We start from the raw sequence: 72,089 nt of genomic DNA on the forward strand, positions 1-72,089 counted from the left end.
GCAAGACATATATTGGCATTCATTTCAGTATAAATTGGATGTCAACATGAGAGGGTATAGTCACATCAGAACGGGTGCATTACTAGTGAGCATTCGCCTCACAGACTTGTTTAGTATAATCCTGTAAAACAGTTCAATAAGTGTTGAAAGTCAAAAGTCTTCCAAGTCATTCGAGCTTTCCTCAGATGCAGAATTTGTCTCATGTTCATCATCTTCCTCATGTTCAGTTTCACTTTTCAAAAGTTTTTCAAATGGTGACAGAAGACATTTACATGAACAATTGCACTTCCCTTCACATATGTCACAAGAAGTATCTTTTTCCATTTCCCCATGAATTACGTTAAGTTCCGAGTCTTTCAGAAATGATATCGTTATGGAAAGTCTTCTGCAAGTGTTGTCACGAAGGACATTTTTTACGTCATAATCTATGTTGCGCACATTTTAGGAAATGTGTATTAATACTGCACATGATGACATACTGTCCCTACCTATTCGACCTATTTCTTGGATCAAGTCTACCATCGTCTGTGGAGGTCCATAGTGCACAAGAGAATGAAATCCTTGAACATTCAAATCGAAAATTATCCTGTCGTTGGTCTTTTGCGCCGATTTCGAGTGAAACATCCACATAATGGGTAATGATATACTGGAATATTATTGAAGCATCTTTAATTAAATTACAATACACTAGACACTTGGGGAATTGCTCTCTAAGTGATACGAGACAATCAATTAGCCATTAAGCTATCTCAACAGAATTGAACACTTTTTCACATTAAGTTTTATGCTTGACTTATTTTGCGAAAGGGTGATTTTGGCAAGGTATACAAATGCAAAACATTCATGGTCTTCATTCTAATTTTTAATTGATCGTTCATGGCAACTCAGTCGGTAGAGCGCTCACTCCGTGACCGGGAGGTCGTGAATTCGAATCTCGACCGCGACTGACCTTAGTCGATAAAATTGGGTTGCAACTGTTCCTTCGCCATGCGCTCGGCACTTTGAAGTGAAAGTTGCGGGTCCTTTGTTTGAGACCTTAAAAACTGAGGCTCCGTGCCACGGTAGCCGTTGGCACGATAAAGATCCCTCACTGCTCAGAGGCCCCGAGAGCTGAGTAAAGCTCAAAATTGGAAGCCTTTCACCGGTATATGGTGACGTCTCTGTATGAGTCGCGGAGTAAGGAGTTGATCCTTACGTCACTGGTTCGAATCCCACTGTGGGACATGAAGACCGGTCCTTCGGATGAGACCGTATAAACAAAGGTCCCGTGTCGCAGTATGTGCTGGCACGAAAAAGATCCCTCACTGCTTAATGGCCGTAAGTGCCGAGTATAGGACAAAATTTGCAGCTCTCCACCGGCAAGTGGTGGCGTCTCCATATGAGTGAAAAATTCTCGAGAGGAACGTTAAACAACATACAAACAAACACAGTTTTGCATTTCACTCGGGAGGATTCCTCTCGTGCCTACATCTGCCGTGTTGATCTCACTACGAATGTAACACCACTGTGACGGACTGCTAAGACTAAGAATGTGAGCAATACGATTACTGTCATACACGACGTTTCTTTACATTGTGTATGTACCCTAATACGATTCGACTGTCGCTAAAGTGATCACTTCTTCTATTTCTATCCTTTAACTATTCTTTTGCTATTTGTCCTATGTCCACGGCAAGGACAGCGGCACACAGTTCCAGTCTACGGATTGTATATCAACTGTCAGGTGCTACTTTAAATTTTCCTAAAACGAATCTTTGAGAAGTAGAACCATTGGGATACTGTGTTTTTAAATAGCAAACAGCACCAATGGCTAGTTTTGACGCATCACAGAAAGTAAGTAGTTCTTTCCTAAATGCTTCACTCAAATTCGGAACAATTACTCGAGGAATATGTAATTTTTCCAAGTCAGATTCGTTATTTTTCCATTTCTCCTATTCTTCAAGCAGATAATGAGGTAGGGCTTTATCCCAGTTGGACGTGTTTGACACTACTTTCCGCAAAATAATCATGTCTTGAATAACAACTGGAGCGATGAATCCAAGAGGATCATAAAGACGGTTCACAATAGATAGAACACCTCTCCTTGTAGATGGTTTGTTTTCACTAGAAACTTTGATTCTAATGGTATCTGTCTGGAAGTCCCACAGAAGTCCAAGACTGCTTTGAGTAAAAACATCCTTATTAAAATTCAAGTCAACAAGGTTCTTGGCCTAAGTCATTAGAGTCAAAGGTTTCCATAACTTCCTTGTCGTTGGATGCGTATTTGTGAGGTCTTATGTTACCATACTCCCTAATAGCATCTTGAGTTTTCTGTAAGAGGCTGACTGCCTCGTGAGTTGTTGCAAAAGATTTCAAGCGTCGTCTACGTAAAAGTCATTTACAATGAAATTTTTCACTTCTTGTCCATAGGATTTAGCAGCTAGATCACCAGTCTGACGTAACCCATACATTGCAGCGGAGGGAGAGGAGCTATTGCCAAAAACATGAACTTTCATGCGGTAAGTAACCAATGGTTTTTCATAGTCATTATCTTTGTGCCAGAGGAAGCGTAAATAGTCACAATGGTCTTTATCCACCAGAAACGAATGAAACATGCTTGAATGCCTGCAACTACGGCTACTTTTTCCTTCCTAAATCGAATAAGAATTCCTAGGAGATTGTTTATGAAATCTGGTCCCTGTAGCATTTGTTGGTTCAAAGACACACCCTTGAATTCAGCTGAGGTGTCGAAGACCTCGCGTATTTGGTCGGGTTTACGAGGATGGTACACTCCGAACAGTGGAAGGTACCAACGTTCCTTTTCGGGTGGTATATATGGACCTAATTCTGCATGATCACAGTCAAATATTTTCTGCATAAATGAAATGTTCTTTCTTGGCGTTGTTTTTGCTTAAAGAGGTATCAAGACTTTTAACTCGAAACAAGGCTTGTGAGTAATTGTCTGGAAGTTGTTCACGATTTTGCCGGAAGGGCAACGGAGCAGTCCATTTTCTCTCAATGGGATCAAGATGAAACTTGTTGTCCATGATATTCAGAAAAGTGCGATCTTCAATCGAGAGGCCTAAATTATTGTCGTCTGGTGTTTTCTTGAAGATATTTATTTTTCCGATAACAGTGTTCTGTATGTTTAATGTTTGTTTGCAAGGTTCCAACATTGTAGGTCGACCACTTATATCGATGAAAGTTCTGTTGACGTGTAATGGTGGAATTTGTTTCCCAGACAAACATCTCCAATAAATATCAATCCTAAGGGAGACTGTTGAGCGAAGGGAAATCGTGATGGTCCTAATCTCTGAACAATAACGTGACTGGCTTCTGGAAGTAGAATTTCCATAGACGGATCTAACGGATGTAGGTGTCGAGCAATATCCTGCATGTGTGGATAATGGTGAGCGATATCCGGTGTAGGAATTTCTGCCTGTTTGGTATGTTGTCACACTCCAAGACAGGTGGCAACTTCAACTGAAGATTACCACTGATTGCCGCGACGATAAGGGTGTCAGCAACACGCCCACTACTGGTAACCTTGCCTGAATATAATTGCATTGTGTAGTCAACTGGAAGAGTTTTAATACACAGAGAGTCAAAAAGGTAACTTTTACCTAGAGTGTTGTTGCTTTGTTCGTCCAATATAGCGTAAGTCACAACTGATACTTGACGTTGACCTTGAACAAATACACGCACTGGTACAATTATTGCACGTGACTTTCCACTAAATTCACCACAGATGTCAGTACAGTTCGAAGTAACTGACTGCTTCACGATCCCAGAAGGTGAGCTTTTCTCGCCAAAGTTTAATCGGGAAGAATAATTCCTTGACATCTGGCGGTTATTAACATCCTCATGAAGAGCTGTACAATGGTAGGTACTTCTACACACATCACACAAAACTTTGACTTTGCAGCGGTTAAAAAAGTGATCTGACGTTTCACAACAACGAAAACAAATGTTATGATCACGTGATATATGTTTGCGTTCCTCGATACTCTTGGTTCTAAAAGCTTTACACTTGTTTATGGTATGTCGAGATCCTTTGTGAATCAAACACTGATGTGCAGCATTCATTGTTTCAGATGAAATGTCAGTTTTGTGGGTACACACAGTAGGTTTAACTTTATGTTGTCCTTTGCGTTCAAGGCGATCTCCCTTTGATGTATAAAACGTTAATCCAGGATCATTTCTGATGATGCTCATCTTACCAATAAAAGCCACAAACTCACTGAAAGGAGGGAAGACTACACAATGTTCTTTCTTGTAATGAACCACACGATTAATCCACTTCTCTTATGAGATATCGAGGAAGTCGCTGAATTACAGGTTTCAATCCAAGAGAAGAATCAAGGTAAGAAAACAACACACTGTATTCTGGAATACCTTTCACGGATCATGTAGTTCATACACCTTCTTTTGATTTGTAAAATATGTTAAAATTTGCAGTCTAGATTTCAAACATGATTCAACTAACTCAGAAGATCCAAATCCTTCATCCATACGATTCCAGATGTTAAGTAAGCATAATTCTGGATAACTCGCACAGGAAGCTCTAAGGCTCATAACCAGTCTGTGAGCTGATGAGTTTTTGTTTGTACAGTTACTCAAAGTTAATTCTTCTGGTGAACATCTTATTTCTGTTTTCCACACTACATGTCTATCTGGTTTGTCATCAAAACGTTGTTGCTGAAAACTTTCTAAAGGAAATTCTTCTTAAGAAAGAAATTTGAGGCATCTGAATAGTTTTGTGATGGTAAATTCACAGTAGATAGTGTTGGTATCTGTAGCAACGGAGAACAATAATTGTCGACGTTTCTCTGATGAACATAATGGTGGGCGTCTGAAATACGTAAAGGATAATTTCCTTTATTTGTGTCAGGGCGAACTTCCTGTTGAAAGTTTGTACGAGATCCACAATTAAATATGAAAGGCTCAGCATTGGGGTTTAATGTGAAATTGTCAACAAGTGTTTTTCTGCTCTCCAGATACACTAGGAACACTGGGTTTTGAATCTTCATGTTTAATATTTTCTTCCTCCTCTTCAAATTCAAATGACGCATACTAGCAATGTCAGGTTCTTCCTGTTTTTGCATTAAATCTATTACTGTATCTAAATCTTCTTTTTGCTGCTTACTGGAGGTTTTGAGTATTTTCTATTCTTAGGCGATTTTGGATTCTTAATTGGATTCTTTGGATTGATTTTTAAGTTGTGCAGACTGTTTAGCAATTTTTAATCGAGTTTTGGCTTCTTCAGCTTTATGTAATGAACGTCTGCTAAGAGTTGTAAATCTAGAACTGGCCGAACTATGAGATGTTTTTGAAATGGCTTCGAACTGAACAAAGTCAATGTCATCTTGTACTTTCACTAATGCGCTGTGTACTTTCTTATCCAGCTCACTAAATTCCTTCTTTAGAGAGTCTAACTCATCCAAGCTATCAGCTGTGTACGTTCTATTAAGGTAATTACTGAATTCTTCATGAAAATCTTGGTAACGTTTTAAACTGTCTTCAAGTTTTTCTTTAAATGATCTTAGTACATTGACTTCTTTAGGACATGGTGCACGTTCTAGCAAAACACTTTTGATATCCTCTGAGAAGCGTGAAAGTATGTGTCTATACCTGTGAACTTCTAGGTATCGTTCCTGTGCTTTAGGTGTGAGGGTGTGCAGTCTACGTGATGTATCTTCACCATCTTCTGTAAAAATCCTCCCCAGGTTATGAGCCATGACTGTAGTTAAAATTCTGTAATCTTTGCACTATGCTGTGTCCATAAAATACAGCCAGTTAAACCGTTTTTATCTTTTATTGAAAACTCCATAATTCAATAATGCGATAATACGTACGTGTAAAGCTACAATAGACAACATAAAAATAAATGTAATGTACAATGCTCAAATTTACAAAATTTGTGAAAAATCTGAAAAAATACTTATATTCACAATAAATAGAACACAATACTGAGATATATTTGTAAATTAGCATTATTTAAATAGAAACACTTTGCAAATATCAGCAAACATGTACAATAGATATGACAAATTTAACTTCTCTGAATTCCAGGCAAAAAATTTAATCAATTTTCATATATTTTAGAAGAAAAAAAAAATAAAGAAATTCATTGCCGAAAATTCATAAGCATAATACAAGTAACTGTAAGAAGGTAAATATATGAAATTGTGGGCAGAGTAATAAACTGTAACAACAGTATGACTGTACATGTACTGAGTAAGGCGACGAGTGACGAGAAAATACTTTGAGCTGCATGCACGGAAATAGCAAGTGTAAACACAAAAAAAGAAAAGAAAAAGAAAAACCAAAGCGTACCGGAAGAAAAAAAAAATCCGGCTTACAAGACGGCACATAAATGCTATTTTAAAGAATATACCAAATATTTTAAGCAAAACGTGACCTAAATGTTATGAAGTAAATTCCAGGTTTGTTTACATTACGCTCGTGCAACAAAATCTCCGATAAAAGGGTTTTAAATAGTAAAAATTACAAGATTCAAAATAACAGTGATAAATAATAATTCATATAATTTGTAGATAAAACACACTGTGCAGGGCCAAAACACGTAATTTCTGCATAAAATAATAGTGCACAACAGCATGCTTGCTCTGCATAAAAGTTTCATGTACGATCTTATACTTCCTGTTATTATACCCCCGCTCCGAAGGAGAGGGTGGTGTATACTGTTTTACCCACAGGGGCTTGCTCCCGGCGTGTAATAATTATTTATTTAAAAAAAAATCATATACGTTAATACTAAAACTACACAAGGGAGGACGCCATTTTGGACCCCTTCCTCGCTTCAACCTCTGTTTTCGTTATATTTTCCCGTATTTTACTGACTCACCGCCTCGGATCTGTCTAAGTAATGATTCTTCTAGGACATAATGCTTAAATTTTCCCCTTGGAGCCTCTACAATACACATTTCAGACTAATAATAATCCAAACTCGCTCTTTAGGACAGTTGATAGGGACAGAAAACGAAAATACATTCGAAAATCTCGGGTGTTTTCTACTAGTTAACACGGCCTCTAATTATAAATTTGAAAAAACCGCGTTCTAATTCCGTATTCGAATGTAAAACGCCGAGGTTACTTTCGTTTTCTGTCCCTATCAACTGTCCTAAAGAGCGAGTCCAAAATGGCGTCCTCCCTTGTGTAGTTTTAGTATTAACGTATATGATTTTTTTTTTTAAATAAATAATTATTACACGCCGGGAGCAAGCCCCTGTGGTTTTACCCTTGTGTGTCTGTCTGTGTGTCCGTGTGTCTGTCCGTAACAAATTTTCCTCACAGTTTTCTCAGCAACTACTCATCACAGATGCTTGAAATTTTAGCACAATCTTTGTTTAGGCATACCATATGGTCGGATTCATTTTTGTTCAAATCCGATGTCAACTTCCGTGTTTATCCGTGCGTCTGTCCGTACCAAATTTCCGTCGCATATTTCTCAGCAACTACTCAGCGAAGATGCTTGAAATTTTAGCACAATCTTTGTTTAGGCATGCCAAATGGAGGGATTTGTTTTTATATGAATTAGATATCAACTTCCTGTTTATCCGTGCGTCTGTCCATAACAATTTTTTCATTGCAGTTTTCTCAGGGACTACTCATCACAGATGCTTGAAATTTTAGCACACTCTTTGTTTAGGCAGGCCATATGGTGGGATTCATTTTTGTATAAATCTGACGTCAACTTCATGTTTATCCGTGCATCTGTCTGTACCAAGTTTCTGTTACAGTTTTCTCACAATTTTTGTTTAGGCATGCCAGATGGTGGGATTCATTTTTGTATGAATTCGATGTCAACATGAGAGGGTAACCGTATATTCACATCAGAGCGGGGGTTTTACTAGTGAGCAGTCTTCTTGTTTTAAAATTAAAATACACAAAGACGGAATGCGGAACTCCGGATTCAGAGTCACCACATAAATGTTAATGAATTTATTCATCATCATCACTTTCTCTGTCGTCGTTGGTAGGAACTGTCAACAGTGTTCATAACACACATTTCAAAATGTTGTTGATTAAAACTACGTGGACTTTGGAAATGTCTTTGAATGCTTTTAAATGACGACCAGGAGTGTTTTGCCAAGGATTGTTGTTCTTTAGAATCTTGGTCACATGGTCTGGCTTTGTGAGTCGTGTGAAAATTCTGTCTCGAGGTCATTGCACAAAGATTATCGAACATACTGTGAATAACTGGAGCCATCTTAGAAATTTTCACAATTGTATTACCGTTTTATTTGCACATAGGCCGCGAATCAAATCCTTTAACATTTTAACCTGATTTTCGTTCTCAATATCAGCAACTTTGTTGTGTCCTGGCCTTTCCAGTTGCATTTATGAAAGATGCTGCCCTAACAAGAACAAAGTCAATGCACTCAGTCATGTACTTTGATTAAAAAAGAATGGGAGTAGAAGAGTGGCATCATATATTTCAGGGTAATGTTGGTTAGGTTTATGTTACCTTCTGAAATTGCATCTTGCAAAGAACAAAAAAAATCAAAAACAAAAAAGCCAGTAGAAAAAAATTGATGGTGCAGTTCGTCAGATTTTTGTTTGTAGTAATCAATAATGTAGTTCGACTCGTTTAGCTGAATGGTTTGTTTGTCAGTCACATTAGTACCTCATTTGGCATATAAATTTATTCTGCGTCACAGAAAATAGTTCCTGTTTAAAATATCGTGTTTGCTTTGCTTCTGGTTTGCATTGTGAAAATGGTCTTGTGACATAAATACTGCTTGGTATCTCCACATTTCATTCCTGGACCTTGGGGTTTATTAGTCAAATACCTTTGCATGTACGCTGATATGGCCCCTACTGGTTTGCAGTGTCAGTATCCTGATATTTCATTTGAACTTGTGTTAATAAAGCACATTTCTCAATATACCTGATCCAGTCCTTAAGCTTTAGAATGCCCATAATAGGATTTTATTATTTGTGCAAAGTACTTACTGAGCATTAAAGTATGTAAAGTATGTTAAAGTTAGCGTATGTTTTTCTATTGGTTTGCTTTAAATACCCGATGGCATTTTAAAACAATTAAACAATACAAATCAGGAGCAGATCTAGACCAAACAGGGACCTAAACATTAGATGTGGGATCAGTTGACATGGAGGAGTTAGCATCCTCTGCCGACCAGTCACACCCGCTGTGTGCTTATTGCCATGATTGGTAAATAACGGGAAAATCTATCGACAATTCAGTGTGTAAATAATGGCCTAACACTAAGTATGAAAGACATCAGTCAGCATATGAGTGAATTATAGATTGTATTTATTGACAAGGCCAAAGAACTTAAACCAGGAGTCTCTGACAAGACTGTAGCTTTACTGGGTGTACTTATAAAGGATGATAAAAGTAGCACTTTTACTTGAAGCTTTGCAACAGCAAAAAATAGAATAATGATCCTTGGTTTAGTCTCTTTTTGTGGCAAGATTTATTGCAATCAGACTAAACTGTAGGAGGAGTAGCCTTTTAAAACAACACTGTTCACGGAAATCAAAAACTGAAATAAAAAATTATGTAACTTAGTGTAGTCAACATGTGTGTTAAGTTATATTGAAATCAGATCAAAACTCTAGGAAGAGTAGCGTTTTTAAAGTATTTCCAAGAAGTCTCCACTTTTAGTTACCATGGCAACACCGTTCATTGAAATCAAAACCGATACACAGAATTCTGTATCTTGGTATAGTCTACTTGTGTGCGAAGTTATATTGATATCAGACCAAAACTGCACGAGGAGTAGCGTTTTGAAAGTATTTCCCAGAAATCTCTATAAACATGGCAAAGCATTGAAATCAAAAACCAATAAACAGAATTATGTATCTTAGTGTAGTCTACTTATTGCCAAGTTATATTGAAATCAGTCTAAAATTGTAGGAGGAGTACGTTTTGAACAATTGTTTTCAGACGGACGGACAGACGAACTACTACGCCACGCGGGCGACTTCGGCCTCAGTAATATCGAGAGCTGAGACAACGCGAAATCCATACCGTCTTCCTCCATGCTGATACCCGGACTGACCACTCGAAATCGTGCCTCTTCGTATGATATATTTTGCTTGATCAAGCGTGCATAAAGTATAGTTCCCTCCATCCACTTATGGCATTTCAGTTAACAAAAAGTTGATGGCTTCAATCTTTTATTATTTATTTGGAAAATTGCCAAAATCAATAACATAAAAACTTACGACTTTTCAACTCTTTATACAAAAATTCCCCATGATAAATTAAAGTCCTGGCTTTTTGACATCATTGACAGCTGCTTTTTCAATTACAAGAGGCCCAATGGCCTTAACGGTCACCTGAGTATAATACAACAATTTAGAGAATCCATAAAGTATGAAATGAACTGAAAGGTGAAGCCCAAAAGCAAGAAAAATAGGATGATCAGGATCAACAAAATAATCAGTCTAGCATTCAATAACAGTTCATAAACTAAGTTCTAATCTGTTCGCCATTTATCACTTTCACCATACAGTATATTAACAAACTATCAGTGCTTCTGTACTATTTTACTTCCTTGTTGAAACACTCTTACATTGGCCTCTCTTGGTCTTTGATGAACATTTAATAAGACAAGTTATTTTTGTCTCATTTTTATTTATCTTTTACTTACAAGTCTAACTGATCATTAAAACTATAAAAGTACTTTTGTATTATACAATAAAAATTCTTGCATAATTCCTTTATTCTATTAACCTTTCAAATACATTAACTACAGTGATTAATCATCAAAAGTAAATGGCAAAGGGGAATTACTCCTCTCAGTAGAATAAAAATTAATAGAGCCCTGTCCAGGACCAGAACACTTGACCAAATGGTCCAGGTGTTCAAAAATCTGATAAAAATTACCCTTCCTTATTAAAACATTTACTCTTGTTGCCTCTGATATGCCCAGGTGCAGAGAAGATTTTTAAAGAAATAATGAATTTTTACTACAGATTCACTATATTATCAATAGAGCCCCCCCCCCCCCCCCAAAACCGAGAAACACCAGAGCATCTGACCCTGGGACCAGAAGTTTGCTCATTATAAGTTATCACTGTTTATCTGCTTAACACTAAGGAGCAGACAGGATTATTACATAGAATTAATGCATTTTCACTATATTATCAAGAGCCCCACCCTTACGCCAGCACATCTGACCAAGGGCTAATGCAATTCACTACTCTAGAAGAAGCACTCTTGCTCATCATAACTATACACATAGTTTCTTTGCTTTTAAACCAGAAGAGAAAAGAATATTTTCAAAGAAATTTTGCTTTTTCACTATATAATCAATACAGCCCGCCCCCTCCCCCTTTTTCACCAGAGCCCTTGACCCTGGAGCCATGAAATTCACAATTCTGGAAGAAGTATTATTGCGTATCATAACAATGTATTTAGTTTGTTTAAATAATACCCAGGGGCAGAGAAAAAGATTTTCAAAGAAATAATGCATTTTCACTATCTATATAGCCCCACCCTAACACCAAACCCCTGATCCTGGGGCCATGAAAATCACAATTTTGGAAAAGGCACTCTTGCTCATCATAACTTTGTACGTAGTTAATTTATTTAATACCCAGGGGCAGAGAAGAAGAGTTTCAAAGAAATAATGCATTTTCACTATATAATCAATAGAGCCCTGCCCTAACACCAGAACCTCTGACCTTGGGGCCATTAAATTCATTAAATTTTGGATAAGGCACTCTTTTTCTTCATAACTATGTACTTAGTTAGTTTATGTAATACCAAGGAGTAGAGAAGATTTTCAAAGAAATAATACACTTTCACAATATGATCTATGTAGCCCCGCCCTAACAGCAGAACCCCTGACCCTGGGGCCATGAATATCACAATTTTGGAAAAGACACTCTTGCTTATCATAACTTTGTACTTAGATTTTTTAATACCCAGGAGAAGAGAAGAAGATTTTCAAAGAAATAATGTATTTTCACTACATAGTCAATAAAGCCCCGCCCTTACACCAGAACCCCTGACCCTGGGACCATGAAATTTACAATTTTGGATAAGACACTCTTGCTCTTCATAACTATGTACTTGGTTTATTTAATACCCAGGAGCAGAGAAGAAGATTTTCAAAGAAATAATGCATTTTCACTATATAATTAATAGAGCCCCGCCCAAGTACCAGAACCCCTGACCATGGGACCATGAAATTCACAAATTTGGATAAGGCACTCTTGCTCTTCATAACTATGTACTTAGTTAGTTTATTTAATACCCAGGAGCAGAGAAGAAGATTTTCAAAGAAAAAATGCACTTTCACTATATGATCTATATAGCCCCGACCTAGCACCAAAACCGCTGACTTTGGGGCCATGAATTTCACAATTTTGGTAGAGGACTCGATGCTTATTACAATCATGCCAACAGTTTGACTGCTTGATGTCCAGGAGTAAAGAAGAAGATTTTTAAAAATTGCAATAATTTTGGTGGTTTTAGCTCCAACCCTCAGGCTCCAGAGGGGCAGGGACCATGAAATTCAAAATTTTTGTTTCCCCTCACCCATAGATGCTATATGCCAAATTTGGTTGAAATTGGTTGAGCGGTTGTAGAGAAGAAGCTGAAAATGTTCAAATGTTAACGCACGACAACGGATAGCAATTGGTCACCTGAGTGACTCAGGTGACCTAAAAATGAAACTTGTATATTTACTTACCTTGTCATTGCATGGTCATTTGCAAAATTATTTTGTTAAAAACCACTCTGATATGTCGCCCGCGTGGCGCAGTGGTTAGAGCGTCTGCTCTAGAGTCGAGGAGTAAGGAGTTGATCCTTACGTAGCCCACTGTGGGACGTGAAGACCGGTCCTTCGGATGAGACCGTATAAACAAAGGTCCCACGTGTCGCAGTAGGTGCTGGCACGAAAACGATCCCTCACTGCTCAATAGCCGTAAGTGCCTAGTTTAGGACAAAATTTGCAGCTCTCTCCACCGGCTAGTGGATGCGTCTCCATATGAGTGAAAATTCTCGAGAGGGACGTTAAACAACACTATTCAGAACTTGATATTAAAAATATGCTTCGATTTTTTATTGACAATATCTATGTGGTTTTTGGAGACCAGGTCTTATAAACAATCTGTTGGAATTCTCATATATACCAATTGCGACCCGTTGTTAGCAGACCTATTTTTGTATTCATATGAAACAGAATTTATCCAAAATCTTATTCATGAGAAAAAGAAATCTCTTGCTGTGGCTTTCAACTCGACATATAGATATATCGACGATGTTTTTATCAATTAACAACACACATTTAGTTATTTCCATTCATATGTCCACACGATCTATCCCAAAGAGCTTGAAATAAAAGATACTACAGAGTCTGACACGTCTGTTTCATATTTGAATATTTTACTAGAAAAAGACGTTAATGTTAATCAAACAACAAAGCTTTATGATAAACGTGATGACTTTAACTTTACAATCGTCAACTTCCCTTACTTATGCAGCAATATACCCTTATCTCCTGCATATAGTGTGACTATCTCTCAATCGATTCGATACGCAATATCATGCTCTACGTATGAACAATTTCTAGAACGGGGTTAGTTATTGACAAACAAGTTGATGAAACAAGGATAACAACAGACTCGTTTAAGGTCATCATTTTAGCTCTACTGGTCAGAGACCAGAAGAGCTTATGCGATAGTAAGGTGTCCGTCGTTCATCTGTCTGTATGCTCTAAGAGTCTCGGAGTAAGGAGCTGATCCTTACGTCGCGAGTTCCAATCCATTGTTTGCCGTCGAGACCAGTCTTTTGGATGATACCGTGTAGAAAGAGGTCCCATGTCGCAGTAGGTGTTGGTACGAAAAAGTACCCACCTAGATCTTTGTATCATTTGGACCTTCTCAGATTTCTTTGTGAAAATTGAAACCATTTACACTTTTTAAATGAGAAACCACTTTATTCGAGCGCTAAGTGCAATAATGTCCGAGCTATTTGCTCAAGAAACAAGAATTGTCAAAAAGGCAAGCTGAACCCCTGTCCTAAAAAACGAAAAAATGTGGGAAAAGAACATTTTAGGGAATTCTACTTCAAAATATTTACTGAATTCAGCCTTCTCTTAAAACTGTTTGCTTAAAGAGGCATCGACGAACATAGGAACCTATCGGTTGATCAGTTTGAACTGCATGATTTGAATGCTGATGCAAACGAAAGACCTTACATTGTTTTCAAAGGGCGCATCAGTGAAATACTAAGTAAACAAAGGTAAGATTATAATTTATGCAAAAATATTTAACAAAAAACAGCTATCAGAATTATACATTTTTGCGTAGTGTGAATTAACAGTAATTTGCATCATCTACAAAAAAACCCTGTTTTAAACAGGGATGAAAAGGAATTGCATGAAGTGTTTTTTTTTCGGACAGGAAGGGGTTCTAGAATGAACATGTAATACTAGTGTGACGGCAGACAAGAATAATATTTACTTAATGATTATATTCAGGTGGTCTGAACCAGTAGGATGTTTCGCCAAAAAATCATCAAGTATACTTTTGTAATGATTTCGGAATTTTCAGATACGACCATGCGGATTTCTCTATTAGTCACTGTTGATATCACGTGACATTAATAGGGTATATATACTGAGACTCCGCAGTCGTCTGTTGTTATTGTGAAGACCAAGCCGATCAGAGAAGACGAGTGTAAGTGTAGTATTTACGGTTATTAATTCCTCGCCTGTGTTACAGTTTGAGAGTGAATTTGGAAGGCCATTTGAGGTTTGACAAACCAGATATAAGGCCTGCCACGAAGAGATTGTCCTCCAGTAAAGAGGCTAGCCATAAAGTTAGCTCGTCTGCATTGGCTGACCAGTCTGTCCAGGCTGCTGTAATCATTGTCCGTCCTGAATAAGGCATCCTACAGTGAGTGTAGTGGTTGAAGGGCTATCACATATACTGTCCGTCCTGAATAACGCATCCTACAGTATATGCGGTAGTCTGAGGGCGACTGGGCTCTACTTTAATTAGTGTAAGGGTTAGGACTACCAGCTAATTTATTGTTGCTTGCCTCTGATTGTTAGATTGATTTACCATTTGATTATTGTTTACCTAGATAAGGTTAGGACATATTTGTATATTTCGGCAGTCCACTTAAATCATACCAATCAGTTTTTAATCAGTTAATGTTGAACACCCAAAACCCTGGAATTGACCAGGTACGACCCCTGTGATTAATGTAAATACGTTACATTTTCTGTAATGAAAAGTTGTACAATGGGTGTAAGGAGTATATTTGCCTCATCCTTAGTACTGACAGTGATCCGACAGCAACCTTCTATAGACGAGCGTTAGACGGCAGAAAATTTGGCAAGCAATGCATTGGCATCAATAAACTGTCAACAGTGATGAATCTCCATATGTCATCCAGGTGTCAAGAGGGCGGTTTGGACGGTAATTTTACCAGTCACTCCGGGAAGCGATCATGTGCGACCGCGCTATATCAGGCGTGAGTGAAGAAACAAGAAATTATGGCCCTAACGCGCAATCGTTTGATAGAATTCGTTCGACAATATTAAAGGGCATCACTCATTAAGATGACATTGTGAAGGAGATACCCAACGTGTCAGATCCATAACGCATCAAGAAAAATTCAGATGAAGCAACTTTCGCTATTTCTACATCTGCCTCCCCATTGATGTTGATGCATCGGAGTCCAACCTTCACCCAATGTATCTTTAATTTCAGCGGGTTTCAGCATATCCAGGTAGATATTTCAGTGCAAATTAACAATTTAGTAAGCAAAGTAACTGGGTTACATTGTGTAAACTTAGAGAAAGAAACTCTGAAACTCTCCATTTTCATATCCTTTTTTACTTATCACTTCCAAATACCGTAATAATGATGATTTAAGACAGAATGTTTCTCTTTTTTGGTGTTGGCACATGTAATTTTCATTTTGATTTGTCCATAAAAACGGTTATTTATTTATTTATTTGAGAGAACTTATGTTTGTACTTTTTAATTTGATTGATTGTATGTTGTTTTACGTCCCATTCTAGAATTTTTCATTCATATAGAGACGTCACCATATACCGGTAAAGGGCTTAAAATTTTGACCTTAACTCGGCACTCAGGGCCATTGAGTACCGAGTGATCTTTATCCTGCTAACGCCTGCCGTGACACGGGGCCTCGATTTTTAAGGTCCCATCCGAAGGACCCACAACTTCCACTTCAAAGTGCCGGGCGCATGGCGAAGGAACAGTGGCTACCTATTTTTTTTTATCGACTTAGGACAGTCGCGGCCGAGATTCGAACTCACGACCTCCCGATCACGAAGCGAGCGCTCCACCGACTGAGCTTTTTAAAACCGACGGTCTTTTTAATTTGAAGTATCTCAGCAATATTTTGAAAGAGGGTGTGCGTGCGTGTGTGTGTTTATTTCTGCAATTTTGTTTTGAGTTACATTCAAGAAATGCAATAAATGAAAAATATTCATTATAAAACGTTTACGTAACAGGAAGGCAGAGTTCAAAATTAGTAGGATATATATTGGCCACAGAAAAGTGTTGGTTTGCTCAAAATACACCATGGGTTCGAACAAAGAAAATGTGGTGTATAAATGTTTATCTATGCTACAAATTAAATGTGTCTCCCAACCTTGAGAAAGCTCCTATTAAAACCTGTGTTGCGCCTTGCCCTGTCTAATTTCGCTCTCCATATAAAATCGAATGAAAAGTAATTTGCAGCTTATGCCTCAAACAGTGATTTGGAATTCCTTGGCAAGACTGATTTTCAATAGTTCATTTCAAGACAATCCAGACCTCACTCCCTTCACAATATCCTGGTCTTGGCACCAAAGATTATATCCTGTGTAAGACAATAACAATTATGACGTTATAATCACAAAAATTTTCAACAGGTATAATTAAATTTATTACAGTTAAGAAAATCGATAAAAAGGTTTTTCGCGTTTTGGTTTAAAATAAGATCTTAAATTCGTATTCAATTGTCAGGGTAGCTCAGCCGCGACTGACCTAAGTCGATAAAAACCAGGTACCAACTGTTCCTTCCCCAAGCGATCGGCACTTTGAAATGAAAGTTGCGGGTCCTTCGGATGAGACCTTAAAAAGCGAAGTCCCATATCACGGAATGCATAGGCACGATAAAAATCCCTCACTGCTCAATGGCCCTGAGTGCCGAGCGAAGGTCTAAATTTGAAGCCCTTCATCGGGATATGTTGACGTCTCTATATGAGTGAAAAATTCTCGAATGGGACGTTAAACAACATACAATCAATCAATTGTCTGAAAATTGACTATACAGAAAAATGTCATCAGATGATGATAAAGGGTTGTAAAGTGTAGACTTGATCCCTTTTGTTGCACGGTGTAATGGAATGGTCATAACCTTGTTCGACAATGTTTTTTAATATGTCCCCGCGCAGTTGTTCTCCTATTGAAATACGCCAGGTTTGAGGAAGTGATGTTTTTTTTCCAATATCGATTGGAATGTACTTAATGTCTTCCTGTTTGTAGTTTGCAATTTGGTACAAGGGTGCTGTGACATGCCAATATTTCCCACTTTTCCCATCACACAAGAACCACTGGCTTCTACGATAGATAAATATTTTTTTTCTATCTGGCACACAATCTTAATTAAAATTAGATCTTTGATCCGCTCCAACTAGATCGGTACAAAAAGATTTGACGAAACCCCTATTCGTAGGTCAAATCCAGTGACCTTTCAGTTATGCATATTCAATGTTCATTTCAGCCAATCAGAGAGCTTTTTTATAGCATTTCATGGAGAAAAAGTTCGGGAAAAATTACGATGGGGACCGACATAGAGAGTGCTATTGAGAGAGTATTAAAAGATTTTAGGGTTCAAACGTTAAAAGAAGAACAAAAAGATATGTTACAGGTTTGAATAATAAAAACTGCATGGCAATTTTACCAACCGGATATGGGAAGTCATTGCCATATCAGATGTTTATACATGTGAGAAAAGAGTTACAGATTCAGCGATCCTCAGGCGCAGACTCTTCCAACGTTGGAAAGATTATCGTGCCTTCTCCTTTAATTGCATAAATGCAAGATTAAGTGGACAAATTGAACTCAATTCCAAACGTGAACGCAGTTTACAAAGGTAGGTTTTTAATATAAACTGATTAATATTATTAGTTGAGGGGGGGATCGAGGTAAAACAAAGCAGTCCCCCTCATCATTTCCGCTCTAGTGCCTGCGCTTAACACAGTGGAGTAAAATTTTATGGATTACAATCTGATAATATGTGTTTATTATGAAGGTTATAGATGGTAAAAACTTTTTCACAGGCTAGAGTAAAGACAGTGACCAGGTAATAGCAGAGGGCAAGTTTGATCATCTCATTGCATCGCCAGAGGCGTTGGTTGGCAGCAGTGCCTTCCGGCAAATACTTAAGGGATTAAAAGTACACACAATTGTGGTAGATGAATACCACACTATGTGCACATGGTAAGAAACCTGTATTTTTTTTTTCTTTTTAAACTGTCATCCGCTCCACTTGACAACCTTGTTTCCATTTAATATTACTATCATTTTTAACTGTAACACAATACCATGCACCTGGCTAAATAGTTCTTTTTATTTTATTTTTTTTGTTCTTTGTATTTATACTATTTTATTATATATATTATCATGCAATTTTACTTCCAGGGGAGGATTAGGGGATGACGAGCAGTTAGCCTTTAGAAAATGGTTCCGGCACATAGGGTAGCTATGGTATATGTTTCCCTCTGCAAATTTATAGGCTGTCAGTGCAACTTGTAACGAGATAATTCGTCGAACAGCTTTGAAGGAACTGGGGTTGCTAAAAGAATGCACAGCATTGATTATAAGATCACCAGATAAATATTACATATGTTAAAATAATTGACAGCTCCATAGAAATGCCTATGCAGTTTTAACTTGATTCTCTAGAATAAGAGGCTTTTCCACGCACAATTAATTATGCTACCAGTGTGAAGGAGGTGTCTGAGTTGTACATTTATTTATGTAACGAAAACCCACTATTAATAATTAAAGTAGATATGTTCCATTCCGAGACATCAGATAAAAAAATTGACATTGCTAAAAAGCCCCAGGGTGGTGACAGTCAAAATAAACTTGTAATAGCAACTTCTGCCCTTGGAATGGGCATAGACATTGCAAACTAATTCAATAATTTTATGTGTTATACAATCTACAACTACAGACTTCGTACAGGAAGTAGGTAGAATTGATAGAGGTGGCAAGGAGTCTATTGCATTGTTGTTGTACAATAATTATCACCTGCAACATGCAGAAATCAGTAAAAAGCATATATACACCACTCAGACATGTCTAAGAGCTTCCATAATGAAAGATTTCTTTTCAACATCTCAGATTCTTTGAAAACAGGGAATCCCAATTGCCATGATATTTTTGAACTAGTGTGTACTTGTCAAAACTGCAAGCACTTGCCACTTCAGCAGTATTTTCTTGGTCTGTGTGACTCGGAAGACTCGGATAGTGTTAGTAATGATGTAACTGATGTTGAGGAATGAAATTCTAATCTAAATGGAAACGTAAGCAAATATAAAATAAATTGTAATTAAAACCAAATTTAGTGTTTGGCTTTTTAGGTCACCTGAATCACTCAGGTGACCTATTGCTATCTGTTTTTGTCTGTCGTCGTTCGTCGTACATCGTTCGTCGTCAATCGGTCGTAAACTTTTGAACATTTTTAGCTTCTTCTCTGGAACCACTGAACCAATTTCAACCAATTTTGGCATATAGCATCTATGGGTGAAGGGGAGTAAAAATTGTGAAATTCATGGCCCCTGCCCCCCTGGGGCCTGAGGGGTGGGGCTAAAACCATCAAAATTAATGCAATCTTTAAAAATCTTCTTCTTTACTCCTGGACATCAAGCAGTCAAACTGTTGGCATGATTGTAATAAGCATTGAGCCCTCTACCAAAATTGTGAAATTCATGGCCCCAGGGTCAGGGGTTCTGGTGCTAGGGCGGGGCTCTAATGATTATATAGTGAAAATGCATTAATTCTTAAAAAAATCTTCTCCTCTGCTCCTGGGTATTAAGAAGATGAACTAAATACATAGTTATGATGAGCAAGACTGCCTCTTCCAAAATTGTGAATTTCATGGCCCCTGGGTCAGGGGTTCTGGTGTTAGGGCGGGGCTCTTATGATTAAATAGTGAAAATGCATTAATTCTTTGAAAATCTTCTCCTCTGCTCCTGGATATTAAGCCGATGAACTAAGTACATAGTTATGATGAGGAAGAGTGCCTCTTCAAAAATTGTGAATTTTATGGCCCTTGGGTCAGGGGTTCTGGTGTTAGGGCGGGGCTCTTATGATTATATAGTGAAAATGCATTAATTCTTTGAAATTCTTTTCCTCTGCTCCTGGGTAATAAGATGATGAACTAAATACATAGTTATGATGAGGAAGAGTGCCTCTTCCAAAATTGTGAATTTCATGGCCCCTGGGTCAGGGGTTCTGGTGTTAGGGTGGGGCTCTAATGATTAAATAGTGAAAATGCATTAATTCTTTGAAAATCTTCTCCTCTGCTCCTGGATATTAAGCTGATGAACTAAATACATAGTTATGATGAGGAAGAGTGCCTCTTCAAAAATTTTGAATTTTATGGCCCTTGGGTCCGGGGTTTTGGTGTTAGGGCGGGGCTCTTATGATTATATAGTGAAAATGCATCAATTCTTTGAAATTCTTCTCCTCTGCTCCTGGGTATTAAGACGATGAACTAAATACATAGTTATGAAGAGCAAGACTGCCTCTTCCAAAATTGTAAATTTTATGGCCCTTGGGTCAGGGGTTCTGGTTTTAGGGCGGGGCTCTTATGATTATATAGTGAAAATGCATTAATTGTTTGAAATTCTTCTCCTCTGCTCCTGGGTATTAAGCTGATGAATTAAATACATAGATATGATGAGGAAGAGAGCCTCTTCCAAAATTGAATTTCATGGTCCCTGGGTCAGGGGTTCTGGTGTTAGGGCGGGGCTCTTATGATTATATAGTGAAAATGCATTAATTCTTTGAAATTCTTCTCCTCTGCTCCTGGGTATGAAGCAGATGAATGAAGTACATAGATATGATGAGGAAGAGAGCCTCTTCCAAAATTGAATTTCATGGTCCCTGGGTCAGGGGTTCTGGTGTTAGGGCGGGGCTCTAATGTTGTATAACATAAAAGATAAAGTCGAAGGTAGAGTAGAGAAAGTAGAGTAAAAAGAAGGTAATTTTCAAAATGTACCTAAATTTGAAGACATCGAGTGTACCAGGTCATTCATGGACATCAAACAGATAATCTATCAGCATAACTATAATAAGCAATGAGCTCTTTGCGTAAATTGTGAAATTCATGACCGCAGGGTTCAGACTCTGGGGTGGGTGAAAGTTGGATATGTTTAGACAATGAAATGTGTCTTAGAAAATCTTCTTCTTTACTTAAAAACATTAAGAAAGTAAAATATCAGTATGATTATGATAGGCATTGAGAATTGTACCAAATTTGTAAATTTCATGACCCCAGGGTTCAGGTACCAGGGTAGAGATATATATTATATATAACTTGGTCATATTTTATGATTTAAGCAATGCATGAGTATGGAATTCTACTAAATATTCCACGAGTATACAAGGTTTTGCTTCCTAAACTACTGAATGATATGTTAGAATTGTTCTTGTATTAATTTATAATTGAAAAATAATCTGCCCACGATTCGAGTTTATTGGATTAAACAATCCGGGAATATCAATGCTTTTGTACACTTCCGTCCTTTAGACATTTGTTGTAGGATACATCAGTTTGAATTATCTCGATAGTAGCGTTTTACTATACCCTAGTTAGATATCCATGTATTGGGACAGGTCCATAGAAACCTCCTATACATTTACAAAGCTTAATTACGGAGCAAAACTACTCCATGACACTTCATGGGAATGAAACAATCACAATGTTGCAAACTTTGGAGCTTGGTTTAACAAAACTTTTATTAAGATGAAGGTTTTTTGATATATTTTTTTTACGTTTTAATAAATGTTGAGGTTTTTTAATTAATATTTTTTCAGGACTTGCTCCTTGAATGTTGAAGGGCATTATATTTAGTTGTTTACATTTTTAAGGTGATTTTACATCATGATGTATTGTTAAATTTGTACATTAAATGTGTGCACATAGAAAAATACAGCGAAAAAAAAGGTTTTTCTTTATTGTGAAGAAACAGAAAGAATTGCTATCAGGTCTGGTACAATCACTAGATTTAGCTACGTAGCTTGAATTACCTACATAGCTTTATCTACCTTTCCTGAAGTAGCTTTACTTAGCTACTAAATCAAAATTATTTCTTAAATTAGCAATTTTCCCAGAAAGTGCAGAAAATTGCATTTTGATGCAGTGATAATTTTCAACTTTGAACTCATCTGAAAACAATTCATGAAAAAATCACCCTTGGAGATGTGTCTTTTTCTGTGCAATTGCAATCAAAGTTCTAGAAGTTTTGGGGCTATATCCAACAGTTAATTTGTGACCTAACAGTTACTTCTTGAGTGAAATAACAAAGAAAACCAGTTTTGGTTAACATGAGCACAATGTGAAGTAATTATACTTATGCACGCCTCATCGCACACAGGGTGGTGTACAGTTACTCAAACAATGGAAATACATATTTTCCTTAAAAGTGTTCAACCGCAGCAATGTTAAAACTACCCCTGCTTTTGATTGCTTTTTTAATAATACCTAGAATAAATATTAGAAGTCATTTACTTGCGACTTTTTGTCTTTTTAAAATAACAAGCAAAATTGTGAAAAGTTGCCTTGAAATAGCTAAATAAAGCTACCTGAGGTAGGTAAATAAAACTACGGTAGGTAATTTTAGCTACGTTGCCAAATGTACCGATTGTACTGGACCTGATAATAATGAGACCTGTTGTTACTTGCCTTCAATCTAAGTACAAAAGAAGAGTAATAAAATTCAATGTTTAGTATGATAGTGACTATTGGTGTGGTACTTCAACAGTGTTTTCCCTCGTTTCACAGTGCATCATAAATTACCACTGTGCTTCTTGCTATGCATAATCTATTATATGTATATTAAACAGTTTTAATAGGAGGGTTTAGTTAAAACGATACCAGTTAAAAATTTATTCCCGAACAACTCAAATTTTTGTGAACTTGCGTGCATATCATCCAGCATATGATGCATTGAGATTTTTTGCAAGACAAAAATGTAAGAAAGATGCGTTATGGTTAATATACGTTTTATTATGTAATTGTCAAACTTCATTTCATATAATCTTGGGGACTAAATGTTGTTGCACACTTTTGTTTAAATGACATAGGCTGTTTAAGTAGGGACATCAAGGAAGTGAAGTTGAAAAAAAGGAAGGGAGAGTCTCTATTCAGTTTTGTAGACGGCATGCATAACACGGTGCATTAAAAAGAAAAACAGCGGGTCTGAAGGGAAAAAACTAACAAATATATTGATATGTGATATTTCATGATCTTTCTTGAAAAGAAAGTAATATCATGAATATTGAGAATTTAATCACAACATATTTATCCTTTTCATCTGCACATTCTGATTTTAAAAATTTGAAATGTAAAAATGCATTTTAAGTAAAAAATATAAAATTCAAATAGAAGTAACTCACCCTCAGCATGCAGTGCAGCATACACTTATTCAACAACAAAATTCTCCCCATGCATTAAAAATTTCCTGGGGAATACACTGTACTATTCTTAATTGTCAGCATATTTATAAATAATCAATATTACCATGTCAGTTTAGTTGCATTTAAATAATGATTTTTATTTTGGTGAAAAAAGACAGTTATGTATCTTGTTTGGTAAGAAAGATAACCATGTGTAATACGAAAGTTTTATTTGACTGTTAAGCTTCCTATTGAATTCAAATTTGGTTGGTATGTAACTTTTACTTCATAATTGTAATAATTTAAAAAAAATTCTTTTAGCCACTGCGTTAATATTTTATTTAAAACTATAGGCCAAATCCACACTTTGCAAAAGTTGTTTCCTTTTGTGGGGTCAATCTAAAGGTCAATAGGGACAAAGGGCAATTTTTCTCTTCTTTACATTTGCACTAACAAACTTTGGACATGCTGTGATAAATTCAGTGTTATTTTTTTTCTCTCTCTCTCAAATGTATAGGTAACCCCATCCTGTGGCAATCAAAATGCAAGATCCAAAAATAAATTTTAAGTCAAATGACAAAGTTACAAATCTGAAAGTTACAAAGGCTAGTGTGAGAATTCTATGGGTCCCCCCCCCCCCCCAAAGATGGCAGCCAAGGGAAATAACTTTTGAAAAGTGTGGATTCAGTATTGCCATTGGTACAGATCTGATGTAGGCTAGTTTTTCCAAATTCAGCTTTTTATACTTTCACGTACAAGACCACTTGTTTATGTACGCTACTATGAAATGGATGGAGCAACAATTGATTTTTATGCCCCTGTAATTGAAGATTTGGGGGGTGTATAGTTTTTTGATATGTCTGTCTGTCTGTTTCACCTCATGACCTTTACCTTGGAGTTGACCTATATTTGTCTATAACTTTTGAATGATTGCTGCGAGGGCTTTCATATGTCACTTAAAATATGCATTCCCTTTAGTACCATTATTTTTAGTCCTCATGACATTTATCTTGGAGTATGACCTACCTTTTGTTTTGTTTGTTTGTTGTTTAATGTCCCTCGAGAATTTTTCATTCATATGGAAACACACTCGGGGCCACTGAGCAGTGAGGGATCTTTTTCGTGCCAGCACCTACTGCGACACAGGACCTCCGTTTATATGGTCTCATCCGAAGGACTGGTCTCTACGTCCCACAGTGGGATTCAAACCCGCGACGTAAGGATCAACTCCTTACTCCATGACTCTAGAGCAAATGCTGTAACCCCTAAGTCACGCGGGCGACCCCTACCTTTTGAAAAACTTAAAACTTGGACATATTTTTGGAATGGTTTATACTAGGGTTATTATATATCACATGTATTTTTTGTGACATCTTTTTTTTGGTATCAACTTTTTTGAACTCTTGACCTAAATGACCTTGGCATTTGACCTACAATTTGAAAAACTTTAATCATGGCCTTGAGGTGCCATACAGGGGTATCAGTGTTTCACAAACACGTCTTGTTCTTGGTTTAATAGGATGTTCATGTTTTGTTTCCATGCAATAAGGCCTAGGAAAAAAACACTGTTTATGCTTTTAAACTGAAAAAAAATTAAAATAGCTTTTTTTTTCATTGATTTTTCCCCTGGAGTTTTTTAAATATCTTAGTAACATTAGTGACATAGTGCTCAAACACATTTCATTGACTCGGTGTGCACTAAAAGTATGGTACTATCTTGGTGCTTGAACATGAGTAAAAATTCAGTTGGGCCATTAAGTATAAGTCTGCACTAAAACAAACTTAAAATGACTATTTAAAAAACATGAAGATGCTTGCATACTGATTTGACTAATTGTGGTCATGCTGTTTGTGAGATTAAAAAAAAAATGTTCCAATAAAATGAAAAAAAAATCAAGTCTAATAAGTGACTTTTGTGCAAACTTGAATCTACAGTGTATGGGGATGCGTGAACTTAGTGTGATAGAAGTCAAATTGTGGTTCTGCTATTCTGAAAAAGAGAATTTTTAACTGGGTTTTCCAAAAGAAAAATCAATTATTGAAATGGTGAAAATAGCGGGCGGGAGGATGCCAAAAGGGCGCCCCTTTAGTCCCGCTAACTGCTACAGTTTTTCAAGATTGGAACTTTTTGTTTTGTAAATCAATTGTTCACATATCAGAGATAATATGATTTTAATTTTTCTTAATTATGCCCCGCCATAAATATGGCCGGGGCATATAGTGTTTGTCATGTCCATCCTTCCATCTGTCCTTCTGTCACACTTTGCGTTTAGTTCTGTTCAAAGCTCAGTTTCAAAGAAACTATCCAAGATATTTTTATCAAACTTCATATGCTGATAGATATTGATGAGAGCTATGCAACTGCATCAACATTTTTTGACCTTGACCTTTCCTTTGACCTTGACCTCACTTTTCTTAAATTAATGTTTAGCTCAGTTTTAAAGACACCATTCAAGATAGAGTAATCAAACTTCATATGTTGATAAATACTGATGTAAACTATTCAACTGCATCAACGTTTTTTGACCTTGACCTTTCTTTTGACCTTGACCTCACTTTTCTCAAATTAGTGTTTAGCTCAGTTTTTAAAGATACCATTCAAGATAGTGTAATCAAACTTCATATGTTGATACATACTGATGTAAGCTATTCAACTGCATCAACATTTTTTTACCTTGACCGTTCTTTTGACCTTGACCTCACTTTTTATGCCCCGCCATGAATATGGCCGGGGCATATAGTGTTTGTCATGTCCGTCTTCCGTCCTTCCGTCTGTTTTCCGTCACACTTCGCGTTTAGCTCTGTTCAAAGCTCAGTTTCAAAGAAACTATCCAAGATATTTTTATCAAACTTCATATGCTGATAGATATTGATGAGAGCTTTGCAACTGCATCAACATTTTTTGACCTTTCCTTTGACCTTGACCTCACTTTTCTTAAATTAGTGTTTAGCTTAGTTTTAAAGATACCATTCAAGATAGTGTTATCAAACTTCATATGTTGATACATACTGATGTAAGCTATTCAACTGCATCAACATTTTTTGACCTTGACCCCTCCTTTGACCTTGACTTCACTTTTCTTAAATTAGTGTTTAGCTTAGTTTTAAGTGAACCATTCAAGATATTTTTTATCAAACTTCATATGCTGATAAGTTTAAGTGAGAGCTATTTAACTGCATCAAAAACTTTTGACCTTGAACTTTCCTATGACCTTGACCTCACTGCTTATTTTTAAAGAAATCATTTAAGATGTTTTTGTGTAAGCTTATGCACTTAACATAATTTCCTGAGAATTTATCATCTATATCCAATTTTTTAAGATTTCAGTTTCAATTTTAAAGAAACTATTCAAGATATTCTCATCAAACTTCACACTAATACAAATTTTCACTTTGCATTACTAATATACTTTATGCGGGGCATTCATGTCGTATGGACATATTTCTAGTTTCCAATAAATTTTAAAATCAGATCTCCCTATATCCTTAAGCAAAGCCTATTGATTTTGAGGTCCAAAGGTCAAACATTTATATATTGCAAAAAATGCTTACAGGTAATAAATTTTTTCAATGAAGATATGTATCATAACTCCTAGTGTCTTGGAAAAGACCCTTATTTACTTTTAGGTGAAAGGTCAAGTAAGAAATTCATACAATGCCAAAAAAAAAAAAATGTTCATGGATGATTACTTGGTTTTCTTTGAGATTTCATGTGGAAATTTTTTAAGTCCCAATGACTTAAAGAAGACCCCTTTTAATTTTGCAAGTCAAAAGTTCAAGGTGAAAAATTCATATTTTTGCATAAAATGGTTTCCTGGTGATAACTTTAGTTCTCTTTGAGGTTTTGTAATGATTTTTTTTTTAACTTTAGTAAATATGACATTAAAAAGACCCCTATTGATTTTAAGGTCAAAAGGTTAAAGCCTGTAAGGTCAAGGTTGACCTTTTTTCTTTCTTCATCTGCATTTTTTTTAAAGTTCTTCCACCCTCTTTTTTTTCCTTAAGCAGGGAATTCAAATTCTCTGAACCTTTTTTTTAAGTGATCATGATAATCTTTTTTAAAAAAAAAAAAAAAAAATAATAGTAATTGTTTTCCAATATTTGCATTATTTTAAGGGGAAATCATAATGAACTAACATAAGTCAACATTTTTTCAAGGAAAACTGCTTGAATTTATTATATTTTGCAGAATCTTTGTCATGCCTCGTAGGAAGAACTGGAGGGTAGCTTCGGCAAAGATGGGAAACCAGAATCGAGCCAGCAATGACAGTAGACTTGTGGATACTGGCCACATAAAAAACAGTACAAAGGACCCAACAAGCGACGTAACAGTTGACGGACCTTTGAGATTCGTGGACACTAGCCACGTAAAAAATAGTACAAAGGACCGGGGGGATACTGCCTCCTTAAAAAGAGTACAAGATTTGACTTCGGGCGCCAGTAACATTGCTAGAAACATTGCTAAAAACACTGCTACAAACTCTGCCAATTTGCCTTCGGGCGCTATGAACACTGCAAATATGCCTTCGGGCACCATGAACTCTGCAAATATGCCTTCGGGCACCATGAACTCTGCCAGTTTGCCTTCAAGCACTATAGATTCAAAGAGCTTGTCATCGAACTCTATGAAATCAAACAATATGTCTTTTGATGCCAAGAATACTGATAATTTTTCTTTAGGTAAAAAAAACATAGCTCATTTATTTCCTTCAAACAGCCCAGAACAGGCTACAACATGCATGCCTTCCATTGAGAAAACGTTGCCTATAACAAAATTATTTGGAACAATTAATCAATCTAGTAATTTGTTTCCAGCTTTTTCAAGAGGAGTTCAGTGCACATGCAATGCTTTGATGTCCATCATTCTTCAAAATACATCTACTTCAGTACAACTTGATGGTGTATTATTTGCTGGAGATGATTTATTTAGAGTCAGAATTGCAGAATTACAATCATCCGTTCAATTTGTATCAAAAATGCTACAATTTCAAGAACTTCCCAGGTCTGTGCATGTCAATGACAACCAGTATGAAATATGCTATTTTGAAGAGATTTATGGAACAGTGACTCATATTGATTGGGATCAATCATGTCAAAGTAATAATTTGAAGGAAGGCATTGAGTTGCTCTTTATGAGGTACAAACAGGGATTAATTATTGTTGGTGGGATTTGCTCTGCAATATATTTGAATGAGGAGAACTCTCCTGTATTTTTTGATTCACATTCCCACGGAGAAGATGGTCTCTCATTTGGAGATGGTAGAGCTATTAAAATTACTTTCAGTGATATTGATCAACTTGTGGATTACATGTTTGCATTTTATCAAAGTTGTAATATTTGAATGATAAATCAATTTGAGATACAACCATTGTCTGTAACACGAAAAGCAAGGGTGTCCATTTCAGGAAGTGAAAGACTATCTTTAATTGACAAGTATTTTGAGTTCCAAGAAAACATGTCGAAAAAAATTGTCACTTATGAATCATCACAAGCAAATAGAAAAGAATATATGAGAAATTATATGCGAAAAAGGAGGGAAAACTCGGAAACAAGAAAAAGTGACAATGCACTATGTGGTAGAAGTAAGAGTAAAGCAAGATTAAGTAAAGACTTCAAAGACAAAGAACTTGCTTCCAAAAAAATTGCCAGAGAAAATGCAGAAACGAAACAAAAACACAGGAAAAGCACTTTGAAAAGTAAAACTAAGGCAAGGCTAAGTAATGAATATAAAGAAAAAGAACTTGCTGCCAAGAAAATTGCCAGGGAAAATCCAGAGACAAAGCAGAAAGACAGAGAAAGTGCTTTGAAAAGTAGAACTAAAGCAAGATTTAGTAAAGAATTTAAAGATAAAGAACTTGCTGCCAAGAAAATTGCCAGAGAAAATCCAGAGACAAAGCAGAAAGATAGAGAAAGTGCTTTGAAAAGTAGAACTAAAGCAAGACTTAGTAAAGAATTTAAAGATAAAGAACTTGCTGCCAAAAAAATTGCCAGAGAAAATCCAGAGACAAAGCAGAAAGATAGAGAAAGTGCTTTGAAAAGTAGAACTAAAGCAAGACTTAGTAAAGAATTTAAAGATAAAGAACTTGCTGCCAAAAAAATTGCCAGAGAAAATCCAGAGACAAAGCAGAAAGATAGAGAAAGCACCTTGAAAAGTAGAACTAAAGCAAGACTTGATAAAGAATATAAAGAAAAAGAACTTGCTGCTAAAAGAATTGCCAGAGAAAATCCAGAGACAAAGCAGAAAGACAGAGAAAGTGCTTTGAAAAGTAGAACTAAAGCAAGACTTAGTAAAGAATTTAAAGAAAAAGAACTTGCTGCCAAAAAAATTGCCAGAGAAAATCCAGAGACAAAGCAGAAAGATAGAGAAAGTGCTTTGAAAAGTAGAACTAAAGCAAGACTAAATCCAGAATTTAGATCAGAAGAAAGAGAAGCAAAGGATTAAAAGAGATGATGTGCAGCAGCTGGAGAAGGAACGTTTATATAAACAGCAAAGTAGAAGAAATAACAGAGAAAAAGAAAGGGAGATTGAAAAAGTTTCTAAGGCTAAAAGAAGGCTTGATGCAGAATTCAAAGACCATGAAAACATATTATTGAAGAAAAGATGTTATGGTAATTGTTTAGATGACTGCATCAAGAAATTCCTTGATCAAGTCAAAATTGGCCCAATTTATGTGTGCACATGTTGTCATCAGACTTGGTTTTTCAAAAGCGTTGTGAAGTTAGATACAATTAATCTTAGTGCTAGTAGTAAAAGTATTTGTACTGGGTTAAGATCTGTGGATGGCATGGAATGGCTTTGCTTAACTTGCTGTTTGGCTCTGAAGGATGAGAAAATTCCAAGACTTTCAGTTAAAAATGGAATGAAATGGCCTGTGAAACCAGACGCTTTGAATTTACACCCACTGGAAGAAAGGTTGATATCTCAACGGATACCATTTATGCAAATAAGAGAATTACCAATAGGAGGCCAGATGTCAGTCAAAGGAAATGTTGTTAATGTTCCAGTTGATATTCAGCCTACTATAAATGCCCTTCCTCGGAAAATGGATGAACATGTGACTATAGCTGTGAAATTAAAGAAGAGATTATCTCACAAGTCGGCATGCTTCACAGAAAATGTTCGTCCAAATGTAGTAATGAATGCATTACAGTGGCTTATGAAAAACAGTGAATTGTATAAGAATTCGGGTATATTGATAGACCATTCTTGGAGAGATGAAATTGAAAGAAGTAATGAGGAAACAGTACAAGAACTGATTGGTACTTCAAATGATACTGATGATCGTGAACTTGAAGGAAATGAAGATGGTTTTTGTGAAGTTAGTTCAGATGATTGTATTCAAGGCAACTCTGACACACTTGTTGATGAAGCAGACAATGATACCAATAAACTTTATGTATTTGCCCCTGGTGAAAACCAAAAACCAATAAGTTTATTTGCAGATAAAGATGCAGAATATCTCTGTTTTCCTACAATATTTTGTGGTCATCGGAGAACTGAAAATGAGGATAGAGAAATTCCAGTACACTACAGTGATATTGCAAAATGGGAGTTGCGCAGTGTTGATAGACGAGCAGCACAATCTGTACCTAACATCTTCTTCAAATTGAAGAAAATTCAAATTAAACAAGTTGGTGACAAAGTTAACTTGGCATTGAGAAGATGCAAATCAGACGGAAAGAAAATCACTGCAGAACAAGTTTTGAATCCAGCCTCTGCAGAAAAAATTGTAAGATTAAATGAAGGGTACTATATATTCAGAACACTAAGAAATTCTCCTGCATATCTTTCATCTAAAAAGAAAGATGTTTTTGCCATGATAAGGCAGTTGGGTCTTCCAACCTGGTTTATTTCTCTCTCGTCAGCTGATACCAGATGGCAAGATTTACTCAAAACTTTAGCAACACTGGATGGAAAAACACTGTCGCAAGAAGAATTAGACAACTTGAACTGGAATGAAAAATCAAAACTAGTAAAGCAAGATCCAGTAACATGTGCAAGATTCTTTGACAACAGAGTTCAACTATTCATCAATACTGTTCTAAAGAGTCCTCACAATCCGCTTGGTGTTGTCACTGATGTGTTTCGAAGAGTAGAATTCCAAAACCGAGGTTCGCCACATATTCATATGCTGGTATGGACAAGTGATGCACCAAAGTATAATGAAAATAACATTGAAGAAATTGAAGCTTATGTTGATAAGTATGTCACTTGTGGGTTGCAGGAAAATAATCCTTTTATGAAGCAGCTTGTAGAACTTCAAGTACATAAACACTCAAAGACATGTAAAAAAGGCAGTAACGGAAAATCTGTATGTAGATTTGGATTTCCATTGCCACCTTTGCCCAAAACTATGCTTCTTGAACCCTTAGATGTTGATATCGAGCATTATAGAAAGACATATTCTGATATTCAGAGGAAAATGAATGATTACAAAGATGGTTGCAGTTTAGACTATGAATCTTTATTGCAGACTGTTGTACAAATGTGTGAGAATGAGTATATCAAATGTATACGAGCATCCCTAAAAGGTCCCAAAATGTTTCTCAAGAGAAGTCCATCTGAGATGAGAGTGAATTACTACAATCCATCAGTGTTGAAGGCTTGGAATGCTAATTTGGACATTCAGTTTGCACTTGATCCTTATGCCTGTGCCACATACATTGTTTCTTACATTAGCAAATCTCAAAGAGGAATAAGTGCTATGCTTGAGAAGGCATCTCAAGAAGCTGCAGAGGGAAATATGGATCTTAAGCGCCAAGTTAGACATATTGGAAACAAGTTCTTAAACTTTGTTGAGGTCAGTGCACAAGAAGCAAGCTACTTAATTCTTCAGATGCCACTTACACAATCCAGCAGAGAAGTTGTTTTTATCAATACCTCACCACCTGAAGACAGAGTATTCTTACTCAAACATCAAGATGAATTGAATGAGTTACCAAAAGACTCAACTGACATTAAGGCAGATGGTATGATACAGAGATATGCAAGAAGACCAAAACAACTAGAAAATTGGTGTTTAGCTGATGTTGTTTCTGAGTTGGAAGTCACTTTTCCAAAAGAAATGGAAAAAGAACTGCATGAGGAAATGAATGAGGATAACCCAGAAGAAAATTCTGAAGAAAATATTTTCACTGATCAGGATGTTTTAGTTCATTTAAAAAATGGAATTAAGATCAGAAGACGAAAAAACAAACGGGTAATTAGATACGTTGGATACAGCCAAAAAACAAATTCTGAACAGTATTACAGAGAAAGAATTCTCCTCTTTCTGCCATGGAGAAATGAGAATGCTGACTTGCTTGGTACTTGTCAAACTTATGAACAGCATTACAGGCAAAAATCAAGTATAATAAACATGAAACAAAAGCAGTATGAACATTTTGTTGAGGAATTGGAACAAGCTCGACTTCAAGCTGAAGAAGATCTTGATGATATGGAGACAGTAGCACCAAATACAGAACATGCTGAGGCAGAAGATGCAGAGATAGGTTCTGAACCATCTGAGGAATTTGTTCATTATGATCCTGATACAATTCAACACAGAGATTTTGATATTGGTCCAGAACTGGGCATGTCCTCAAAAGTATCTGAGACAGAAATGAGTGCTGTTCGTATTCCTGATGAGCAGTATTATAAACTTCTGCAATCCCTGAATACAAAGCAAAGAGAATTTTACAATCATGTAACAAACTGGCTTCAACACAAAGATGAGCCATTGTATGCTTTTCTTACTGGTGGGGCAGGTGCAGGAAAATCAGTGGTTATTGATGCCATTTTTCAAACATTACACAGATTGCTGTACTCAAAAGAAGGTGAAAATCCAGATGATATAAGAATATTGCTCTGTGCTCACACTGGCAAAGCCGCATACAATATCAAGGGAACGACCATAGCATCAGCATTTCACAGGAAAATGTATCAAACTCAGCAGCACATGAGTGCAGATGAATTGAACACATTTAGGACAAAGTACCGTAATTTGTCAATTGTGATAATAGATGAAATTTCAATGGTTGGAAATAATATGCTGACATTTATAAATGATAGACTTCAACAACTTACTGGTAGAAAACAAGATTTTGGTGGTATTAGCATCATAGCTGTTGGTGATTTATATCAGTTACCACCTGTTGGAGACAAGTGGATTTTCAAAGACCTGTCTAATCCTGGTCAGAGTTTAGCAAAAAATTTGTGGCTTGAACATTTTCACATGCATGAACTAACTGAAATCATGAGACAAAAGGATGACCTCATATTTGCTGAAATGTTGAATCGACTTCGTGAAAACAAGATGACAGATGAAGACAAAGAACGTATTTCTCAACGTATCATCAGGCAAGACTCTCCAACCTATCCTAAACAGGCCCCTCATCTGTTTATTGAGAACAAGTTTGTTGATTGCTTTAATAACAATTTAATAGAAAACCTCTCAACTAGTAAAGTAAATGTAAGAGCAGACACAGATGTGATATCACAGACAAAACTTTCTGAATCAATTAAATTAAAACTAGTTCAAAAATTGCCTGAAAACCCAACATCTACTGGACAATTAAGAACCAATCTTGTTATTGCTGTAGATATGCTCTATGACATATCAGTGAATCTTGATGTTACAGATGGATTGACAAATGGAGCTTCATGTGTTGTGAAATACATAGAATATAAACACTCAAAATTAAGACCTGCCATAGTATGGGTTCTGTTTCCAGATTCTAAAATAGGTATTTCAAGAAGACACCAGTACAGCCATTTGTTCAGCACAAATATTAACACTACATGGACTCCTATATTTGAAGCTAAAAGAACATTTGTATTTAACAGGAAGACATATGAGAGAGTTCAGTTTCCACTTCAACCATCTGCTGGAAAGACAATCCATAAAGCACAAGGAGCAACTCTTTCAAGTGCAGTAATCAGCTTAGCACAGACAAAGCAGCGAAAAATTCCTCATATACATTATGTCGCACTCTCAAGAGTAAGGTCACTTGATGGTCTATTCATACTGGATTTTAATGAAAAGAGTCTTTCTAAAGATGAAAATGTTGATAAAGAGATGGAAAGATTGAGGGAAAATAGGTTGAAGCTCTCATACTCACCACTTTACTCAGTTTGTAAAGACATCAAATTTTTGTTCAACAATGCAAGATCTCTTCACAAACACTTCTTTGATATAAAATCGGAACCAAGTGTTTTAGCTGCAGATGTTATTGGTATAGCTGAATCATGGCTTTGTGAATTAGACTCTGAGAAAGACTTTACTTTGGAAGGTTTCACAATGTTCAGAAATGATGCTAATTCTTCCTATGTCAGATCACATCATGGCATTGTCATATATCTGAGGATTCAATTACAGTGTGTGTCATACAACTCTTTTACTTCCAAATCTGTAGAATTTTCTATAATTTCATTTATGTTATTGGATTCTCTAATACAATGTGTAGTTTTATACAAACAACCTTCTTGTACTCATCAGCACTTTAAAGATATCATGAAGAACCATTTGCTACCATTTGTTAACAAAAATGAAAGAACGGTAATAATGGGAGATTTTAATTTGGATTCAAATACTGGCCAATATGCAGATTTCCTAAACTTTATGAAAGAAAAGTTTGGTTGTGTCCAAGTAATAAACAAGGTAACCACAAAAAACAACACACAGTTAGACCTAATCTTTACTAACTTTACTAATATACAAACAGATGTTCTGCAGGCTTATTGGTCAGATCACAGTATGGTTTATTGTGCAGCAAATATGACTTAAGCAAGGCTATTCTAATGATAGAACTGCATTTTAAGTACATACTGTAATTACAAAACCCTCTGGAGCACAACAAGGGCAGTATGTAAATATTTAGTTTCCAATGGAAACTAAATGTTTACAAACTGCCTAGAGTGGTTCAAGCAAAAACAAGGGTTGCCACTCATCAACTACCTTGTTTGTCCCAATAACTTCCATGTAATCCATGTTTAAAATTTTTAATTATATATATAATTTAAATTCACATAAATCTGCTTATTGGACAGTTATTGGGACAAAAAAGTGATTCTAAATTATTCCCATGAGATGATATTATTTAGTTCAATATGTATAGAACTTAAGTAGCCCTTATTAATTCAACAAACAGGTGAAAACAGTGTATCTTTTGTATTTTATACTGTTTAACCACAATTCAAACTCTGTATCAACATTTTTGTTAGAAAGATAGTGACTTAATATTTGAGAGAGAAGATAAATATGTACTTAATAGAAATTTGCATGTAAACTTCTGTAATAATGAAACATTTAAATAGAAGGGAATGTTGAAATACTAATATCTGTTAAAAATGTCATACAAATGTATTAAAATGTGGTATTATGTTATAAGTTTTATCTGCAAAGTTATTGATTGATTGAAAAACTGTTACTTAAAACTTTATAACAAATAGTTCCTTTTAGGTTTAGATGAAATAAGTAATGAAGTGGCAGATAGCTTCACTTCTCTGTAAATGATTTTTTTTTTTTTTTTTTTTTTTTTTTGCAATTGATGTTTTTGTGTATGTAATTTTTATAGTATCTGTTCGGTAAAATGTGTACATGTATAAAAATTAATATATTTCATCTCATGGGCATTTAAATCAACATTGATTCCTATTGTATATTAACTAATAGATACATTGAATTTAAGAACAAGAAAGCATTTTTGTGCTTTGCACATATCTATCAGATATTATGCAATTGTTGATTATTTATACAATTATTATGAAGATTATATTAACAATATACTTTCATTGTGTAATTATCACATTAGTGTATCTCTGAAAGACATTGTACTAAACAGAACTGTTGTGCCCTTGGAGACAAAGACTAACTTTCTATATATGTTACATGTAAAACTGTTAAATCAACTTTCTGTGTCTGAAAAGACTGGCGCTCCATATGTTACATGTAAAACTGTTAAATCAACTTTCTGTGTCTGAAGAGACTGGCTCCATATGTTACATGTAAAACTGTTAAATCAACTTTCTGTGTCTGAAAAGACTGGCTCCATATGTATTAAATCAACATTCTGTGCTTGAAAGACTGGCTCAATATCTTACATGTAAAACTGTTAAATGAAATTTTTGTGTTTCAAAAGACTGGCTCCATATATTACATGTAAAACTGTTAAATCAACTTTCTGACTCCGTGTGTTACATGTTAAACTATTGAATCACCTTTCTGTGTCTGAAAAGGTAGCTCCATTCTAAAAATACAAGCTCCATATATGTTACATGTTAAACATTTATATCTTCATTCTGTTGAACATAGTTGTATATGAAGAATTCATTTGTCATTTTAGTTTCTGAATTTCTGAATTTTTTAAAACAGAATTCTTTTTGAGGATGTTAAAAATTGCTGAATTCCACAAGAGCAATTTTGAATTTTCTAACTGTGATATATGCATATAAGTACCACATTCACCCTGAACAAGCATTCATGCTTCTTTTTAGTACTCAAATTCTGTTGATGAAAGCATTTACTTATTTAAAAGAAATGGTGTTTGAAGCCTACACTTTTTTTTTTTTTTTTTTTGAAATTCTTATCACTAAATAACATGTATTTAGAAAATTTTAACACCAAATTATATTTACCAATTTTGTCCAATACCTTAAAACAATTATGCATTTTGAAGCTCATTTATTAAGCTTTCTTAAATTAAACCACCTCTTTTTCAATGTATATTTGATTGCAAAAAGGCGGATGCTATAAAAATCTTTATTATTGTTTTATTTTCTTTTGACCAAAGTGTTTATTGGAGCATGCAAATACAACATTATATTTGAATATGTGAAATAAACAGTGAGCATTGCTTAAGATTTATTTCTCAAATTTGAAAGTTCTACATGTATATGAAAGTCTTCATAAATGTATTCAGGTCTTTGAACAACTTTTAATCTTTCTTTTCGATTTCGGTATGTAAGATTAAAGAAGTTGTTCTTTACAATGACTGAATACAGCTATTTTGTAATAGCATCTGAAAGTTATTAGTTTTTAATGATGTAAATATTTCATTACTCTGAATTAAAAAGTGTTGAATGAATATAGATTCACTGATCATGCAATTTTTTATGTAAGCTTCAAGAACTTTTTTTTTTTTTGAGGGGGCATTCTTTTGAAATGCTGTTGCAGGAAAATTTACTTTATATATTTGTGTTCTTGCCATCTATAGCATGTTTCTTTTCATTACATTCTTGATAATATTGTAAAAAGATTAGAATAACTTTATGGTTCAATTATTTAATTACATGTGCAGATATAATTGTATATATGTACACATAATGCTAAGTGGTCCAATTCAAGTATGTGCATGTACATGCACCAGAACTTACTATGAATATTAATAATGGGAACTGAAATTTGATTTAAGAAAAATGTTTTCAAGATTTCACAAAATCTATTTAATGTTGTAACTGTCTGAAATTACCTATGAAATGAAGCATACACTTTTTAGGTAAGTAAAATGGAAAGAAGAGGTCAATGGCCAGCCCGTAAAGGGAGGTAAACCTTGCTTCTTTCATATGTTATTTAAGGAATAACTGTCTAATTTTTTGGATTCATGATGTGATCAATCGAGTGGCTTGCGTGATAATTTGCATAAACGCCGAAGGCGTTTATGCATAAAATTATCACGCAAGCCAATCGATTGATCACCGTCATGAATCCAAAAAATCTGACAGTTATTCCTTATATTTACATGCTCCTGATTCTGCAAATTCCCGTGCTAATAGCCCCGCTTCTGACTCTATTTGTCCCGCCCCGCATGTGATTTTTTAAAACCGCGCCTATCGATGAACCAGTAGATTTATGTAGAAATAAAGTATTTTTACAATTTGTAATTTTATCTCGGACAAAGACATTGGAAATGTAAATATAAATAGATAAAAGTGAAAATTACTTTGTACATTTCATGACAAAATTTCAGACAGTTGTGTGAGCAATCAAGTTCTTTCATATCATTTGAAAATTAAACAAAATGATTAAGATCATACCAATGATTTCTTCAGCATGCTTAATTGGACACATCAAAATGAATGCAATGGTAGTCAATAAATATCACATGATGATTTAACTGAATATTGTGCACATATTAAAGTCAAGTATTATTTATTTTAAACGAAATGTTCCAATATACCATTTAATTGTAGATGCTAAGATGTTTTATCATTACTCTTTCCATACAGATGTTATGATTACCTTATAAATACATGTACATCATGATATCCTGAGTGAATTAAAGCTTCAATAAATCTTACATATAATTATATACTTTTTGAGTATGTGTCTCATTATACAGTATATTAAAGGAAAGGATTAATTTACAGTGTATCACTGTTCACACACCAGAGTTTTTTCTTTTTATGAATTTCATGGCCCCTGGGTCAGGGGTTCTGGTGTTAGGGTGGGGCTCTATTGATTATATAGTAAAAATTGCATTAATTATACCCCACGCAACAAGTTGCGTGAGGTATAATGTTTTTGACCCGTCCGTCAGTCAGTCAGTCAGTGTGTCAGTCAGTCAGTCAGTCCGTCAGTCCTGTTTTTTTGTCAGCGCAACTCCTCATAAACCGCTGCACAGAATTTCGTCAAACTTTGCAGATATTTAGGACACAATGTGTAGATGTGCATATTACCAGGAAATTCCGATTCCTTTATTTTTTCTCGGAATTTCGGCACTTTTCAACTTAGATTTTTGGCCATATCTTGAATATGGAGATGAACAGTTTGTCAGCGCAACTCCTCATAAACCAATGCACAGAATTTGGTCAGACTTTGCAGATATTTAGCACACAATGTATAGATGTGCATATTACCAGGAAATTCCGATTCCTTTATATTGTCTTGGAATTTCGGCACTTTTCAATTTAGATTTTTGGCCATATCTTCAATATAAAGATGAACAGTTTGTCAGCACAACTCCTCTTAAACCGCTGCACAGAATTTGGTCAAACTTTGCAGATATTTAGGACACAATGTGCAGATGTGCATATTACCAGGAAATTCCGATTCCATTATTTTTCTGGGAATTTCAGCACTTTTCAACTTAGATTTTTGGCCATATCTTGAATATAGAGATGAACAGTTTGTCAGCGCAACTCCTCTTAAACCGCTGCACAGAATTTGGTCAAACTTTGCAGATATTTAGTACACAGTGTGTAGATGTGCATATTACCAGGAAATTCCGATTCCGTATTTTTCTGGGAATTTCGGCACTTTTCAACTTAGGTTTTTGGCCATATCTTGAATATAGAGGTGAACAGTTTGTCAGCACAACTCCTATTAAACCGCTGCACAGAATTTGGTCAATCTCTGCAGATATTTAGTACACAGTGTGTAGATGTGCATATTACCAGGAAATTCTGATTCCATTATTTTTTCTGGGAATTTCGGCACTTTTCAACTTAGGTTTTTGGCCATATCTTGAATATAGAGATGAACAGTTTGTCAGCACAACTCCTCTTAAACCGCTGCACAGAATTTGGACAAACTTTTCAGATATTTAGTACACAGTGTGTAGATGTGCATATTACCAGGAAATTCCGATTCCATTATTTTTGCCTTAAGAGTTTTGCCTTTTATTGAAGAAACTTTCCAGCTAGGTAATAAGAAACTCCACTGGAATCAGCTTTTTATAATGAAATTCTATGTGAAATATTTTATGACCTTAAAAGACCCCTATTGATTTTGAGATCAAAATATTAATGGTTTAACACAAACACACACTCACACACACACCATCTTCGATAGTTCTCTCCCCCCCCCCTTCAAATTGGTGTGCTTTGCCTTAAATAATTTCATAAGTACAGTATATAAACAGATTCATATGACTACATCATAATTTTGTTTCCATCAATTATTTAAATGTGTAAACTGTCATGTGTTGGACATGGACTTACACTCATTAACAAATCGAAATCACTGAGGAATTTAAATAACAGTTTGTCAGCATAATTCCGGCACTGAATTTCTTGAAACTTTGTAGGTATTTCAGAATAATGTATAGATTTGTATATTACCAAGAAATTTTGATTCCATTATTTATCTAGAAACTTCAGCCCAGTTAAATTTGTAACATACAAAGATTTGAATGTCCTTATATGCAAGAAGTTTTGATGTGATGATTTTTTGCAAGTAATGCCCCTTTTTTGAATTATACTGTGTATTTAAAATGCACTGTGCCATTCATTACGTGTTGCATTGTCGAGTTTTGGGGAAGCGTGGGGTATGTGAGCTTGCTCACTTTTTCTTTCATTCTTTGAAAATCTTCTTCTCTGCTCCTGGATATTAAATAAACTAACTAAGTGCATAGTTATAAGGAGCATGGATGCCTCTTCCAAAATTGTGAATTCCATGGCCCTTTGGTCAGGGGTTCTGGTCTTGGGGCAGGGCTCTATTGATATATATATAGTGAAAATGCATTAATTCTTTGAAAATCTTCTTCTCTCCTCTTGGATATTAAATAAACTTAGTACAAAGTTATGATGAGCATGGCTGCCTCCTCAGAAATTATGAATTTCATGGCCCCTGGGTCAGGGGTTCTGGTGTTAGGGTGGGACCCTATTGATTATATAGGGAATATGCATAAAATCTTTCAAAATCTTCTTCTCTGCACCTGGGTATTTTTCAAACAATGGAAGTGCATGGTTATGATATGGAAGAATTGCTCTTCCAAAATCGTGAAATCATGGGGTTCTAGTGAAAGGGGGGGGGGCTCTATTGATTATATAGTGAAAATCCATAATTTCTTTCAAAATATTTTTTTGTACTACTGGTCATAAAACAAAGAAACAAGTGTATAGTTATGATGTGCAAGGATGCCTCTTCCAGAATTGTGAGTTCATGGCCTATGGGTAATTTTGGTGTAAGAATGGGGTTTTATTTATTTAAAAATAAAGTGAAAATCCATTTTTTTGAAAATCTTCTATGTTTCTGGGCATATTTGAGGCAAACAGAGTAAAAGTTTTAATATGTAACATGTGCAAGGGTATTTTCACCAGAATTTTGAACACCTGGACCATTTAGTCAAGTGTTCTGGTCCTGGCCAGGGCTCTATTAACTTGTATTCTGCTGAGCAAAGTTATTCCCCTTTGCCATTCACCTTAGATAATTAATCACTGTAAATAATGAACTTGAAAGGTTAATAGAATAAGAGACTTATGCAAGAATATTTATTGTATAATACAAAAAGGACTTTCATAGTTTTAATGATCAGGTAGACTTGGAAATAATAAATGAATAAAACTGAGACAAAAATAACTAATCTTTTAAAATGTTCTTCAAAAGCCAGGAGAGGCCAATGTGAAAAGTAATAATATGGGGTTAAAAAATAGACACTTTGTTTATAGTCTGCATGGTAATAGTGATAAATGGGGGACATATAGATACTAGACCAATTATTTTGTTAATGCTAATCATACTATTTTTCTTTCTTTTTGGCAACAAAGCTTCAGTTATCAGTTTATGGATCCTCTAAATTGTTGTACTGTACTCAGGTGACCGTTAAGGCCCTTGGGCCTCTTGTCCTATAATATGGTATTTTAAAACTTCTTAGCATCCACTACATGCTTCTTGAAAATAGGAGCGTGGAAGTCACTTGAAGAAGCACAAATGCTTGATAATATAAGGCCAACTTTAAAATTATGGTTGTTTGCCCTCTCCTGACTCAGGATGGAAAAAAATTGGGTTAGTAGGTATGTGGACAATCCCCTCCCCCCAATTTTAACACCAATGCTAAATTTCCAATATTAATTTTACATAATGCTTAAAAAAAATTGTTCCTGGAGGTTAAAAATGTTTCGAGTCGGGTTTTTTATTAGCCAGTCGCGAGAGGGCAACCAAAGGGCAAGGTATGGTAACAGTCGAATCTAGCCCCTAATTTGATTTAAAAAATCAGAAAACAGTTAAAATTGTGATAGATTGTAGTTAGGAACTTAAAATGATAGTTGTTTTAAAACCAGCACTAATTTTGATTTAAAGCTTACATGAAGGCCACAAGAGGGTGCAGAAGAAGACCAATTTCCCGAATTTCCTCAATTCTGGTGGAATTTCGTCAAATTTGAGATACTTTTAACTTCGGGAAACATAGAACACAGGCTTGCCTATCTGAGATTTTTATATATAAGATGCATCTGATGCTAGAGTATGAAGGATATAAATTTGGCAGATAGGCAAGCTTGTGCTCTCTGTTTTCTGAAATAAAATGTGTTAAAATCGATGAAAATTTCCATACAAACTAGAAAATTCGGAAAATGGCATATTTTCTGACCTTCCTGTGACCTCTGTGTATCCCATAACTTAGAACCAGTACTTATTTTGTGGCAGGGGTGACAACAGGTTTTCATTGATAAACTGTTGCAACATTCTAAAAGACTCCCCATACCAGGGGCCAAAAGGACGTCTTAGTCTATCTTGTCCTTTCCTCCGAGATGGCCTTAGCAATTGTAGAATTTATTTCCCAAGTGCAAGATCAAAGTTTGCGGCACTTCACTTTTTGATTTGTTTCTTTACATATCAGATAATAAACTCAACGTTTTAATTTAAAACAAAATGTGCAGTAATTGGGTAGTATATATACAATGAGATACATGTATAATCAAAAAACATGACAAGGTTAGCGCAACTGTAAACATAATGGAAAATGTTTTACTGCGCAGCACTGTTAAGGCGTACTTCGAAGAAATCAACACAATATAAACCTGCATAAATACATACCTTTTTAAATTGAATTTTAATTTTGTAAAGGTACTATATTATATTATGACTTTAACATTCTTTGAAATAACATTGTATACCCCGCTCTGTACTGAATTTGGTTTGGTCACGTTATTTGATAGTCACGTGATAAATGCGTGTAATGTGTACTGCATGTAGGTCACAAATAAATTTCAATAACGCAAGGGCATACCCTAGTGAAAATTAAAAATTAAAGTAATAGACTGCTTCTAAATAACTCGTAGTTTATGGAAAGTGCTGCTGTTTTAAATAGAATTCGCATTTTATTAGTTTTAATTTCAAGTTATCTGGCTAATGTCGAAATATGTGTGACCTTTACCAACTATTTTATGTATTTATTAAGTTATGCTATCGATTTCTTCAAAGCAGCAGCACTTTCAAGTTAAGAAATATGTCCGTTATGTGTATTCAAAAAATGGTCAAGATCTATTAAGTGTATGCCCTTGCGAAAAGGCGATTTAATGAGGCACCTCTGTGTGAAACATGCACACTCTGCAGACAAAAACACGGTAGAATTAGTTCAAAACATTCTCTCGATATTTTTTTAGATAATGACACTAAACAAATTTGTATTAATGGTCTACCTAAGATTTGCAAATAATATTCTGTTTAATAATAAAATGCTTTTTTTTACTGTGAAAAAATTAAATGATCTGCCTCTCACTGCACAAAAAATGCGTCAAACCTTACCATGATGACGTCATGACGACAAGTGCATTGCGATCAGTGACTTGTTTATATCTTGATGTGTGGGATTTAACTAGCGACAAAAATGAAAGCAGTGGTATGTTTGATGTAGATCATTACTCTTATGCAGTTTAGATTCGCAGATTATTTCATTTTCTGTTATTTTGAGGAATTGCTATATTTGTGTGATGTCACAGTTAACTTTTTCCGTATAAATTATGCCCCGCCCCCTTTATGCAGCCTTAACAGAGCTGCGTGGGTTTTGAGAGAATATCAAAAATTTTGAGGGGCTTTAAAACAAATATTTTACCTTGTGAATTTTCAACATGAACAGATATCAGTGTAGCAAATTGAATGGGCAAAATAGATACAAATAAAAATTACTGTATATTTGTTTAGTGTCATGTTAAATTATGTCCAATACAGTAATTTAAAGTAAAGGTTTCTCTCTGACATGAAAGAGCAGAACACTACATAGTGTAAAAAAATCAAGAAAATTGGAATTATAAGTAATAATGTGCACCCTCCTATATTTAACACATATTACACAGGATATTTGATTCTCACTTGGTAAAATACTATTTGCAAATTGTTTCATTCATGGAAATCCATGCCTTCATGTGAATTTGGAACATATGTTAAATAAGTTTAAATACGAGGATTGCGCAGACGACGATAGAGAAATGACGGTCGATGTCGATGTATCATGGTGGATAACCCTTGGTAAGCATTGTTGAATGGATTCCTCTCTGGGGTCAGGCTTTTACACTTCAAGATGTGCTTAGGGGTATGTTCTAAAATGCTTAGCTCCTGGAGATCCTGAAGAATATTTCTGACATCCTGTTTGTGATGGAATCCCTTAGTGCTACTTATAATATCATAATGTTTTGCAATGTTAATAAAGAGTGGATACTCTCTGGAATGCTGGACAATACTGTCTCCTGTTTGGTGCCCAGAGCAAACAACTTTGCTGTCTCTATTTAGCATTTCTACAATTTCATCCACAGCAATGTTGTTGTTGTGACCACCTTGTAGATTGATGAATCTGTTTGCTTTTTAGCTCTTCTGAGCCAAAGGCTCAAAGAGCTAATGCTATGGCCATTTGTGCGGTGTGCGGTGTGCGTAAACTTTTTAGAATATGGGCCATAACTCAAGAACCCCTTGGCCAATTATTGTCAAATTTGTCACAGGGTATCCTTGGCCCAAGGGCTCCCTTTTATACTAAAACTGGGGTTGTGACCCTTTAACAAGGGGAGATAATTAGGAAAATAGAAACAAAAGTACTGGTTGCTAAAAAATCTTCTTCTCAAGAACCACTGGGCAGATTATCACCAAACTTACACAAAAGGATGAGGATATGTTGTAGATTAAAATTTGCACGGGGATTTACCCTGGGGCAAAGGGCGTGGTCTCAAGGTCACTTCAAAGTTGACCAAAAATTACATTTTATTAAAATGTTGATATTTTGCTTACTATCAGGACTAGGATCATCAAATCTTGTCAGTTGGTGCATCTAAGGACCTCATATCATGTTGACTCAAAAGTAGGTCACGGTGACCTACTTTTTAAATTTTGCGGCCATTCTTTTTCAAAATGATTTAGAGGCATATTTTGAACAATTTTAGGCCTATGATCATCAAACTTTGTCAGTTGATGCATCTTGGGTCTTCAAAGTACGTCAACTAAAAAGTAGGTCACCTTGACCTACTTTTTGAATTTTATGGCTAATCTTTTTTTAAAACAATTAAGGTCATTAATTCGAATACTGGGAGGCTTTGAATCATTAAATCTTGTAAGATGATGCATCTTGGGGCCATAAAACATTTTTTAAAAAGTAGGTCACAGTGACCTACTTTTTGAACTTTGCAGGCATTCGATTTCAAAGCGTTTTAGAGGCATAATTTGGACATTTTAAGTCCTATGATCATAAAACTTTGTAAGTTGATGCATCTTGGGTCCTCAAAAAAGGTCAACTGAAAAGTAGGTCACTGTGACCTACTTTTCAATTTATATGACTATAATTAAATATTTCAGGTACTAATTGGCTTAGAATCATCAAACTTTGTCAGTTGATGCATCTTGGGTCTTCGGAGTAGGTCGACTAAAAAGTAGGTCACAGTGACCTACTTTTGAAAATTTATGGCGTTAATTAAATATTTCGGGTACTAATTGGCTTAGAATCATCAAACTTTGTCAGTTGATGCATCTTGGGTCTTCGGAGTAGGTCGACTAAAAAGTAGGTCACAGTGACCTACTTTTGAAAATTTATGGCGATAATTAAATATTTCGGGTACTAATTGGCTTAGAATCATCAAACTTTGTCAGTTGATGCATCTTGGGTCTTCAGAGTAGATTGACTAAAAAGTAGGTCACCGTGACCTACTTTTGAAAATTTATGGCTTTAATTAAATATTTCGGGTACTAATTGGCTTAGAATCATCAAACTTTGTCAGTTGATGCGTCATGGGTCCTCGGAGTACAACAACTGAAAAGTAGGTCACGGTGACCTACTTTTGAAATTTTATGGCTGTATTTAATATTTTCAGGAATTATTTGGCTTAGAATCGTCAAAATTTGTCAGTTGATGCATCTTTGGTCCTCGGAGTAGGTTGACTGAAAAGTAGGTCACTGTGACCTACTTTTGAAAATTTATGGCTGTAATTAAATATTTTGGGTACTTATTGGCTAGAATCATCAAACTTTGTCAGTCGATGTATCTTTGGTCCTCGGAGTACAGCAACTGAAAAGTAGGTCACAGTGACCTACTTTTGAAAATTTATGGCTTTAATTAAATATTACAGGTACTAATTGGCTTAGAATCATCAAACTTTGTCAGTTGATGCATCTTGGGTCCTTGGAGTAAAACAATTGAAAAGTAGGTCACTTTGACCTACTTATAAAATTTTATGATTATAATTTTAAAAAATATTTTAGGTATTAATTGGCTTAGAATCATCAATCTTAGTTGATGGGTCCTCAGAGAATGACAAGTGATAAGTAGGTCACCATGACCAACTCTCAGGTACTAATTGGCTTAGAATCATCTTGGGTTCTCAGAGTGTGAATTGGAATTTCAAGGGTTTATGTAAATATACAGGATACTTTGAGGCTTCAAATAGAAGTGATAGGTTGTACAGTTTATCAGAAGAGCGATTCAAGGCCCATGGGCCTCTTGTTATTTCTCCTCTTGACTGGCAGGAAGCAAGCCGGATGTCAAAGCTGTAGGATGAATTGATCCGATGCTGCATTTTGTCTTATTGTCCCCCGCTTTCGCGAAAGCGAGGGGATATTAAATCTCATTCGTCTGTCTATCACAAAAGCTTTAACCTTGGTCATAACTTTTGAATGAGAAGAGATAGGGCTTTCATATTTTACATGTACATTACCTGTGACAAGAGCTTTCCAAATATACTATGATTTTTGACCCTTTTACCTTGAAGTTTGACCTACTTTTCAAACATTTTAACATTACTTTTAATTGGTAATAACTTTTGAATGAGAAAAGATAGGGCTTTCATATTACATATGTATTTTACCTGTGATAAGACCTTTCCAAATATACTATGTTTCTAACCCCTTGAACTTGAAGTTTGATCTACTTTCCAAAAATTTTATTTTTACTTATAACTTTGGATTGAGAAGAGATATGGCTTAATTTCATATTTGACATGTGTATTACCTATGACAGGACTTTTCCAAACGAACTATGGTTTTAGACCCCCTTGACCCATGACTTTGAAGTTTGACCTACTTTTCAAAATTTTTATCTTTGCTGAAAACTTGATTGAGAATAGATAGGGCTTTCATGTTTGACATGTGCATTACAAGTGAGAACGTGTTTCTGAGCATGCCATGATTTTTTACCCCTTGACCTTCATGTTTGACCTCATTTGCAAAAATTTTAACTTTGGTGATTACTTTTGAATTACATATGATAGGGCTTTTATATTTGTCAAGTGCATTTGCTGTGTCAAAATGTTTTTGAATATGCTATGATATCTGACCCCGTGACCTTGACCTTCACGTTTGACCTATTTTTCAAACATTGCATCAGTGTTGCTAACTTTTGAAGGAGCAAAGATAGGGCAATCCTATTTCACACGTGCATTACCTGTGACAAGCATTCCCAAATGTACTTTCATTTATAATCCCATGGCCTTGAAGTTTGACCTACTTTTCAAATATTTTAACATTGCTAACAACTTTTGATTGAGAGAAGATATGGCATTTACAAATGACATGTGCATTACAAGTTTCAAGAATTTTCGATTGTATAGTCTGGCTTTTGATATTTTTCTCACATGTGCATTACTTGTGACAAGACCTTTCGGATTTTATTATGATATTTGACCTCATGACCTTGATCTTGAAGTTTGATGTAGTTTTGAGAAGCTTTATTCTTTGTCATAACTGTTATTGATTCAGTAATTAATATCTTTTTTGTATAATGCACAGACAAGACGGGACACACAATCAAGACAGTTACAATATGTCGTAAATAATGTCATCCCGTCCACTAAGACACCGGGGGACCACAATTCTTTGAATTTGCTTGTTGGGTTTGTTGTATATTGGCAGTTAATACTTTGTTGATCTTACAGATCGTTCCCCATCTCCCATGTCCAGAGCACTGTCGAGATTCTTATGTAGCATCACAACTGTGATGAGCATTAAAATGTAGTCCTGAAGTTGATCTGCGTTAGGATCTTTCTTTTTAGACACTTTGGACTGTTTTGCTATGGTGATGTTATGCATTTTGCTCTCGTGAGCTTTTAACGAGCCTACATAAGCATATGTTTTAGGACAAAAGAGACATCGAATTCGACCATCTTCTAAAGTATGTACCCAATAGGTATGATGATGTGGATTCCCTGTAATTTCACGTAATTGTTCACACACATCAGATGATCCATCAAAGAAATATTTTTTCCTAGTATTTTACCGCATATTTCATTCAACCACTGTATTTTTTTCATCATTTGTCAAGTTGTTGAAGTGGCTTGGCAAGGGTATTTCTGAATCCAAATCAACATCCAAATCTTGAAGAAACATAAGAAGACAAATTGCATCCAGAGTGGTGTAGTACAAGATCTTGTGTGGACGAAATGTATTCTTTACTTTCCCTTTCACGTCTCTTGCATTAAGTAAATTGCGGTAGTAAAATGTCCCCCTGTCTTGTGCACTTTCAGTTCAGTATGTTAATTTTTATATTGTCTGAAAAATATTCACAAATTTCTTCAATTGAGATACTACAGTCATGTGAGAAAGTGATAAAATATTACTTATGACCTCTTATTAACAAATTTAAAATTATTTTCCGTTTGTTGTAAAAAGTATCCGTAAATAAACACATACATTCATATGTATATTTAAACATTAACAAGAAAAATGTGAAAACTCACTTCCATGAAATTCATTAATCGATAAAGTCCTAAGTTTTTAAAATGAATCCCTCAAGCCTTTTCTTGGGTATGTCTGCATTGCTCAGTGCAGCTTGGGCACACTAGAACACGCTCACCTGTCAATTTGACTACGAAATGTTCTGTCTACGTGATCAATACATAGGGCTAACGGCGGGTGTGACCGGTTAAAAGGGGATGCTTACTCCTCCTTGACACTGATTTCCGAAGGTTCGTGTTTTATTCCTTCTTAAAGCTGAACACGATTCATAAAAGGAATGTGTCCGCCATATTCGATTGGTTTCTTGCTATATCTGAGTTCTTATATAAAGCCGCTGACTTGATCACTGTTCAGTGTATTCAATCGACACCGGTGAAGACGGACGTATGCTATACAGCACTCGGTAGCGACAAAATATAACTGTGTACTTCTTCTAATGCAGGAAAGTAAGATACCCGAGAAACTTACAACAGTTGCACAGGTCAGTGCAGTATACAAACAATCACAAATACACGTAAGTGCAATAAAATGAAAGCAAATGTAAAGCAAGATAACCAGCACAACAAGTGTCGCCACTCCACAGTCAAGTGTAACGAATCCGAAGGGTATATCCCGGTGCTGATATCGTAGCTAATAGTATCGAAAATGGCGTATGCCTATTTACGAGTCGTATTCAGCTTTAACATACCGGGTATTTGTATTATTATACCCCCGCTCCGAAGGAGAGGGGGGTATACTGTTTTACCCTTGTGTGTCTGTCCGTCTGTCTGTCTGTCCGTCTGTCTGTCTGTCCGTAACAAACTTTGGTCGCAGTTTTCTCAGCAACTACTCATCAGAGGTGCTTGAAATTTTAACACACTCTTTGTTTAGGCATGCCATATGGTGGGATTCATTTTTGTACGAATTCGATGTCAACTTCCTGTTTATCCGTGCGTTTGTCCGTACCATACATAAAAAATTTTGGTCGTAGTTTTCTCAGCCACTACTCATCGCAGATGCTTGAAATTTTAGCACAGTCTTTGTTTAGGCATGCCATATGGTGGGATTCATTTTTGTACGAATCCGATGTCAACTTCCTGTTTATCCGTGCGTCTGTCCGTATCACACATAACAAACTTTGGTCGCAGTTTTCTCAGCAACTACTCATCACAGGTGCTTGAAATTTTAACACACTCTTTGTTTAGGCATGCCATATGGTGGGATTTATTTTTGTACTAATCCGATGTCAACTTCCTGTTTATCCGTGCGTCTGTCCGTACCACACATAACAAACTTTGGTCACAGTTTTCTCAGCAACTACTCATCACAGGTGCTTGAAATTTTAACACACTCTTTGTTTAGGCATGCCATGTGGTGGGATTCATTTTTGTACGAATCCGATGTCAACTTCCTGTTTATCCGTGCGTCTGTCCGTACCATACATAACAAATTTTGGCTCACAGACTTCTTGTTTATATATTTTGTGAGATCGATCACTGTTTTCTTCATTTTGTACATTTTAAACATTAATTTCTACTTTTGAACATGTTCATTGAAAGGCCGGTCCCCCCAACCCCATCCAACACCACACTTTTTGCAGTATAGTCAAATCAAGGCAGTGTGGTAATGTATGAAAAAAGTTCTAAAAGAAGTTGGAACCTTTTTCATCGAAATTCAAAAGAAGTCGGAACCTTTTTTTTTTTATCGAAATTGAAAAGAAGTTGGAACCTTTTTTATCGAAATTCAAAAGAAGTTGAAATTCAAGTTGGAACCTTCATCGAAATTCAAAAGAAGTTAAAACTTTTTTTTCATCGAAATTCAAAAGAAGTTGGAACCTTTTTTATCTTAATCCAAGAGAAGTTGGAACCTTTTTCATAGAAATTCAAAAGAAGTTGGAACCTTTTTTATCGAAATTCGACAGAAGTTGGAACCTTTTTTTCATCGAAATTCAAAAGAAGTTGGAACCTTTTTTTATCGAAATCCAAGAGAATTGTAACCTTTTTCATAGAAATTCAAAAGAAGTTGGAACCTTTTTTATCGAAATTCAAGAGATATCATATAAAGCTATAGCAAACATCAGAAGGGGATATCACAGCTTAACAACGGTAAAAAGACGAATTAGCTGTCGCGAAGCCACAGATCCACCTCTATGCAAGGGTTTAGATTTTACTGTAAAGCATTTTGTTATCTCTTTTAGCGACTTGTATGACCAATAAACATTTTGTTGGTATGAATGGTCCCATTGATTTGATATATCGTTGCGAAATGGCTATTTCAAGGGCATCTATATACTTTGAATTTAAAGGTCATATGAAACATTGTGTTGAGCATTTTGGGTTGTATGGGGAAATGAGTTCATCTGAGCTACTTTAGTAAGCCTGAGTTTACATTTTGGATTTTTTATGCAAATTAGCGACAATAGAGTCGATCAATATTACTATATATATCGTTATTTTGGCTAAAACATCGCATAAATATTCGAAGTTCAAACAAGAATGTATTTGTCTTTTAACATACTTTTGCATATTTGCAAGATTTTAGCGTGTTCTATCTGTGTTACTGTAATTTATTGTCGTCCCTCGGCACTTCATTTCGAGACAGATCGATCCTTAGAGAGAGAAAAAAAAGACAAAGAGAGGGGTCTGTACTCGAGTAAGTGAATATAGACGCTGTCAAATAATTTACAATTGAATAAATTTCTAACACAAGAATATTGATGATTTGTTTTCTAATGAAATTTTTCAAGCAACGATCAGATGATATCTATGAAATCGTTAGCACACGCATTTATACCGCTGTGTATGAAAGAAACTAAACCTGACTATTAAATGATTTCATTTATTTATAGGAAATGAAATGATTCTATCGTTTTCCCGCTTTCCCCTTCTTTCAATCGCTTTCTCTTTTCTGTCTTTGGCTGTCTCTGTCTCGATAACTCTCTCCGATTTTGTTCTTACCAAAGGTCGGTACATATATATATATATACATATAAACTGTTACTATTTTATCGTAATAATTTTACAAAGTCAGACATAAAATGCAGTTTTATCTATTTAATCCTACTTTTCTGCGTCTATATAGTCATTAACTGAATTGAACTAGTCTATTTCAGTATAAATTATATTGTCTGATTTTTTTTTTAAAAAACAATATTTAACTGTAAAAATATTAATTTAAAAATTGTTCAGGTTAAGACTGATCAATTCATACACGATTTCAAACTGTAATTGCTCAGCCAAACTGTTAGAAGTTTCAGCACGGTAACATTATAGTGCATGTATATACATGTACGTAATCGTAAAACCGGTAAGTTTTGAGGCAATTTTTAAAATCATGTTTCTTGTGACAGCAAAATTACAATGGTGTCGTCATAAACCTCTATTTCAATATCGTTTTTACACAAGTCCTCGTGTTTCAGATTGCAGAAAGCGTGCATTCCAATACGCCGACTTTTCATTGATCCACGTTTATCATGAACTTCAATATCCCCGTGTTTATTTTGGAAAAAGGGGGGTATTCTTGAGCTGGATATTTTCCCTGTTAATATATGACACAACTTTATTTTACAGATTTTACATGCCCATTAATTTTTTTTATTGTAAGAAGGTTCAGATCAATAATAATTAATTACGTTGTTTTTTTTTTTTTTTGGTTAATTAAACAATTTCACAGGGAATGAAAAATAACCTATCATGTATCATATACTTATCTTTTTTTTTTTCAATAAACGTAATTACCCTAACAAAAAAATACTATAGTTCACTATAGTTTACTATAGTTAACTATAGTACCAAAGTGAAAACTTTGGAACTTTGATTTACTATCGTGAAAACTTTGGAACTGTGATTTACTACAGTGCAGGGAACTAATTTTGTTACATAAACCAGCATCAGCATTAGTAGCATCAGGATCGAGCTAGCATCAGCATTTAAAAAACAGCATTACCAGGATCAGCATCAGCAAACAAAGGATAAAACCAGCATTGACCTACATAAAATCAGCATTATCCTACTAGCATCAGAAAATCAATGAGTTTTAATTCAGTAAAAAATTAAAAAAAGAAAGAAAGAATATTGGTTAAAGTATTCACATTATTGATACATAGTGAGATATTATGATCAAATAATTGTAAAAGGCACTTTTATTGCTTTAAACGGCAATGCTGAAATTCATTATCTACTTCCGGTAGCATGATGCTACTTCCGGTAGCATTGACCTAATTATAAAACAGCATCAGGATAAGGATTACTAGCATTAAATCAGCAAGCAAAGGAAGCATTCAAATCAGCAAGCAAAGGAAGCATTCAAATCAGCATTGATGCAGTAACAAAATTAGTTTCCTGCACTGTATAGTGAAAACTTTGGAACTTTGATTTACTATAGTGAAAACTTTGGAACTTTGATTAAGTACGATAAATCCCGTGGAATTATGTTTTTGATTCCCATTCTTTACATTTTATGATATTTCAAGTTTAAGATTCATAAAAGCTTTAGAGAAAATTTAAAAAAAAAACCCGACCCCTCCCCTAAAAGAATAATGTACAAGATATGAATTTTAATGTAAAGGTTGTCGCTTGCGCTGATAGATAAGCAATATTTATTTCAATGTACTTAATTTTGATGTTATGCAGATGTAACGTAAGTCTTATTTATGGAGAAAAAATAATATATTATTAATAAAAATTGTGTCATTTAGAATCAAAATATCTGCTTCATCAACTTCAGTAAACATGTATGTTTTTTTAAATTTATAAATGTAAATATTGCATTTGAATTAAGTACTTTGTATATTTAAATAAAGATGTACAACAAAAACCAGCCCCAACCAACCCCATATCCACCCTCCCTTAAAACGGCTAAATTATAAAAAAAAAAATTAATAAATAAAAATACATAAGTTGTTAAACTAATGAACAAACTTTGAAACTTTGATTAAGTAAAGGGAAAAAATTGAAACTTTAATTAATTATAGTAAAAACTTTGGAACTTTGATTTATTATAGTAAAAACTTTGGAACTTTGATTTACTATAGTAAAGCTTTGGAACTTTGATTTACTATAGTGAAAACTTTGGAACTTTGATTTACTATAGTAAAGCTTTGGAACTTTGATTTACTATAGTGAAAACTTTGGAACTTTGATTTACTATAGTTAACTATAGTTTACTATAGTATTTTTTTGTTAGGGTAAACATTCTATAATACCAGTCATCATTTTAAAAAAAAGTAAAATCCTAGTGTAAATAACCGTTTCATATGACCTTTAAAAAAGAAAATGATGATTAAATTTTTTTGGATACGTTTACTTATTATTCCCCAGTTAGATCATTCCAAAACAAAAAAGATCTGAACACTAATATCTAAATACTAGAATAATTTTAGTAATAGTGGCTGCGGGGATCGATGAGTGAATTGTCATCTTCTACACACAGCATGGTAGTGTTCATAAAGTGAAAGTTAATTTTTTTACCTTTCAAATATTTAAGATCATATCATTATGTTCATACATGCAAAAATGATGATAAGGCCGACTTTAGAATAATGTCTGTTTGCCCTCTCCCGACTCGGTCTGAAAATATTGGGTCGGTAGGTAGGTGAGAGAATTTTTTTTCTCAGAAAATTTCAATTTCAATGCTATTTTTTAAATTCAGTTTTCCAGGTACATGAAAAAATAATTACTTCCTGGAGGTTAAAAAAAATTTGAGTGGTGCTATTTTGAACCAGTCGGTCAGGAGTGGGCAACCACACATTTTTTTTAAAGGTGGCCTAAGCGTTAAATATCTAGCAAGAAGAAGTACATTAATAAGTTAAACCCAAGCTCTGAAATTTTTGGTAAACAACACATCATTTAGGACAGATTCAAATCCTTTATGGAAAAAAAATCTGCATTTGATCATACATAACAAGAAAACATTGATGTAACCATCAATTGTCGCCCGGGAAATAAATAAAGTAAACAATGGAAATGAGTCTTGATCATCAAACCGCTTCGATATGTGTGAAAAAGGCATGCGTCTAAATGATGGAGACGATAGTCGAGAATATTTTGAAAACTTATAGTCGGATGAAAATTGAACAAAAACGATACCTTTTAAACTTTATCAATTCCTCAAGTAAATCTTGGCTGCATAAAATATAATTTGAAACCAGACACATGCATCACCTATTTTCAAAAATGTCTTTCACCTTAAGAATATAAAACACGAACTGTGTAAAGTACGTTTTTACGTTTTTATGCGATAAGTAAAATTCGATGTTCTAAAAAAAGGGACCTGTCGTTTTTCGATAGTAAATGATAAGCAACTTTATATATTAAATATGAAAAACATATATATTTTTACAGATTCACTTTATGGAAGTAAATATATCGTGTATCTCGTAATTTATAAAGGGAAAGAACATTCTGATTAACAATCTTTTTAATGTTTAGAAAACCTTTAATTCTGAATAACTTCTCCCACCTCAATCCCCATATACCAACACTTAAACTTATATGTATAGAGCAGCCCGGTCCTCCGGGCTGCAATAAGTAAAACTGTCGACTCTATGTAGGACTCTTAACTGCCGCTAGGGTTCGATGTAAAGAACGATAACTCATTACCTGACTTTGTTCACAGCAGGTCCGAGGTAGCTGATTGTTTTTAAGCAGGTCGAGTTTTAGCATTTTCCAAGTGTTTCTTCATTTTCAGTGGAATTCAATGGTTTTAAAATTTAGCACTAATGTTAAAATTGTTTATCAAATAGTTACCGACACTGTGCAATAATATATAAATGATTTTTTGAATTAAAATATAAAGTGAAATCCCCCCCTTTCTTAATTTTAAGGTAAATATTTATACCTTGTATAAATTTTTATACCTGGTCTAATAGTTAATTAATTGTTGAATTTAATTGTAGAAATATATATCTTTTTAAAAGGAGAACAACAATGCACACACACAAATCGTGACATATTTTCTTCTTCATAAGAACTGTCGGAGGGAGTTAAAAATCTTGAATAGAGTCAGTTCCCAATTCATTTTCTCCCGTTATTTCAGGTAGAGTGAAGACATTTTCCTTGTTTTGGTCAACCCTTTTGTGTACAAAACAATGTAAAGGACCCTTTTGTGTACATAACAAAACCAACTGAAGCAGCGTATTTGTTATTCCTCATAACTCATAAATCGGAAATTACTTGGTCGTTTCTCACACTTAAGTTACCTGTCTTTGAAACACAGTATCGAACAAATCAATTATTAATAACTGTTTTATGATTTAGTTAAAGGTATGTATAGGATATAATCTTTTTTGGTTAATTTCACGTACCTACAAATCTATCTATCAAATGTTTTTTACCGTATGTTCAACTTGAAAAATTAGTTGAAAGGCCTACTCTATGTGCAAACCATTGCATTTATACAACATGTATTACTTGATTAGATAATCTTCATATCGAGACAACACGCATCATTTATAAAAACTTGGAAATCATAGAACACAAACATAAATATAAATGAAAATGTCTATTTCAGGAACAGTGCTTATCAGTGACTTATAATAATTCTATTGAATTAGCCATTTTTTGTCTGTGGGGGTTTATAATTGTATTCTAATTTGCATTATAGATCCATTTCTTTTGTTTATTAATCTGCATCTGAAGAGAAAAACAAAAAGCAATATAAAAGAAAAATTAACAACAAAATTTTATTTTCGACCCCTAACACCTGCGACTCTAGATTATAAAACAAATTAAGTGTAAAATTATTAAAAATTTAAAGAATGACAGATGTTTACCTAGTGACGTTTTATCATCATCAGCGTCCCCCTCACAGTTTTCCCCCTCCTTACTGTAGGATACCAAGGTCCCCACCAGTGGGCCGGGTTCCAGCGACCGTTAAGGAAGGCGTAGTGACAGGCGTTATAGCACCAGGCTGCTCTCATGATAATGACAGCAGCACAGTTACCACCATCCCACCTGTCATTATCTCTGTTTGGTGTACTGAATGACATTGCAGACAAATCACGGGCAGAATCCCCAGTGTCTAACATACTGTCACCTGTAGAATTAAAATAAATTATGTTCAAAACTTAATTCAGTTCAAGGCATTTCATTATCAATATTTAAAATAGGTAAAATGAATTACACATACCCAACACAAGAATTCAAATATGTTACTTTGGAATGATTTAAATGATATATAATATCATACAAAGGATGTCAAACAAGTTACATGGACTCTGAAATGATTTAAATGAATTGTACACATCATACACAGGATATTAACAAGTTACATAAACTTTGTAATAGCATTATATCATATGTTGTGTAGATTGTTATTATTCAGTGAGGTGTATTCATATTCTTTGTTAAATATATTTCTTAAAATTTAACGAATTTTACTCGACTCAAAACCATATTCCCCTATTTAAAGTCAAATAGCGAACAAATAGGAATACTTCAAAATGACGTACACAATAACATTTCATCCTTTCTATTGTTGCTTATCTTTTGCTATATCTATTACTTATTTCTATAACATAGCCACATAATCATAACCCATTCTCTGATATTAGCTTATTGAGACTAGTGACAGCAAATAGAGAATAAGTAATGTAAAAGCAATGCTTTTATGGTGAAGAATGTGAGACATACAAAATATATTGGCTGATAAAAATCTTTAAAACAACTGGTAATTATTTATTCAAAAACAATATCTGTAGCATGAAATATGTAAAATTATTGTTTTTTTTTTTTCAAAGTAATAAATGGTTTTCTCAGACCATATTTCCATTTATACCTAGTATTGTAGCTTCACGGGAAATGGGAAAGGTGTGAGCATTTTTTATAAATAACGTAGTCTGAAAATATTTTGACCTTTTCTAAAAAAAAGAATCATTCTTATAAAGGGGGGGGGGTATTTTCAAGAAAAAGAAACAGAAGACACTTACATTTTGCTGATGGAAGACATGACATTACATTAAAATTGCCATAGCCCCCCCTTTTTTTTTTTTACATAAAACGTCTCATTTTTTTCTAATTCTCTCCCTCTCCTTCTCCCTCTGTCTCTCCTTTTCTCACTCTCTATCTCTCTCACTTTCTTTGTATCGTCACACATTTTTCCTATTATTTACCTAAGGTTCCGGTAGCTGGTCCTCCAAGAAAAAGTTTGTAGTTGTCCGTTTCATCAGAAATGGAAAACTGGTGATATAGTTCATATAAAGTTGTACCATTTCTTAATGTAATAGAGACGTAGAGAGATGAGTTGCTTCCCTTGGTAAGCTGGTGTATGACGTCATTTCCTTCAATACGTTAATATAAGAGTTTATTAGTTATTGAAAAAAATTAAATACGTGACATGGTAAACAAAGTAAATAGTCATACAAAATCAACAAGATATTAATTGCAGAAAGTATATTTGCAAAAAATCCCATTCCTTAGAATAAACACAGATGCAAATAAGTAGATATTTTTGAAATATAAACAGAAGTAAAAAAGCATTTACCTATCCAGTAGGAGTCATTAGGGGTTCCAAACCCATTTTTGTATTCCTCCCACGTTTTGTAAAAACTCTCGGATCCACTCACCCGTTTCTGGATTGCCTACAGGTTATCAACAGAAAATAAATATCTTGAAGTCTGACGATCTTTTTTTTGTTTTACTCGTAAATTCAAAGAGAGAGAGAGAGAGAGAGAGAGATCTTACTGTCCACCCTCCGCCTTCAGTTTCCATATCACAGTACAAGCTGACCTGGATCTCGTTATGAAAGGGATGTATTTCAAAAACACCAGACTGTGTCTGTCCATGTAGATAATGGTCCTTACAATCCTTTATTTTTGAACCTTAAAAAAAAATAACACATAATATAAATACATACATACACACAGACACATATACAGAGAGAGAGAAAGAGAGAGAGAGAGGAATACCTTTCTTCACGGTTTGCAATGTTATGTTATTTATCAGCTCGGCGATGTTTCTATTAAACTTCTGCTCAGTTTCTTGAATCTTGTTCTCGCAATTCAGTGCAATGTTCTTGTTTTCTCTTCTCTGTTCCCGACTTAAAGAATTCACCTGTGTTGTCAATGTTTCTACACTTTGCTGTAAAGCGTTACTCTTATTTATTTCAATCTGTCTTTCCAAATTTTCTATTCTCTCTGCTAAAACTTTGTTCTCTCTTCTAAGAGTATCAACTTGTCTTTGTAATATTTCTGCTTTCTGCGCTCCGGTCTTGTCCTGCCTGAGAGAATCAACCTGCCTTTTCAATGTATTTAGGGCCTGCTGTAGAGAGGAGGACATCGTTTCTGTAGACGCCACGCTTCGCCTCAAATAACTAATGTCGTCCACTACTGTCTTTACATCCTTGAGCACGGCTAAACGGATGAGAGTTTCCTGGTTGATGATCTGCCGAAGAACGTCGATTTCCTTGATGTCACGTCTTTCATTGATCAAAGCCGTAGAGTTCGGATCATACGTACCGGTTAACAAGGACCCCGTTCTGACTTGTGGCATTGACATAAAAAGCATTAAAGGAATGGAAAACATCATTCTTTTATTTTCGAGGTGAATTTACCAGAACAGAACAATGTTGTGTCTCAATCAGAGATTTCATACGGTATATATAGAGTCGGTTGGGGATTTCCCCAATCAGAAGATGTCATACGGTGTATAAAGAGTTGTTTCTGGAGTTGTCAGAATTAGCGGGATGAAAAAACAAGAACGTGATGAAGTATAACAGAAATCACTTACACTGTGACAAAAGATAACATAATTATCTCACAAAAGTATTTCTGATTATGTCATGAAGTTGTTTTTTGACGAAATGGTAACAGAGCCAGAATTACTCTGGCAATTGAACCACTTAGCCGTCCTCTGTAGATAATAGAAGCAAAGGAATTTTTACGACCACATGCTTATTATTTACTTCCCACAAAAATATGTAATTTATTTCTGGAAAATAGTAAGAGAGAACATCAGAAACTGAAACCAATGCATATAGGCTATATTAACATCATGTGTTTGCAATTTCTGCTATTTTATCTATAACAACAAGTATTGTGAGTTTCTATTGCTAACTTGACCCTCCTATGCATATCTTGCTCGTTCTATTTCTAATATATCACTTGATTAGAGTTTTTTTTAATGGGGGGAGGGGGTAAAATGAATATGGATATGAAATGATAATTTTGACAATAAATTTGAAATCTCTATTTAATTATTGAAAGCTACATTTTTCGTAGGACGTAAATTTTAACTCAAACTGAAAGTTCTTACCTTACCCTTGAAAAATCAATGAATTTAATGAGCATGCCAGGTTATGTTTTTCAACTGAACACATAGAGTAAACAACACAATTTGACAAATATGATTATAATTTTAAACGGTATTTGAGGATTTGCTTATTTTTCTTACCAGTGTCGTTTGTTCATATTCGATCTAAAATTAATGTATCCTATAAATCAGATATTTCTATCATTTTTCTATAATAATTATTGCACACATAATGAATCAAAATATTCTCTATCTTTGTTCTTGATTATCACAAAATTCATACGTATTTTTAAAGATATTAAATAAATGCACGAAGAATTTTTTTTAATTTGAGTAAGAAAGAAATTAATGTGCTTGCTTTAAAGACAGATGATACGAATAAAAAATGGATGCCTGGATTGGTACATATTTTTTGACCTATTTTGGTTGTAAATGATTAGAATAATTAATGTTTAAAATATTAAGAAGTTCTTAACTTTCTATGATGTTCAAAATTTCACCTTTCTCCAACCATCCTTATTAATCTAAACAACTTTTTGTCATCTAAAATCCAAATATTGTGAAACTTTGAATGAAATATAAAAATCTATGCGGTTAAACTTTTTCATTTTACTTATGTAAACATAAGACTATAGTAATTATTTTCAGGATCTTTGATAAAAGTTTGTTTGTATCATCTGTCCTTAATATGATACGTACAATATTTCATAATACATTAGATGTAATTCAGAACACATAATAACACTGAACGTTTTGGAAAGATTTTACTTATTAGATGGCACAGTTATTTCCCTAGTGTGGACATTTCAAATAAGTAAAATACTGTTGCTCTCGCTTATTTTTGAAAATGACGCAGCATTGTTAAAGCAGGCTTTGAAGAAATCAGCGGAATATAGAAGGGCATTAAAAGATACATTTCAAACTGATTTTTTTTTTGGCAGAGCTAATGTTATTTTACATAAATTTCATTCTATTTGTAAGGACATAGTTAAACTCCATTCTGTAGTGAATTTAGCTTGGTCACCTAATTTGACAGTCACGGGAGAAATGCACATAATGTGTACTGCATGGAGGTCATAAATAAATATCAATATCGCAAAGACATACCCTCATTCAAAGTCAAATTTCAATTCATAAATCGTTTCTATACATCTTGTGCTTTCTGTAAAATACTGCTGCTTTACCTAGAATTTGCATTTTATTAGTTAAGGTATGTCACTCGTGAAATTAGTTATATCAAGGATTTTTTTAGAAATATACTTTAGATAAGTACTCATATAGCATTACCCAAAATCGCAAAGAAAATGGGGGTCAATGTGCATCTTACTGAGCTACGGTGCAATCAAGTTGACCTTTTTTCTCTTAAATTATAACTCTTTGGTTAATCACTCTAATCTTTATTATATTTTATCAGATGTAATTATGGCATTAAATATAATCTTATTTTACGTAAAATAGTTTGAATAATATTTATCATTGAACAAATCATGCAAATTATTACGCATGAGTTATTTTTATATGTTCGTTAAGTAATGATCTCAATTTCACGCAAGCAGCAGCAGATTTCAGGTTAAGGAACACTTCTATCTATATTTAAAAATTGGTCAAGATCTATTAAGTTTATGCACTTGCACTAGGGCGATTTATTGGGGTTTCTCGATGTTCAACGTGCAATTCCTTTACACAAAACAGGGGATAATAAATTCAATACAGTTTGTCGATAAAAATTTAATAATGGTATTTAATAAATGTTAGACGAACGGAAAAGGAACTAAATAAATGCTTTATACTTATAATATTACCAGCATGACGTCATGTCGACAAGTGCATTGCGATCAGTGACCTGTTTTTTATCTTGCTGTGTTGAATTTAATTAGCCAGAAAAAAATGAGGTGGTAAGTTTTGATGTATGTTCATACTCCTATACAGTTCAAACAGGCAGATAATTACATATTATGAAAAATTATTATTTTTGCATGATGTCACAGTAAGCATTTTCCGTATAAATTAGGTCACGCCTTCCTTATGTAGTCTTAATGGTGATGCCAACTGCTGAATGAATATAATATACTATCGTTAGTTGATTTCATACAAATTCTTTCAAATGCCATAAACTGTGAAAACTCTTGAAGTGTTTTACAAATATAAATGCAGGTCATATGAAGGGTTATATCATAAAAAATATGGTGCGATTCACCTCTTATTATGAAATGTTTTTATTTGCCGAGATAATATTTCAGGTAACAGAATAATTTGCTTTTCAACCCCGTTGTACGGTTTTTGCACGTGAGAGGTTTTTAGACCAAGAAGAATCAGTTCTACAATCCCCTGGTCTTGACCAGATTGACCCAAGTTATTTATGTTATATAGTCCATTACTTCTCGAAATGACGCTTCAGTTTGAATTTACTCTTCCAGGGATTAACACCTTTCCTGTTATTGCGCATCACAGGTTATGGAAAGTGATCCTGTTACCCATTCTGTATAATTAAGGCAACCAGAAAGAGACACAATCAAGCTGACTACTCTTTATAAAAATGACCAATACATTCTGATTAATTATAATTTCTAAAGATGCAAAAATTACAGTGAAATAACTTAGCTTTTATTATTGACATTACTATTACAGTATAAAATAACTTGTAAATAAACTGAGCCATCTGAAAATTTTACGCATTTGACAAAAATTGCACAATGCTATCAATATAACTTACCTGTATAAATGTAACCAGAAAGAGACACAATCCAGCTGACCACTGGTCGGATGTCTCTATCTGAGCCATATTTGTACATGTACTTACCCTATTTATTTATATTTTTCCGTCCTCAAACACTCTTTACATTTTTAATTGCATTTTAAAATTCACATTGAACCTTTTGCATATTTTTATTTACATTTTATTCAGTGAAGATAATTTATACAAATGCATGACCTCTGGTCTCTCGCATCAATTTCTTTGATTTGTTAATCCCTCGTTCCTGAGCAAACCAGTATCTTATCAAGAAGTTCTCAATCTGCAAACAAATAGAAAACACCATCAAGCTTCCTATCAGCAGTGAGAATCCTACACTCATGCCAAACATCTGTTTTCTTCTATTTTTATCCTAAGTGATTGACTAAACAGTAATGACAATGTTATACGCTTTCCCTGAGATTCGCAAATTCCACAACTTTCTGTTTTTATTTTTATGCATTTGTTATGATAAATCCCCCCACTAACACAATTCTTGTCCTCCAGATTTGGTAAACATGTTTTCCTTGAGATCTTACATAATATCTTTATTTTTAGATGGTTTATACACACAACAAAATATCCATTGTAAAATTATACATGCACAGGAAGAAAATATTTTATACGCTATACAGATTTTTACATTGTATGATATTATGAATTGATATTGTATAGTGTAACGGTAAGCATTTCCTGTATAAATTATGCCACGCCTCCTTTATGTAGAATTAACGGTGCTGCAAACTGCTGAATGAATATAATATAATGTCGTTAGTAGATTTAATACAATTTCTTTCAAATCCATTTATTGTGGAAAAACCTTGCAGCATTTTACAATATAAATGTAGGTGATATAAAAGCTTATAATAATAAATAGCTGACACGTGGAGACCATGCACCTGCCTTCACTGCTATTAAAGGTTATTTCTTATTTTTAGTGTAGAAGGAAGAAAAGAAGCAAACACAGACCTCTAAAACATTAGAGGTGGGATCAGGTGCCATAGAAGAGTGAGCAGCCCCAACCGACCAGTCACACCCGCCGTGTGCTCCTGGTCATGATCGGGAAGTAACGGAAAAATCCGTCAACAATTCTATGCGTAAATAATGGCCCAACAATTAGTATGATAAACATCAGTCAGCCTTTTACCTAATGTTAGATTGTATTTCTTGACGAGGTCATTGTATCGACCATAAATGTTACCAAATGATGACTTTAAACGAGACTATTGATATTCTTGTTTCATCAACTTGTTTGTCAATAACTTACCTCGTTTTAGAAATTGTTCATGTTACATAGATCATTCTCTTGCGTATCGTATCAACTGAGAGATAGAAACCCCGTATGCAGGTGATAAGGGAATATTGCTGCATAGGTTGAATACTAACTTGAACAATAACAGCCGTCGCCGCGTGGCGCAGTGAGACGGATGAAGGAGTTTATACATACGTCATGGGCTCGAAGAAGTTGGTTGTGAACGCCCTTGCTACTGTCCGTGTTTAAACTTGTGCATATCGTTAGTTATTTTGCATTGATCAAATTTCCTTTGTCGATATCGACGATATCGTATCAATAACGAATCAAGAATATTCTGATTAATCGTGGCCAACTTTAAAATAATGTTCATTTGCCCTCTCCCGACTCAAGGTGAAAAAATTAGGTCGGTAGATAGGAGAAAAAAAAATTTTCCTAGAAAATTTCAAAATCTATCATCCGGAATGCATAGAAAAAAAAAATGCTTCCTGGATATTAAAAAAAAGTTTTGAGTTGGGCCATTTTTAGCCAGTTGGTCGGGAGAGGGCAACCAAACAGTGATTTAAAGATGACCTGGAAAGTGTGTTTTTGCACTTAATATCATGGTCTTTTATTGTAAACATGTTAAATAATATTCATTTTAAGTTTGTTCTACTGTCGATATAGTCATGATAGAGGACATTGATGTTTGTATTTTATACTCTGTTTATACTTGTAGGGGTATTGGAATATTTCCAGTTTACTTATCCTTCTGTCGATGTAGACAATATCGTATCAATATCAGAACACGATTGTGAGCTATCGGCTTTTGTCTCACTTGATTCCGTTTCGTCCCTTTTCGTAGTTTATCATACCGTCGATCGAACAGTATCTTTCTGTTGATAACATATTATCAATATAGCTCGTGTTACATTGTTTTAGCCTCTTATACTTATCAACTCAAATTCTATTTTATCCTCTACTCCGAAGTACGGCAAGCCAATTTATTAACAAACTCATTTCAGTTAGGATTTTTTTTCGTCCTGTATGTAGTATTATTGCCTTGAAAAAGTAATGATTCCAAAAGAATTACAAAAATGCTCTTGTTCCCATCTGTAATGTTTTCAGAAGACCGTGTTTGCTTTACTCACAAGACTCATTGATCGGTGATATTTATGTCAATGAACGACTGTACAGTGACAGCGCAGAAAAGAATATGTAAACATAATCTTGAAATATGGTGATACTGATTTGATAGGCAACACTCTCACAACTTACACACATACATACATACCAAAAGAAACAAAAAAAAAGTGTCAAGTAAGTCCCGTTAAGAACTGCTGGACTTAAACAATGTGTTCTCCGGAATACCAATCCCGAGATCTCAAAGCACTGAGCTCGATCCCAATGCATTTAGTGTCTTGAGTGCGCTACTTTCATAGAACCTTAAAAATCACGCTCTAAGTTTCTTGTTAATATCATCAAAAATATCAAATGTGTGGCGTCTATTGTTTTTGTCCAGGGCAAACACTTTACTATTAAAGTACTAGGCGGAATGCACTAGTTCGTGATCCTTTAGTGTCTGTATGAGTTTAGCGTTCAGTTGAGTGATGTGATCCATCATAACAAATTCGTCTTTCATTGCCTTGCGATGTTTGATAATGGCTGTTTTCGCCTCCGTACTGATCATCCGCACTATGACCGGTCGCGATCCACCATTCCGATTTCCGGGGATTCGGTGCAATGCAAGGATGTCCGTAGGGTCCACATGAAGATCAACTTTTTGTTTAAGAATTGTGCAAAAGTCCCTTTTAAGATTTTCCTTTTGCTGCTCACGCCAACCCAGTATTTTAATATTACATTTTTGGGAATATTGTTGGTTAAAGTTTGACATTTATATTGCTTGTTGAGCGTTCCTAGACGCTATTTCTAGGTCATTGCTTAGTTTTTGTAACTCTCTTTTTTCTTTTCCGATTTTCTCTCTCACATCAGAGATGAAATTGAGAAATACCAGGGTGAGTTTGTGTTAATGGGAGGAGATTTTAATTTAATTCAAGACTTTACTCTAAATTGCTATAATTATCGTAACCTTAATAACCCTAAAGCAAGAGAGACCCTGCTTAAGTTAAAAGAAACCAGGACTTATGTGACCCATGGAGGACTAAATATAATAATTCTAGATAAAAACAATCCAGTAAAAAAGGCCAGGCTTGACTACTTTCTGATATCAAATGAATTAATGGCCTTTGTAGATAAGGTTGATATAAAGTCGGAGTACAGAAATGATCACTCAGTTATTGAACTTCATATTTTATTTTCAGATTTTAAGATGGTTAAAGAGTTCTGGAAGTTTAATAACTCTCTCTTAAAAGATGAAAATTATATAACTTTAGTTAAAGAAACAATAAATAGAACTAAATTTCAGTATGCAGGGGCACCATGTAATCGTGCAATGATTAAGGATATAGAAAACGCAAAAAATAATTTTACAATTGATGATCAATTATTACTAGAAATGCTGTTACTTGAGATAAGAGGTACAACTATAAAGTATTTTTCTAGAAAGAAAAAGGAAAGAGATAGAGAAGTAAATCTTTTAGAAGAAGAAATACAAGAATTAGAAACCATCAGAAATTTAAACAATTCTCAGGAAACTGATGAAACACTTTCTACTGAAAAATCTAAATTGGGAGAACTTAGAAAACATTATATAAATGGTCTGTTTGTAAGAACGAAAGCTAAATGGGTAGAATATGGTGAAAAACCTACAAACTATTTCTTGAGTCTAGAAAAGAGGAATTATATCAATAAAACAGTAACAAAACTAATTAATGATAATGGTTTGACAATTATCTGGCAACAAGAAATCCTGAAAGAAATTGAAAATTTTTATCTTAATTTATACTCCTCCTGTGATAACACTTTACTAGATATAAATTTAAATAATTTGATACTTAAGGAAAATATTCGCATCTTAAATGAGGAGTCGGCTTCCAAATTAGAGGGTCTGATAACCAAGGAAGAAGCATCACTGGCATTGAAAAATATGAAAAATGACAAGAGTCCCGGCAGTGATGGCTTCAACGTAGAGTTCTTTAAATTTTTTGGGAAGGATATTGGAGATTTTATACTTCGATCTATTAACTTTGGTTTCTTGAAAGGAGAATTATCTAAAACACAGAAACAGGGAATTTTGTCTATATTACCAAAAGGTGAAAAACCAAGGAAATATTTAAAAAACTGGAGACCTATTTCTCTACTCAGTGTTTCATACAAAATTATATCAGCATGTATTGGAAATAGACTTAGAAGTGTTTTAGATTATTTAATCCATGAGAACCAAAAGGGGTTTTTGAAAGGAAGATTCATAGGAGAAAATACTCGACTTATATACGATGTTCTACATATTACAAAAGAAAAACAAATCCCAGGGATGATGTTACTTATAGATTTTGAGAAAGCTTTTGACACTATTTCCTGGAGATTTATGTACAAGACTTAAGATTTTTTTCACTTCGGTCATGATTTTCTAAGATGGATTTCAGTTTTGTATAAAAATGCCACATTATGTGTTTACAAAATGGCATTTTTTCCAGATTTTTTTGCATAGGTAGAGAGTGCCGCCAAGGAGACCCTGTCTCGCCATATATTTTTAATCTGTGTGTCGAGATAATGGGTCACCTTATTAGACAAAATAAAAATATAACGGGTATAAAATTTGGTAAGGAAAAAGTATGCTTATTACAGTATGCAGACGATACAGTTATATTCTTGGATGGATCAGAAAAAAGTTTGAAGAGTGCATAAGATCTTCTTTTCCAGTTTGCTAAATTTTCAGGTTTAAAGCCTAATCTTTCTAAGACTAAAGCCATTTGGATTGGATCAAAAATTAACTGTAATGACAATTTGTGCAAGGAATATAATTTAGAGTGGGCATCTGAGACCTTTACAATATTGGGAATAACATTTAATGCCAGTCTGAACAACATTGAAAAGATAAATTTTATTAACAGAATTAATGATATAAACAAAGAAATGAGCCGCTGGGAAAAGAGACATATTACACCTCTTGGTAAAATTATAGTTATAAAATCTCTTCTTCTTTCAAAAATTACACATTTATTGTTAACGTTGCCAAAACCATGTGATGAAACTATGAAAAACCTTGAGAAATCTATTTTTTATTTGTATGGAACAATAAAAATGATAAAATAGCTCGAAATATAATGATTTTAGATTTTTTTTTTATTGTTATAACACTTTCATAGGTATATGTATACAACATAAATTTCATCATTTGGTACAAGTTAACATCCGATTACACATGTTCTGTCTTGTCTTAATCATATTTACACAGATCTACTTTTATACACTATGAAACTTGTTTAGAGATAGAAAAAAAAACAAGAAACAGAAACAGAAACAGAAAAAAAGGGGGGGGGGTCAGCAAAAGAAAACAATTATTCTATATTACAAATAATACAAAATAATAAATAATCAATCTAATTTTTTCTTCTGAATCAAATAGGTAATAGGAAGTATATATATATCTGTATTAATTACAGTGCATCACAAATATTTTGCCAATGCCTTTCATTTTCCTGATATCTACAACTTTTAAACAACAAAACTTTTTCAATAAAAATTCTATCTGTGATCCCCTTTTCGTACAGCGTCAACATTTACTTTTGGGACCTTCTTATATTTACTAGCAAAAATAAATTGTTTTACAATAAGTATTAAAAGATTCTGAAATTTATAAACATTCATATTTTCAAATTACCAAATAGTATTGTCTATCAAAAGTACAATGGATGTTAAACTTATTGAAAATCCATTCTTCAATGGTACACCAGAGTTCTTTTACATAAAAAATTCTACAAATAAATGATCAATTGTTTCTATGTCACTTCTACAGAAAGTACATGCTGGAGAATCAATCAATTTAAGTCTAAATAGATAATAATTAGTTGGGATGATTCTATGTAATAGTTGAAATTGTAGCCATTGAAATTTAGATTCTTTTGATATCAAATTTTATTCCAGTCTGCTTCACAAAGAGAAACACTGTTTTCTTTCCATTTTTTGAGTGAGTTGACTGGCTCTTTCTTTTTACTTATAAATGAAATATATGGAGATAATGAACAGTATTCAAGCTCAAAAGTCCATTATACAATACAAAATAGGAGCAGAGCAAACACGGACCTCCAAACATCAGAGGTGGAATCAGGTGCCATGAAGGAGTGAGCATCCCCTGCCGACCGGTCACACCCGCCGTGTGCTCCTTGTCATGATCGGGAAATAACGGAAAAATCCGTCGAAAATTCAGTGTGTAAATAATGGTCTAACAATTAGTATGAAGAACGTCAGTCAGTATTTGACTCAATGATAAATTGTATTTGCTGACAAGGTCATTGTATCGACCATAGAACTTACGAAATGATGACTTTAAACGAGACAGCTGATATTCTTGTTTCATCAACTTATTTGTCAATAATTTACCTCGTTTTAGAAATTGTACATACGTAGAGCATGCTCTTGCGTATCGAATCAACTGAGAGATATATACCCCGTATACAGGTGATGAAGGTATATTGCTGCATAAGTAAGGGGAGTTGACGATTGAAAAGTTAAAGTCATCACGTTTATCATAAAGCTTGGTTTTTAGATTACCATTAACGTGTTTTTCAAGTAAAATATCCAAATATGAAACAGATGTGTCAGACTCTGTGGTATCTTTTATCTCAAGTTCACCAGGATATATCGTATCGACATAAGAATGAAAATAACCATTGTTAATTGACAATACGTCGTCGATATATCTAAATGTCGAGTTGAACGCCACAGCAAGTGTTTTCTTCTTTTCACGTAGAAGATTTTGGACAAATTCTGCTTCATATGAATACAAAAAAAGGTCTGCTAATAACGGGGCGCAATTGGTACCCATAGGAATTCCAATAGATTGTTGGAAGACCTGGTCTCCAAAAACCACATAGATATTGTCAATCAGAAACTCAAACATCTTTTTAATGTCAACTTCAGAGTACTTGTGTGTACAATCAGAATGTTTTTTAACAAAATAATTTTGCAAATGACCAATGACAAGGTAAGTATATTTACGAGTTCCATTTTTATTGAAAAAGCAGCTGTCAATGATATCAAAAAGCCTGGACTTTAATTTATCGTGGGGAATGGTTGTGTATGAAGTTGAAAAGTCGTAAAATTTTAAGCTGTTGATTTTGGTAAAATCTTGTGATTTCAAATTTTCCAAAAGTTCCTTGGAATTTTTAAGTATCCACATCTGATTTACACCACTTCTCGAATATATTGTACATGTCCTTACAACCTTTATCATGTTTATAACACACATAAATGGAATTTGGAATATGTGGTCCAATTGACTTTATATTTTTAATTTCATTATTGTTTATATTTTCCCGTCCATCTAACACTGCAGTCCTAAGACCATTATAATCAATAAAATTTGCTTTCACTTTAAAGTTTATTAAGGAGTCAAAACTTATGAAACTACCATCATTATTAAAGAGGCCAATAAGAAAAACAATACCTTCATTAAAATAGTTTTTTCCAAAAGAAAGATTTATTGTTAATTTTAATCTTTGGATTATTCCATATATGTTCAAAGAGCACATGTCTGTCGTTTTCTTGATTTATCCTAATTAGCCTTGCCCAGCTTGACAACTTCTTTCCAAAAAAACATTATTTAACCTTATGGAAAGATTCAGAATGTAATCAGAACCCCTTATCCAAAGATTTTTTTTATGTCTAGTTTTATTTCAGCTTCGAATAGTTTTACCCAGTTTGCATCTGAGTGAATAAGTCTTCTGATCCAACTTGATTTGAAAGCAGAAATGAATTCTGTATAATCAATCATTTTAAGACCTCCATATTTATATTCCTGGATTATAACATTTTTCTTTACCTTATGAATTTTGCTACCCCATAAAAAATAATACATTTCTGTCTCAAACATCTTAAAAAATTCTGACTTAGGGTTTGGTAAAGTAAGAATTAATGGTTTAGTTTAGGTAATAATAAAGTTTTAATTACTGTTAACCTTCCAATTGGGGTAAGTTTCCTCAACCTCCACTTATTTAACAATATTTTGATTTCATTTAGTTTTATGAAATAATTTAAATCAGGCATTTCATCCAAGTTTACTGAAAATTTTAGTCCTAGAAGATCAAAATTTGTATTATCCCAATCCAGCTTCCACCTCGAGTGATGGAATACTTCCCTTGAGAATTTTTTACTTCCGATCCATATAATTTTAGTTTTTAAGAAATTTATTTTTAAACCTGATATATTGGCAAAATAATCTAATTCTCGGAGAATACCATCCATGGGTCTGGGTTATCCATCTGAGATAAGAGAGGTATCGTCAGCATATTGCGAA

The 72,089-nt window shown here is 34.5% G+C and overlaps 2 protein-coding genes and 2 long non-coding RNA genes across 4 annotated transcripts; 2 read left to right on the forward strand and 2 right to left on the reverse strand.

Moving 5' to 3' along the window:
* The first annotated feature begins 17,883 nt into the window (after positions 1 to 17,883).
* On the forward strand, positions 17,884 to 18,845 carry LOC133198874 (uncharacterized). Its single transcript, XR_009722637.1, has 3 exons — positions 17,884 to 18,106; positions 18,294 to 18,453; positions 18,655 to 18,845. It is a non-coding gene; the product is annotated as an uncharacterized LOC133198874 (long non-coding RNA).
* Positions 18,846 to 30,429: 11,584 nt separating this feature from the next.
* LOC133198460 (uncharacterized) lies at positions 30,430 to 36,496 on the forward strand. The gene is made up of 2 exons (XM_061334550.1): positions 30,430 to 34,953; positions 36,437 to 36,496. The coding sequence occupies exons 1-2, from the start codon at positions 30,430 to 30,432 to the stop codon at positions 36,494 to 36,496; spliced, it is 4,584 nt and encodes a 1,527-aa protein (XP_061190534.1).
* An 11,993-nt stretch (positions 36,497 to 48,489) lies between these two features.
* On the reverse strand, positions 48,490 to 50,777 carry LOC133198875 (uncharacterized). The gene is made up of 3 exons (XR_009722638.1): positions 50,750 to 50,777; positions 49,488 to 50,286; positions 48,490 to 49,299 (listed from the first exon to the last, which is right to left on the reverse strand). It is a non-coding gene; the product is annotated as an uncharacterized LOC133198875 (long non-coding RNA).
* Positions 50,778 to 56,694: 5,917 nt separating this feature from the next.
* LOC133198461 (fibroleukin-like) lies at positions 56,695 to 59,951 on the reverse strand. The gene is made up of 6 exons (XM_061334551.1): positions 59,369 to 59,951; positions 59,145 to 59,281; positions 58,945 to 59,041; positions 58,574 to 58,741; positions 57,236 to 57,498; positions 56,695 to 57,095 (listed from the first exon to the last, which is right to left on the reverse strand). Exons 1-5 carry the CDS (start codon positions 59,949 to 59,951, stop codon positions 57,236 to 57,238), a joined length of 1,248 nt encoding a protein of 415 aa, XP_061190535.1. The 3' UTR covers positions 56,695 to 57,095.
* Between the last annotated feature and the right edge of the window lie 12,138 nt (positions 59,952 to 72,089).

Source organism: Saccostrea echinata, unplaced genomic scaffold (assembly GCF_033153115.1).
Source record: "Saccostrea echinata isolate AGI-Se365-2 ecotype Australia unplaced genomic scaffold, CSIRO_AGI_Sech_v1 ptg000033l, whole genome shotgun sequence".
NCBI classification, from domain to species: Eukaryota; Metazoa; Mollusca; class Bivalvia; order Ostreida; family Ostreidae; genus Saccostrea; species Saccostrea echinata.

Bases quoted from the DNA above. Each gene is read 5' to 3' on its own strand.
- LOC133198461 (XM_061334551.1), bottom strand. From the start codon at position 59,951: ATGCCACAAGTCAGAACGGGGTCCTTGTTAACCGGTACGTATGATCCG. The intron at 58,742-58,944 runs GTAAATGCTTTT...AACGTATTGAAG, and splicing joins TAATGACTCCTACTGGATAG to GAAATGACGTCATACACCAG. The intron at 57,499-58,573 runs GTAAATAATAGG...TTAATTCTACAG, and splicing joins ACCAGCTACCGGAACCTTAG to GTGACAGTATGTTAGACACT.
- LOC133198460 (XM_061334550.1), top strand. From the start codon at position 30,430: ATGGAATGGCTTTGCTTAACTTGCTGTTTGGCTCTGAAGGATGAGAAA. The intron at 34,954-36,436 runs GTCAGATCACAT...TTATCACATTAG, and splicing joins ATGATGCTAATTCTTCCTAT to TGTATCTCTGAAAGACATTG.